This window comes from Humulus lupulus, chromosome 9 (assembly GCF_963169125.1).
Source record: "Humulus lupulus chromosome 9, drHumLupu1.1, whole genome shotgun sequence".
In the NCBI taxonomy this organism is placed as follows: domain Eukaryota; kingdom Viridiplantae; phylum Streptophyta; class Magnoliopsida; order Rosales; family Cannabaceae; genus Humulus; species Humulus lupulus.
The window spans coordinates 152,558,700-152,630,788 of NC_084801.1; the positions used below are offsets into that span (position 1 = coordinate 152,558,700).

General features: G+C 39.9%; 2 protein-coding genes and 1 non-coding gene across 4 annotated transcripts; 2 read left to right on the forward strand and 1 right to left on the reverse strand.

Annotated features, from left to right (window-relative positions):
* The first annotated feature begins 30,358 nt into the window (after positions 1 to 30,358).
* On the forward strand, positions 30,359 to 30,465 carry LOC133802915 (small nucleolar RNA R71). The gene has a single exon (XR_009877658.1). It is a non-coding gene; the product is annotated as a small nucleolar RNA R71 (small nucleolar RNA).
* A 5,751-nt stretch (positions 30,466 to 36,216) lies between these two features.
* On the forward strand, positions 36,217 to 38,615 carry LOC133800667 (expansin-A4-like). Its single transcript, XM_062238700.1, has 3 exons — positions 36,217 to 36,456; positions 36,566 to 36,878; positions 37,850 to 38,615. The coding sequence occupies exons 1-3, from the start codon at positions 36,294 to 36,296 to the stop codon at positions 38,151 to 38,153; spliced, it is 780 nt and encodes a 259-aa protein (XP_062094684.1). The 5' UTR covers positions 36,217 to 36,293; the 3' UTR covers positions 38,154 to 38,615.
* A 405-nt stretch (positions 38,616 to 39,020) lies between these two features.
* Positions 39,021 to 45,805, reverse strand: LOC133800666 (MACPF domain-containing protein CAD1-like). Of its 2 annotated transcripts, XM_062238696.1 has the most exons (8): positions 45,661 to 45,805; positions 45,013 to 45,552; positions 42,463 to 42,698; positions 42,180 to 42,375; positions 41,965 to 42,069; positions 40,922 to 41,105; positions 40,641 to 40,804; positions 39,021 to 39,932 (listed from the first exon to the last, which is right to left on the reverse strand). In XM_062238696.1, exons 2-8 carry the CDS (start codon positions 45,268 to 45,270, stop codon positions 39,297 to 39,299), a joined length of 1,779 nt encoding a protein of 592 aa, XP_062094680.1. In that variant the 5' UTR covers positions 45,271 to 45,552; positions 45,661 to 45,805; the 3' UTR covers positions 39,021 to 39,296. The 2 variants fall into 2 exon arrangements, with proteins under 2 accessions (XP_062094680.1, XP_062094683.1); XM_062238699.1 differs by having other exon boundaries at positions 41,989 to 42,069; positions 45,013 to 45,781.
* Between the last annotated feature and the right edge of the window lie 26,284 nt (positions 45,806 to 72,089).

The window sequence follows — 72,089 nt, forward strand, 5'->3', positions numbered from 1 at the left end:
GTCAGTGGTCCTCCGATCAGCATTATCATTTCTTGCTCCCTGGGAGGCTGCTCGTACCGCTGCTTGAGCATTGTCTTAGGTCAATTGGGTAGCCGCTTTTAGAGCAAGTGCTGCTTCATGATGTCTTCGGTCGAATTCCTCCTATCGCTGTCTGAGCTCTTCGCTTCTGGCCTCCATATCGCGCCTTTGCTGCTCTAACACAGCTCTCTGCTTGGCCATCTCTTCAGCGAAAGACTCGTATCGAGCATTAAATTGCACCATCTACTCTTGGAAAGCACCTATTGCTTCCTGGAGTTGTTCAACTTCTGGAGTGGTCTCCTTGAGAAACACCCTGGGCTCAGTCTCTGGGTTCTGCAGTCCAGGCTCTTCTGATCTAGTTGGCTCCTTTGACGTGCCTGACTTTTTGGATGCCACATTGTTATTCTTGGGCGCCATTTTGATATGATAGTTGTGTACTTCTTCTCTTCAGGCTCTCAATGAAAGCACCAAAATGTTGACCGTGTTTTTGGCCAATGACATGTAGACATCAAAACGACAAAAACCTTCAAGAGAAATAAACGACACAGACAATTTTTATAGTGGTTCAGCCCCAATGTGTTGGTAATAGCCTAATCCACTTAGAGTTATGATTATGGATCTACACTCAAGATCAGATGGACCTGAGTCAACTGAGTTTCTTCAGTGCAGATTACAAGAATACAAGAGTTCTCTCAAGATACAATTACTCTCTCTAGAAAATCAGAATCCGAATCCTTTTATGATGCCATGAACCTTGTATTTATAGGCTCAGGATCATACAGATGATGTCCCCCATAATCGGGATATTTTGTTATTCTCACTATATTTAATTTACAATAATATTCAAAATATAACAATACACTATATTTATGGGATAATTTGAGAGATTCCCGTGCAAGCTAAGACCGATTCTTGTTGAAGCCGTTTCTGGGATCTTTTGCGTAGCCCTGCTCTGTCTAGTCGATCCATATCACATCCAGGCTGGTCGGCCAAACCTTCACTGGTCGGCAAAACACCTTACTGGGCGGACACGCACCTGACTTGGCAGACATGCACTTGACTGGTCGGACATGATCATGACTGGTCGGACATGGTCATGACTGGTCGGACAAAGACATGCCTGGGCAGACAATCATTTGACTGGTCGGACAAGGTCATGCCTGGGCTGACAATCATGTGACTGGTCGGACAAGGTCATGCCTGGGCAGACAATCATGTGATTGGTCAGACAAGGTCATGCCTGGGCAGACTAACATGTGACTGGTCGGATAAGCACATGACTGGACGGACAAGCACCTGACTGGGCGGACAAGTACCTGACTGGGCGGACAAGCACTTGACTGGGCGGTCATGACACTTCTCTGGTCTAGCATGACACTTGACTGGTCAGTCAAAAATCTTCACCGGTCGGAGAGAAATTCTATCAGATCGGTCAGATCACTTTATGACAATTCCGAAGAGCCAACACATTTATTGACTATTAATGTGCCATTTACTGACCATGCATTGCCACTTGTCACTTCTAATTGCCACGTCATCGGACTCCAATTTTTGGGGATAACAGAATGAAAAAAAATATAATATGAAAAATTAAACAAAAACATTGTTTATGATTTATATATATAATATGATAACATTTGTAAACATAAATGATAGTTTTTTTTAATAAAAATTAAGATTATGTATTATATATTATAATGTTATTTTATAATATTTAAATTTATATTAATATAAGTATTGAATATCTAGTCTTGTATTAAATATTATAATAATATTTGAATTAATATAATTAGTAAAAAATTAGGATTATATATTATTATCATAATAATATTTTATAACATTTAAATTTATATTAATATTGTTATCCATATTTTCATCTCTGACACGTGTCAACCCCCAGTGACCGGCTCGAACGCTCATAGACATCATCGGGGTATGTTACTCCCTCAGGCCTCTATTCGAGGTAAGGGTCCACCTAGGTGAGACCTGTTCTTTGACAGTAGGCCATGGGTGCCTTATTAGATTACTCTCCAAGGGTTGCCCTCAGAGCTGGAGGTTCTCCAGCTTAGGAAATTAAGGTGAGGGCTCTCCTACCCCAGTCATCTCCCAGGTCTGAGGTTCTGGTTCTCGGACCTAAGATAAGGTGCAATGTGTCAGCAAATGCGGGTTTGCAGCGCCAGAGGATCGTATGACAACCTTTTTGGGTGATCCGTCAACAATGTTGTCGAGTGTACGACTCGACAATTCGCACTCCCACTACGTCGTCTAACATAGAGGTAGTTATGGCATGCCCTGACAGTACCTGGGGCATGGTCCCCATAAAGTAGGTGTCTTTCTGCAGTGGGCCCCGCAAATCTCGCTTAGGTCGTTGTCTCTATTCAATGTAGCCCAATGCATTGAATTGGTATTAATCCCCCAATAATGTGTATTAATTACTGATGAATAGTATTAATGACCCCATCCTCTATAAATAGAGTTGGGAGTCTCATTGTAAAAGGTTCAGTTGTTTGATGAGAAAACTCCTTGTACTAAAGAGCAATCTAAACGCTGCCTGAGAATACACCATTGGAGCTTGCCATCACAAGCTTCCCATCCTCTTATTACTAGAGACTCGTGGACTAGGGTTCTTTTATAACCTGAACCACGTAAAAATCCTTGTGTTCATATTGCTTGTTTCTTCAATCTCTCTTCTTAAGGATGATAGCAAAAAAGGCAGTCAACATTTTGGTGCTTTCATTGAGAGCTTGAAGAAAGCATTTGGAACACTTACAACTATGGTGACTACACGAAGAAATGTTGCAGATGATATACTCCCTCCTATCGGAGTCGAAGGAGGGGACCTAGTCGGCAGCCACCTCAGGACGTACTTGAGATGGCAAAGGATTACAACGAAGATGCAGAATACGATGGCAAAGATGACAAAGTCGACCAGGGGTACTATGAGGAAGAATATCCTCAGCCCATGGATGGGGAGGAGATACCGGAGGTGGTGATGCTTCATGAGCAGTTGGCCTCCCAACAACAAAAGATTGAGGCACATGAGGGTAATATCGTCACCCTACAGGAGATGGTACTTTCCATGAAGGCCACTCTTGCAGCCCAGGGGCTGTGAGTGGACCCTAATGGCAGTGCACCAGCAGGGCACCCAACTGGCATGCCACCTGTGCACCCCGTTGGAGTGCCACCTGTTAATGCAGCAAGAGTGCCTCCTAAGCACCCAGCTACAGAGGCGAAAGATCTGCCAACTGAGGGGCATGTCGGGCACCCAGCATGAGTTGGAACCCCGATGCCATCACAGGACTGTAGTAAGGGAAAAGTTGACGATAATCCTGGTCCAAAACAGAAGAGGGCTCGTCAAGAACCTGAAGGCCATCAAGTTCCTCAGGAGGCTAGCAAAGGTCATGACCCGGGTGCCCGAGGGCACCGCCAGGCAGTCAGCACCCATGGAGCTCAGAGCATACCACCCTGACGCGCCAATACGGACCGCGCGAGGCCTGAAGCTGGTGACCCCTCGGGACCTTACCAACCCCATAGGAATAACGGTCTAGGGATTTACCCGATGAATGCCCCGTAGGAATAACAATAAGCGAACAAGTTTATTGTCTCTTATATTCTTTGGTTTCCTTTATATTCTATTAATGTTATGTAAAAGCACCCACTCGCCTGTACATGTGATCGCAGACTAGTCTCCGATCACTTGGGGGGCATAGGGTTAGGACAACATTATGCTTCACAGGGAACGACCTAGGAAACTAAAGTTGTCAAGAGGAGTAAGGCTAGCGTCTCCATCCCGAGAAAAAAAAATCCTAGGAAACTAGTCAAGTCTAGCCTAGAGGGAAGATTTTTTCAGGCAGAATTGAGCTTAGCACCTAGAAGCTAGATAACCCAAGTAGCGCAAGAATAGACTTTTGTCGCCTCCTGTGGACATTGAGCCCGAGGAGCTTTCACCAAGTCTCTTGATCGCTAGATGCGAACGGAAGGCCGAGTGCCCCATACATTACCCTGGGAAATTCTTGACATGGGGAGCTTGGCTATTCGACGAGCGAAGCGCCCCTAGTGTCACTATATCCCATAGCTAGCAAAACCTAGTATAACACAGACATAGGAATTTAGGTTACCTCCCGAGGACAGCGCGCGCTCGGAGAGTAATAACCAAATCCTAATTTGCGAGATACGGGTGGATGCCCGAGCTATTTATACTTGGGCACCTCATTAACATCACCTCCCGAGGAGGTGTGAGATGATCTGGAAGTGATGAGATATGCACTCAGAAAGCAATGTTGAAACCCCCGGCCGACCTCCCGAGTGGTGCATACTCTGGGGGCAGGCAGTTTCACATGCAAAGACCCCTGAAAGCCCAAATCTTTGGATTGCAGGAGCATAGGTCGCCGAGTTAGGACCAATGGTAAATTTTGCATCAAAGTTACTTCTAGGACTATGAGCATACAAGAGACTAAACACTAGAACCACCTTTAAAACGGTTTGAGTTCTTGTTCTCGTGGCATTAGTGTTGCATTGAATTTATAGAACCAAGTGTATAAAATTGTTTGAGTTCTTGTTCTCGTGGCATTCGTGTTACATTGAATTTATAGAACCAAGTGTATAAAACAGTTTTAGTTCTTATTCTCAATGCATTCGTGTTATGTTCAATTTATAGAACCAACTGTTTAAAATAGATGTGAGTTCTTGTTCTCATGGTAGTCGGGCCATGTTGGATTTATAGAACCAAGTGGTTAAAGAGGTTTGAGTGCTTATTCTCGCGGAAATTTAAGTTACGGTGAATTCATAGAACCAAACCAAATAAAAAAGCAAGGAAAACTACATAATTCTTAAATGGGAAAGTAATTACAACTATGCTCGGGGGCTCAAGCAATTGTTTGTCTGTACCCCAATAAGTTATGACACACAGGCCTAAGTGTAAAAATTATAGACAATCCTCGGGGACCTTCACCACCTGTTCAATGATCAGGTCTCCACTCAAGGCACCCTCTTTCTGGGCAGTTTCAGTAGCTAAAGTCTCCTCAATTGGTTGAATGGCCTCGGAGGACGGGGTTGCCTCGGCCATTCGAGCCACTTGGATCACCTCAGCAGTTGGAACCGCTTTTGCAACCTGAGTTGCTCGAAGGCGCTCTTTGAAGATCAATCTATACTTCTCGGGCTCTCCAGTGAAATCCAAGCTCATGTCTTGATTATGATACCAGGCCATGTAGAAGGCATCCTCGGCGATTGTCTCGGTTTCTCTTTCCATCTTCTCCATCTGACACCGAGTGGACCTGTTCAACTCCATGGCTTGAGGGATTTTCTCTCTCCTAGCTTAGCTAGGTCGATGGCCTCCTTAGCCTGCTCGTGGAGTTGGGAGTTTTCAAGGATCACTTAGGAAACCTTAGCTGTGGCCTTCTTAGCCTCCTCCTGGGTTCGCTGCATGCTCTCAACGGCCGTCTTCATCTCCTATTTAGCCTGCTGCATGTCCTCGGTGGCATTCTGGATAGCTTCCTCAAGCTCCCGAGTGCGTGTTTGCTCGGCTTCGAGGGTAGCCTTGGCCCGGGCAAGTTCTTCCCGAGGGCCTTGGATTTTCTCCTTGCGGGAGGCTATTTTTTCTTGGGACCTTTGGAGTGCATACGGCTTCTCCATCATGATATCTCCCAGGCACTGGCAGGCCAAGGAAAACTGCAAAACGAAAAAGTAAAAAGAGGGAAAAGGTTAGCCTAATAAAGCCTTACTGAATTGAACTCAAGCGTGAGAATGAATAACTTACCCGGACAGAAGCATATCGACACGAGGCCACAAGAGAGGCCTCGTTACTATCGCCTAATTGAGAGAAGCTTTGGGTGGTCAACTCGCACATAGAGCAGCTGATCCCCTGATGGAGCTCGGCGGCGAGAGGAGCAACGATCTCCCCTAGCTTGGTGGAGAACAAAATCTCTAGCTCAGCCCGGCCTATTGGAGGGACGGTTGGCCTCTCTCAGGGTGGCTTGAGTTGGCGAAGGGCCTCGGCTGTCTCGTGCAGGGCCTTGTTACTGTAATGCCCCAAATTTCCTAATAAGGGTTAGGACCTTGATTAGGAGGCCGGGAGGGCCATAATTGATTTATTATGCTACTCAATGATTATATGCATGTTTATGTGAATTATATTATAATATGATGTTATATACATGCATGTGGGTCCACAACTGTTTATTAAACTGTTTTGGCAATTTGGGCCGTTTAGAGCATAATTGTGTATTTGGGTGTATTTTGTGATTCGTGAATGAGATCCCATCATTATGGAGATATGTTCAAGCCTTTCGGCATGAGATGGTCATGAAATGCAAGTGTTCGGTCTAGTCATAACGGGTTTAAGTTCGGGCTCGGGGTGAGTCTCGAGGTGGTTTTAATGATTAGAGCATTACCGGGAATTAAAGGGTAATGGGATATGGATTATTGGTGTTTGAGAATATTGAGAATAGCGGGAATTGGAGAGTATTAATTATGATTAACGAAATAGGTGCGAAAGGACAGTTTTGCCCTTGGTGGCTGTTAAGGTTTTATTTTAGACTTAAGGGCATTTAGGTATTTTCCCCAAAAGGATATATATCAGCCATTAAGGCTGTAGAAGAGTATCAAAAATAGAGTATCCTTTCTCCTTCTCTCCTGATAGGTTTTCTCCTTCATTTCTCCCTGAATTTTCAAGCTTTGTTTGAGGAATCAAGCCGGGATAAGCTAGGGTTATGCTCCACCATTGAAGAGGGTGTGTTGCTGAGATTGAGGTGAGTTTTTAGCCATTAGAACTATAGCTTTTGCTATGTTTTCTGAGTTAAGTTCCAGCTGGTTTTTGAGTTGGAAAGTTGAGTTTCAATGGGTGTTTTGGCTAGGGTTCTTGGGGTTGTGATGCTTGGGGCATGTGAGGATGATTTTTGGGTTCATTTGGGACTGAATTTGATGTTTGGAAATCTTTTGATTTGGGTTGGAAATGGTAGAATCGAAGGAGGAAATTTCTGGGCTGAAGCTGGCTGAAGGTAGCGCTACAGCGCCCAGTGTAGGGCGCTACAGCGCTACCTGCAAGGAGTGAAGGGCGGTTTGTGGTTCTGTTTAGAGCGCTGGGGCGCTAGGACGGCAGCGCTGTAGCGCTACCCTGTTTCTTCATAATACAGTTTTAAGTGTTTTTAAGGGTTTTTGGCTCGGGATTTCAATCCTTAAGGCCGGGGATCGAATCTACTCACCGTGTGGGCATGTTTCGAGGTCCCGAGGGTGGGGTTTAGATCAAGACCCTATCATTGTTGATTTTCATTAATTGGAGATTATATTTGGTTATGACTAGGTGACCGCTAAAGGATTAAAGGATCGATCGTTCTCAAGGGTCGTTCTTGTTCTAATTCTCGCTCGGACCAGAGGTAAGGAAACTGCACCCCATATGTGACATGCATGGTTATTCTTGATGCATGTTGGATGTTTAAATGTAAACATGGGTAGCATATTGAATGCTTGGCAATCTTGCCCATTTGCATATGGTTATTATTGAGGCATGCTGGATGATTAAGTGTGATGCATGAGATGCACGAGAAACATGTGATTAGGGCATGCCATGAATATTGACTGTGAGATTGATCGGAGCTTGAGTCTCTGTGTTTGTGCATGATCATAATGATGCTAGCAACTGTTAAGTAAGCATGTTGAATGCCCTACGTTTGATTATTCGACATATGACATATGTTTGATAGCATTGCTTACTTGTGCATGGCACTGACTCATTAGTCAGAATTGGCAAAGGTGTCAGTATCAACTGTGAAGCTGTGACTCATTAGTCAGGTTCGGCAGTGGTGTTGGGCACTGGTCACACGGTGCTGACTCATAAGTTAGGACGGCCTTAGCATGTTCAACACAAGCCAATAAAGATTAGATCTAATCGACATTTTGCATTGGATGACTCAAAGAGCATTAATGTCGGACCGACCTCAAGTTTGATGAATATTATAAGCGCTTGTGTGACTTACCCATCAGTCACCCATCTGTTAAGTTAGAGACTTACCCACCAGTCTCTCATCTGTTTAAGGCTAGTGGCTTACCCAGCAGCCACTCCTCTGTTTAAGCTAGTGACTACCCATCAGTCACTCATTTGGTTAGAGCCATTGCAGGAAAGCCCAGGTAACGGTTTCGTTACACGGCTATGGGCACTGAGCCCCATGGTGACTTGCTTGACAGTCACTCAGTATGGTTTTTCCAGAACCTCAAAGTGATAATCACTCATCTGTTCAGAGCTATAAGCTCTGTATGATCATTTTGATCATCATATGCATGGCTTTGGGTGCTGAGCCCCGTAGTGACTTGCTTGTTGGTCACTCAGCATGGTTTATCAAAACCTCAAGTGTTGAAACACTCATCTAATTAGGATTGACTTGATAGTCATTCATTCGAAAGGGCAAGATTTCTTATCCTGGATACCCCAGCATTGTTTGAACTTATTTTCATGCTTGAATAAAGTTATGTTTGGTAGGCATGCCAGATATGATTTGATATCATGATATGACTGTTCATGAGCATATGAGTTTTCTTGCTGGGCTTCGGCTCACGGGTGCTATGTGGTGCAGGTAAAGGCAAAAGAAAGTTGGACCATCCTTGAGTTGGAGAGCTTAGGTGACGATGTGTACATATGCAGCTGCTCGACCGCCACGGCCGAGGTTTGAAGGAGAGGAACCAGGGCTAAACCCTGTTTTGCAGCTTAGATCAGCCTGTTGTAAATATTTTGTTGTAATAAACCTTTAAATTATATTTTTGGGATCCCAATGTATATAGTAAACGTTCTAATGAAACGTTACATCTTAACCGAAATTTTTAATCCCTAAACCGCTAATCATACTTAGTTACACGTTTATGGCCAAATGACTCGATTAGCGAGTTTAGCACTGTTTGCAATGTGCACCGTAACGGTCCCTGGAGTTGGGGCGTTACAGTTACCTTCCTCCAGCCTTGCTTCAAAGTGTTGAAACATCTTCTCGTATTGCTTCAGCAAGGCCCCCTCATATTTCTTGGGGTACACCAGAAGACAGATTTTGGGTGGCACCGCCTCTTGCTCCGACTCTTGAACTGACTCATGGTCCAGCTCTTGGACGTCCTCTTTCCTCGACTCTTGAACCACCTCTTCTAGCTCGAGCGAGGAAGGGATATCCACGATCAGGGGCAAGTCAACCGCAAGAACCTCCACAGGGGAAGTGGGGACTCTCTGCCTCTTGGCCAGAGGAGAGGCTTATGGTTGCTCCCAAGGATGTGATGACCTCTCTACCATCAATGAGTTTGGAGGCGCTCCTAGCCTTAAGGCAGACCGGGCAATGTATTCCAATCCCATGTGAGCCGTAAGAACAAATTAAATAGTTAGCGTACATTCTCCACAATAGGGTAATGCAATAACATAAGCTACTAGGAGGCCCACCGTGAGTTGAGCCTCGATGCAAATACTGAGGGTGTCTTATCCTATTTTCGACCTCACAACTCATGTTAGTGCCATATTGGCAAAACCAGTTCGAGTTGAAAGACATTTCTCGGTCTAGAGATACAAAGCCCCGAGAAGTTGACTGCCTCCTCAAGTGGTGGAGATACACATCTATTAAGTCTATGTAATCTTGGAATTCTTCCCTAGTCCAGCGCCGATGTGAAATTTGACCACAATGGAGGAGGGCTGGAGAAGCCCAAACGTGATCGGGACTTATCGTATCACCTACTCAGGAGGCATAAGTCAGGGTGAGAGGTGATTTATCTGAGTCAAGGTGGGAAGCTTCCATCCCTGCCTGAAGCTCTTCCTCAAGTTCCTGATAATCTTCTGCCTCTCGGGCATCTTCCACAGCGCGCGCATTCGCCAGCCTTTCCTCCGCCAGACGTTTCTGTAAAGCCCTCTGGGCTAACCTGTCTATGCAGCTGATGTGAAGGTACGCCAACTCCTGAGACTTTTTGGACTGGCGATACTTGGTCAACTCCAGGTTTTTTATTCTTTATTCTACAATGAGAAGCCCCGACATAATGAGGTTTGCTTCAGTTACCAGGACGCTAAGGTCTAGATCTCGGTCGGGGAGAGCCTTCATCGACTAGAGATGATCCTCGAAGAGTTGGACGTAGTGGGTTCGGCAAAAAGGACCTATTCAAAAGGAATTGACTAACTGTCGAACACAAAAAAACCCCTATAAATGTGAAAGATAGCACGTTCGGGAAGATACTCACCAACTCGGGCGAAGTCAAGAATTAGGGGCGAAGTTGTTCGTGAAGAAGAAGGCGTCCTTGTAATCCCAAGAATGATTTTTATTATGGTGAGGAGCTCTGTAGTCGAGCGACGAGGCTGCGTACTTTGCCAGGGCATAGCACCTGTCTCATTTGATGTTCTTCTTCCGAGGAGTGGTGCGAAAGCTATAGAAATAGAGGATCTCTGCCGACGAAGGCTTGGGCCATTTCAGCTTCCAATACAGAATGTACATCCCCGCGAGCACTCTGTATTCGTTGGGGGAAAGCTGGAAAGGGGTTATCCCCATTAACTCCAGGAAGTTCACAAAATACTACTTGAGGGGTTGGGTAGCCCCTGCCATTAGGTGGGCCTGGCTCCAAGCGCCTAGGCCATTGACGATGCGGTGCGTCCTCTCGGACAACCGACAGAGGTGCATAAGGCACTTGTCCCCGACCGAATAGTGCCTCATGATAGCCTCGATGGAATAGGGGTGTTGAGCAGAGTGTGGTAATCCTCTCCTTCAAACGCCTCACCATCGTATGTTTGTGGGGGTATGGAAGCGGAGCCCTATTAACCTCCTCCACAATTAACCCCCTGTCTCCGGGCATTTCAGGCCTCTTCACCACTTGGGTGTCGGGACGAACGACTAACTCCCCAGCTGGCTCTTGGGCTCCCATCCTTGTACTGCCTTCGGAGGCACCTTTTAACGACCCCAAATTCACTAATATGGCTTAAGGGCCTTGATTAGTGTGCCGGGAGGGCATTATTGGGTTAAATGTGATTTGAATGACTTTATTGAGTTAAATGCATAATTATATGATTAAAATGCCGGTATGGCTATATTGATGTTAATGTGATATATATATTTGGTATTTGTGAGAACCACATTATTATGTGGGTAGGCTTGCAGAGCACAACTCGAGGCGGTCCTAGGGCTAGATAATGGGAAAAGTCACAATGGGGCTTAGTAATTGACTTTGGATAAGTCAGGGGTATTTTAGGTATTGGGTAGTTATTTAGACTATCGAGTTATGAAAATAAATATATGGAGATATATTTGAGGTTAGAAAGTCTAGGCGGGAATATTGGGGAATTTTACCGTTTTGCCCTCGGGGATGTTTCCGGCACCCTGAGCCTTGGGTTTGATTTAACGGGATAAGGGTAGAATGAATTAGAAAACAGTAGAACACAGAATAAATCGACCCTTTATTCGACCTTTCCTCTCTCTTCTCTCTCAAGGAAAACACAAGAAGTAAACAAAGGAATTTGGAGGATTTCAGCTGGAATTTAGTGAATTGAAGAGAGGATTTTGAGGTTTAACTCAAGGATTATCCAAGGAACTTAATCAGGACTAAGTTAAGCATTGAATTCCCTTATTTGTGGTTAGAAATTCTAAGTTCTAGCTGGGTGTTGAGATAGTTGCAATTTTGATATTTAAGGTTGAATCTAAGCTGGAAGCTTGGGAATTAGCTGGGAACCTACCTGGATTATGCTTAGAGAAGGAGCTCAACTGAGGAGATAAGCTATAATTCATGATGTAGAAGCTTAAATTCGAGTTTTTCATGGCTGGTTAGGTGTTTTGAAGTTCTTGAGTTTCAGGAATTGAAAAGAGATTTTAATGTGTGTTAGGTTGGGTTTTTCTGTTGAATTATGTTGTTTAAGTCATTCTAAAAGTGTTGAGATTAACTGGTTTTCAATTAGGGAGCTTTGGGATGATTTTGGGAAAGGTTTAGGTGTTGAAAATGGTGGAATTTCTAGGCACGAAGGGAAGGGACGCATCTCTGTTCTAGAGCGCTGCAGCCCTAGGATGAAGATGAGCCAGGAGGGCTCGGCCAAGGGTGAGCGTCGTGGCGCCCAAAGCAAGGATCGCGGCGCGTGTCTTCTTTCAGGCATGCCCTTGGTTCTATTTTGAGGTCAGGGCCACGGCTAGGCTTCAAGGGCCACAGCCCTTAGATGCATACTTGAACGTTTAGGGCTTTAAAGCACGGGAATCTAGCCTAGAGTGCTCGGGATCGATTTCACCACCGTGATTGGTGGAATTCAGATTCCTGGAAGTTAGTTTTGTATCCGGAAACCCTTATTTGAATAATAATGGAACCCTACACCTTGGTTGTGACTAGGTGATAAAAGCTAGGGCTCGGGAACGGATCGTGCTTGAGGAGCGTTGCTCGTAATCAGTAACCGCAAAGATCAAAGGTAAGAAAACTGCACCTGGTTGAATATTTGTAATGGGACTAAGGGTTCCCTATTGTGTATGCTTGAAAGGATGGTATTATGTCATGCAAGCTAATTAGTGAACCAACGGCCTAAGGGTGCCAAGGGTTACACTAGCGCACAGGGCACGACTTGGCCACTGGTAGCCGAGCACAGCTTAATATGCACTGAGCTCGGTTTAAGCGGGCCGGAGTCAGTGGGATAAACAGAGGGTACGGCCTAAGTTTTCGGCCCTGATTATTATGTGATATGAATGTTATAAGTGATTGATTGCATCCATGATTCTGAATATATGTTGAATGATTAATGTGGATTATTTGATGAGAGTTCATGCTTAGTGAATTTACTATCTGTTATTATTGTTGTGTTGCACATCATGTTTTCTTGTTGGGCCTTGGCTCATGGGTGCTACGTGGTGTAGGTAAAGGCAAGGGAAAACTTGGTCAGCCTTGATTTGGAGAGCTTTACGAGCGGAATGTACATGGTCAGTTGCTCAGCCGCCACGGTTGAGGTTTAGGCAGGGACGCAAGACCCAGAAATTGTTCATTTTGCCTTAGTATGGCCGACAATTGTCTGTATTTTGGGGAGTCTATAATCCAACTTTTAAACTCTATTTCTTTTGGGATCCCATGTATATAACTGCTTAATTATATAAAATGAAACTTTTGAGACCAAAACCTTTTTAACCCAAGCTCATACATGTTTAGTGACACGTTTTTAAATTAATGACTTGATTAGCAAGTCTTGCACCTTTATAAGTACACAGTGTAGCGGTCTTGGCTATCCAGGGCATTACACACCTTGTGCTCGGGCCATATCAGAAATCTCCTGGTCGAAGAGACAGAACCCGTGTTCGTGTAGTTAGCGGAGTTCCTCGGACATCTAAGACAAAAACCAAGCAGTTAGTATTCTGACCAAAGGAAAGATAGCCAAAACATGGATGGCTCTAGGGATACTGCTTGGGGAGAAGAGAAAGGTTTTGGAAATGCAGGGTACCTGTAACGCCCTACTTCCTTAGAGCCGTTACTAAGTGAGTTTTTAAGACAAAACAGTGTGCAATGAACTCGCTAACCGAGGTTTTGAAACAAAAGTGTGACTAATTAAAAGTTAAGGCTGTAATCTTTGAAAATGCTTCGTTTCATTAAAACTTCTATTATTAAACATTTGGGATCCCAAAATAAGGTTTGAAAACTAATTACATCTTGAAATAAGGTTACAGTTAAGAAATCATAAAATCATAGATTATTACAGCCATTTTCGAATAAACCCCCAACCAAAGCAGTCGGGCAGGCCAAACATGTACACGTCGCTTCACGCTCTCCGTACTCATGGTTGGTTGACTCAGTCATTGCCCTTACCTGCAACACAGAGCACCCGTGAGCCGAAGCCCAGCAAGAAAACTCATGCAGAACATAACATATGCAATGTATACAGTTTATCATAACAGATAATCCACAAATAAACAAGTCAATCATTAGACTAGGCAAACACGGCCAAGCCGCCCCAGAGCCTTACCGAAGCCTGGGGTATCGGTTCTCACCGCGAGGATAACTCATGTATCCCTTGGGTCCCACCCTGAATATAGCATAACACATGTTTCCACCGGGCCCCGCCCTGACTATAGCATCCCATGTGCTAGGTGTTACTTTCGGCCCACGGCCGCCCCGGCTTACGCCGTACTCGGCCCTTGCCGCTCATTTCATCATAATCACACATATAGTACATTCGAAATAATCATTCACACACATCATGATTCATTTAAGGTTTAAACATTTGCACATAATACAATCTGGGGCCATGCCCTAACCTCGGGTGTTATAGTTTTCTTACCTGCATTCCGAGCCTCCTGATGCACTAAAGCCACGAGCACGGTCCTCTAGCACGAGCCTCTCAAAGAACCTAGTCACAACACACAAGAAACATCCCTCATTACTAACCAACCCAAAATCACTTCCCGGGACCAATCCCACACTCTCGGGACTCCCAAATTCCTAAAACAGTTCATCGGAAACATCCCCCGAACCCCCGGAGCAAAAGCTGAAAAATGCAAATTTTCCCATCCTGAAAAAGGCGTAGCGCCGCGGCGCTACCCGCAAGGGCCGCGGCGCCCAGCGAAGTCAGGGAGCTCCTTGGCTGCCAACAGCCTCGCGCCGCGGCGCCCAAGAACAGGGCCGCGGCGCTCCTTCTCGAACCCAGAAAAACTGGGTTTTTCTCCTGCATTTCCTCAAGCCAAAACACTCCCAAATCAACCCAAACTCACACCCAAGCCCCAAAACCAACTCAAGACTCCAAATAAACCATCCAACAACCCATAACATTACCAAAGACATCTAAACACCCAATCAAATCCCCAAAATCCACATCCTTGATTTCAATTTCAGAAAAATAAAAACTCAAACATCAAACTTAACTCATGCTCAAATTCTTAACCCATAACATAATCAAGCCTTAAATGAGTATAAAATTCCTTACCTCATATGGGGAATCCATCCCTAAGCTTCCTTCATCTCCTAGGTCTCCAACTTCTCATTCTCTTCTTCTTCTTCTTCTTCCTCATGCCCTAGCTTTTCCCTCTCTTTTCTCTTCTCTTCAAACTCTATCAAGACCAAAATGGTTAAGCCCCAAACCGTGTACCCCATAAAACCAGCTGCCATTTATCTAATTTCCCAGCCAAATGACCATTTTACCCCTCCTTGCCTATCCTTTCCCAACTAAACCTCAAGGGCACTTAAGTCCTTTTACTTCTATTTCATTTCTACCATTTTCTACCTAGAACTTGTTACTCTCAGCAGTAACTAATGGTTACCCAGGTTACTAAATCTCCAATAACCATTACCCGCTAAATCTTAATTTAACCTTAAAATTCCCGAGGTACCCCTAGGCTCCTCCCGAGCCGGGTATAGAAATCCCGTTGTGACTCTGAAGTTAACTAGCTCTCTAGGACCGTCTCGGCACGTGCATCACAATAACAAAACCACACCCACGTGGTACAATTCACCGAATACAATTATCACATATCAATACAGTTATGCCCAACATGGCCAAAATCACAATTACGCCCTTCTAACACGATCCAGGCCTACATGCATACTAGTAAACATAGCCATGCATCTCAGTTAAACAAATAGCCAAATAACATGCTTTAAATCATAACCGCACATTTAACTCATAAAATCACACCTAAATCCCAACCTGCCCTCCTGGCACACTAATCAAGGCCCTTAAGTTTTATTAGCGAATTTGGGTCGTTACAACTATCCCCTCCTCATAAAAATTTCGTCCTCGAAATTTATCCAACACATCAGTCAGAAAACTCGCAACTCTGACCATGAATCCCAAGGTCCACCGCCTTTACTTTAGTTTCCAACAACACTCTTACTGGCACATCAATCTTGCCCCACAAGATCTTGTCTAACGGCCATACTCTCGATAGCTCCTCGTTTACACCGCAACCCTGCTAAAGCCTCAGGGTCTGCCTAGATTACAATGACCAATTCATTGTCTTATTCCTGATTCCAGAGGTACTCAAAAGTCATCACCTCTACCAGGTGGAATCAACTTGTAGGCCCCGCTGGCCTAACCCTTAGTACAACTTCGGAATTTTATGCTGAATCAAGAGTCAGAACTCTCCCTTCTTTCTCTGAACACCTTACAGATCCTCGTCCGTTATTACGCATAGATGCAACTCTTTCCTTCCGGTGCTTTATTTCCTCATAATTTAACCATTCACAAGCTCTTTACCCTTTCAAATAGGCAGACGCTCTTGCCTTAAGAAGTTCCAACGACCTCTTTGGCTTTCTCTCTGAACTAAAACCAACCGTAGCATTCACTATCCTTCATCTCTTATCATGTCCTATGTCGTGTTACTTTAACAAGACGCCAACATTTGCCACCACGGCTAACTCACCAGGGATAACGCTTCCCTTAAAACCTCAAGTACTCGCCTACCGGGCGCTCAATTCTTTAAGATATCTGATAAACTTTCAGACTGCCATTTCACTTGCAATCAACTGATAATTCCAGGTTCCCACTCTGTTCTTTTTCGTTCTTTAGATCCATTCCAAAATTTAAAATACTGTAGGGTCTTAATTCGATATCATCGACGTTTTACCCTGCTACCAGTTCACCTGAACCAACTACATTAACTCAAACCACCGGGTTAAAACTTTTCATGTCCAATCACTTTACTCAAGGTCCAAAGTGGCCTATTCCCGTGATACACTACCACATCACCTAACCCCTCAGGGTCCAAAGGAAAACACTAGATTCCGCCACCTGCTCGACCCTCCCGGTACAACGTACCCTAGGAGGTGGAATGATATCCATTCAGAATTCTCGTTCATAAACCAAATCTAATTGGATCCTTCATCCATTCCTGGTATCCCAACTTGTACCACCTTAGCAGGGTCCTTCCCTGCTTCAACCGAAGCCGACACTTCGGATTCCATAGCTCAGTGACACTCACCAGCTAATCATACCTACTAGCGTTACGCCAATCTCAGTCGTCGCCTTGCCCATTCTATTACAATTTATGGCGTTATTCCTTGACTTACACACGCCTCACAGCTAGGAGTTCCGTCTCCAATTATAAGTCCCCTCGCTCAATCGAGGATTTCAAACACTGATCATCCGTCTGTTACTTTTCACCACATCTGTGTCTCAACGTTAACCTTTCTCACTAATACCCAAGGCTTAAGCATCTTATGATATCCATAACTGTCAACTTAATGCTCCAAGTGTATCAACCAGGTTCATACTTTCGTCTCCCGCAAGGTTCGATCCAACCTCGCGCCAGGTGCGCCTGGGCGTGCCTAATCCGTGATGCACCCCTACAAGTCCACGTCCTCATCATAGATCAAGTCCTTTATGCCATCACTCTTCACTTAACCAAAACATACACAAATTCCAGATACTAAACAATCTTACCTTGTCTTCTGAATTTCTTTCTGATTTGACACCATTCAATCCGTCTAACCTCAAGTTTTACTGTTCTCCTCATCTCTGATGTAGTCGTCTCTGGAGGTGCTTGTGCAATAAATGACGCGCTTACCAGTCTTGTTATGCCTTCAATTCTTCAGACGCTCTTCATTAGCTTCTTTGCGGCTTCAAATCAATTCTTCTCTTACCTGTCCTTCCTCCTTGTAGCTCTAATCTGAGTACTCTTGACGACGCTCAAACCAACAATCCGTAGAACCTTACCTGAGACTCTGCCTTCTGGGTGCTAACGTCTTCAGCATAATAATCAGTTGCTCACCATTTCCGTCTGGGAGTAATCCACATGCACTGCTCGTGAGCTTGAAGGGGACTTGCCCACACCGTTCTTGTATTCTCTGTCTAAAGAACTTACCTGTGCTACTGTAGCTTGAACCATTCTAGAATCTTTGTTACCAACTCCTCACACTCTAGCCGGCGCAAACTAGACAATCCACGAAATGTCTCTATCCTTGGTTTCCAACTGGCAATAACCAGGTCGTAGATCAACTCTTGGGGACATCGTCCCATCTTTTATCCATCATTGTACTTTTCGTCCTAACCCGACGATACTAGCAATCCTCGCAGTATAACACACTAGCTACACCAGGCTCAGATTCCTTCGATTGCTCCAATAGACTTTCTGTCGGCCAAAACCGTCTTCTACAACATCCCTTATACCAATCCTATCTGTAGTCTGACCTTGAAGTATTCCCTAAATCTTTCTTTGCATACCCACATAACTTTCCCACTGGTCAGCTCTGTCTCCTTTACGTACTCCAGATGATATCCTCAACAATCCATCCGCCAGAGTTTCTAATTCCTTCTCAATAAGTATTACTGTCCTCGGCCTCTCAAATGGCACCTTTGAGGCAACCTTTCTATGTCCATCTCCCTCTCGGAACATTCTCAACACCGAGCCCTTCCAGTTCGTTACTTGCCCAAAGCATAAGCTCGTCAGTCAAATACTCCTCCTTGAGGACTCAGCCTCGAACTTTGAATGTAGCGATGCATTCCAGTTCTCCGTTTCCCTCACCATGGGAAATCCATTCTAACATCTCGAGTCATTCTATGTAGAAGCCCTCACCTGACCTCCTCTCAGGTGGCATCCTCTCACTCATGTGCATACCAACTAATCTCCCTGGTTCCTGTCGCCAACTCGACAACCACCTTAGCAATCAAGCTTCTTTCAAATCTCAAATTAGGTGCCTAAGCACTGTCTGGGGTCCTTCGACCTCAACAATTGAGAGTCCAACCTTACTGCATTCTATCAAATAAAAGTACCATCTTATCACTCAGACTTTTTTCCCCCCAATCTCGGCAATTCCAGAAGCCACAACACTATCCGGGGCTCTTATAACTTGACTATCACGAATCTATCTTTACTAATTCCATCAAAGTAAGCACTGCCATTGCGGCTCTAGCACTCAAGCTCTAGACATCAACCATCAGTTCCTCGAACCACATGGCCCTCTCCGCCATCCACATGCAGACGATAAGACCTTACATCAGAGCGGCCCAAATGCCTTAGACTATTCCAGATCTCATATCCTTAAATGGGTCGCCATCAATTCCAGATACATCCGTCAGTATAAATTCCCAAAATGAATTATCCAATTCACCAAACCCATTGATCTACGCTGTCGTTACTCCTAACAGTCCAAACCAGACTTAAACATTTGCCCGTCTCCACGGTTCTAATCATGTCTTTAAAATCTCTTCTAACCATTCATCATCTAGGTTCTTCCCAACCCAATAAGCCAGTACCTCAGCCCGAGTACCAAACCCGGGCATCTCTCTGCCTCAACATTTAACACAACCCTTAAATCAGGATCTCTCATCCTCTTAACCAAGGGTGGAATTAACTCTGCTCGTCTATTGATAAGTCCCTTGCCAACTCGAGCTTTCCTCAAAACCCGAGGATAACACCCCTTAAACCTCTCATATAATACCTTTATCTGTCCATACCTCACAGTAAACCAACACTGGTCACCTTACTGTTAAAACATCGAAATTATCTATTTCCCCAGAGAAATCTGCTGTTCTTCTATCCCATCTCAACTAACAAACTCCACAGCCTACTCACACACTAGTGACTCACTGCTGCTGCTTCCAGGGATAACTAGAGATCTCAACTCCAACTTATATCTAGAATCCCTCCTTTCAACACAATATCAGGTCCACAAATCCTTCTAGGAACCAACAACTCGAGTTCATCTGTCAAAACTGACCAACTCCTGAACTCTGAGGTTCATACCCTGAACCAACCCACAACTAGATCCAAATATCCACAGGTATAATGCACACACAAGCATATACTAGGTCAAATCCACAATGATATACATTTAGCTACCAGATTCAATCATCACTAAGTATATCCATACTCATCATGCTTCATACAAGCCAATATACAGATATAACATATGAATTTAACTCATAAAATTAACCACATACGCTTAATATGTGAACCATTATGCCAATATTCATCCACATGCATAATAATGTTGTTCAGCACGCATTAATCTCAACATGCAATAGTCAAGGGCCAGGCCCTATCAGTATCTCATGCATATGTCATCTCATTCCTCATGCTCCATATAAATAAGCAGGCAAACAGGGCATTCAACATATATTCAGACATGTCAATTAATCATACCAACCAACCCTGAGTCGAGCTTGTCACTGACAGCGAGCGTACATGTTCGGTCGATCTCCAGAACCAATAAACCTTGGCTCGCTCTGATACCAAGTTGTAACGCCCTACTTCCTTAGAGCCGTTACTAAGTGAGTTTTTAAGACAAAACAGTGTGCAATGAACTCGCTAACCGAGGTTTTGAAACAAAAGTGTGACTAATTAAAAGTTAAGGCTGTAATCTTTGAAAATGCGTCGTTTCATTAAAACTTCTATTATTAAACATTTGGGATCCCAAAATAAGGTTTGAAAACTAATTACATCTTGAAATAAGGTTACAGTTAAGAAATCATAAAATCATAGATTATTACAGCCATTTTCGAATAAACCCCCAACCAAAGCAGTCGGGCAGACCAAACATGTACACGTCGCTTCACGCTCTCCGTACTCATGGTTGGTTGACTCATTCATTGCCCTTACCTGCAACACAGAGCACCCGTGAGCCGAAGCCCAGCAAGAAAACTCATGCAGAACATAACATATGCAATGTATACAGTTTATCATAACAGATAATCCACAAATAAACAAGTCAATCATTAGACTAAGCAAACACGGCCAAGCCGCCCCAGAGCCTTACCGAAGCCTGGGGTATCGGTTCTCACCGCGAGGATAACTCATGTATCCCTTGGGTCCCACCCTGAATATAGCATAACACATGTTTCCACCGGGCCCCGCCCTGACTATAGCATCCCATGTGCTAGGTGTTACTTTCGGCCCACGGCCGCCCCGGCTTACGCCGTACTCGGCCCTTGCCGCTCATTTCATCATAATCACACATATAGTACATTCGAAATAATCATTCACACACATCATGATTCATTTAAGGTTTAAACATTTGCACATAATACAATCTGGGGCCATGCCCTAACCTCGGGTGTTATAGTTTTCTTACCTGCATTCCGAGCCTCCTGATGCACTAAAGCCACGAGCACGGTCCTCTAGCACGAGCCTCTCAAAGAACCTAGTCACAACACACAAGAAACATCCCTCATTACTAACCAACCCAAAATCACTTCCCGGGACCAATCCCACACTCTCGGGACTCCCAAATTCCTAAAACAGTTCATCGGAAACATCCCCCGAACCCCCGGAGCAAAAGCTGAAAAATGCAAATTTTCCCATCCTGAAAAAGGCGTAGCGCCGCGGCGCTACCCGCAAGGGCCGCGGCGCCCAGCGAAGTCAGGGAGCTCCTTGGCTGCCAACAGCCTCGCGCCGCGGCGCCCAAGAATAGGGCCGCGGCGCTCCTTCTCGAACCCAGAAAAACTGGGTTTTTCCCCTGCATTTCCTCAAGCCAAAACACTCCCAAATCAACCCAAACTCACACCCAAGCCCCAAAACCAACTCAAGACTCCAAATAAACCATCCAATAACCCATAACATTACCAAAGACATCTAAACACCCAATCAAATCCCCAAAATCCACATCCTTGATTTCAATTTCAGAAAAATAAAAACTCAAACATCAAACTTAACTCATGCTCAAATTCTTAACCCATAACATAATCAAGCCTTAAATGAGTATAAAATTCCTTACCTCATATGGGGAATCCATCCCTAAGCTTCCTTCATCTCCTAGGTCTCCAACTTCTCATTCTCTTCTTCTTCTTCTTCTTCCTCATGCCCTAGCTTTTCCCTCTCTTTTCTCTTCTCTTCAAACTCTATCAAGACCAAAATGGTTAAGCCCCAAACCGTGTACCCCATAAAACCAGCTGCCATTTATCTAATTTCCCAGCCAAATGACCATTTTACCCCTCCTTGCCTATCCTTTCCCAACTAAACCTCAAGGGCACTTAAGTCCTTTTACTTCTATTTCATTTCTACCATTTTCTACCTAGAACTTGTTACTCTCAGCAGTAACTAATGGTTACCCAGGTTACTAAATCTCCAATAACCATTACCCGCTAAATCTTAATTTAACCTTAAAATTCCCGAGGTACCCCTAGGCTCCTCCCGAGCCGGGTATAGAAATCCCGTTGTGACTCTGAAGTTAACTAGCTCTCTAGGACCGTCTCGGCACGTGCATCACAATAACAAAACCACACCCACGTGGTACAATTCACCGAATACAATTATCACATATCAATACAGTTATGCCCAACATGGCCAAAATCACAATTACGCCCTTCTAACACGATCCAGGCCTACATGCATACTAGTAAACATAGCCATGCATCTCAGTTAAACAAATAGCCAAATAACATGCTTTAAATCATAACCGCGCATTTAACTCATAAAATCACACCTAAATCCCAACCTGCCCTCCTGGCACACTAATCAAGGCCCTTAAGTCTTATTAGCGAATTTGGGTCGTTACAGTACCCCCGACGCCTAAGGACAAGCCAGAGGGGATGAACCTCCTGGAATCTAGGAATTCCCCAAATTCGAGTCACCGGCTCAGAAACGCAAAGTTGACATAACAAATTTTGAGGGTGTTTAACGCCCAAAACGTGACTACCACTAAGCAGTAGTTGTAGTAAGATCGGGCGATCGATCCACAAGAAGGTAACCTAAAATCAAAAGATTAGTAGAAAATAACACAAAAAGTTAGTAACAAGAAATAAATAAAATTGTAAATGGAAAGAGGTTTGAGATTTTGGTATTGTATTTTTAATAAAGTGATGAAATGAGATAAGTGAAATAAAGGTAAGATGTAATCAAGAGTTTGAGAAAATGAAAGGTTTCAAGAATCATCCATATACTTGTGTAGTAACTTGGTTACTTGATTTACAAAAATACACAAGTAAATAGTTCACATCCCAACATTTACTTGGAAAATCTAACATTAAAGTTCATATTCTTTTCTAACAAAAGTTCATTTGAGTTATAAAGTTCTTTACTTTAAAAGCACAATGTTAATCTTATGAAAAATCTAAAAATGACAAAATACCCAAAGGCAATAATGCAATAGAAGATTAGACATAAAATTAGGTATCAATATTACTTTTACTAATTAGAAGTACATAGAAAGAGCATGACTAATCCTATATACTATTAGCATAAGTAAATAAAGATGGAGATGAAAGAACATAAATAACTCAAAAATTTTACATTAAGAACATAGTAAATCAAAGTAGCAAAATAACATCACTAGCATATGGAATCATCCCTAACCTTTCTAGGAAGATTAGGCCATTATGCTCATGATTCTCACAAAATTCTAAGAAGAAAATATGAGAAGAAAGTGAGTAGAAATTTTGCTATAGTTTCTTTTCTTTACTCTAAAAATTACATACTAAGTGTGAAGAAGGAGTCCCTATTTATAGAGAAAAAAAAAGGACTAAAAAGAAATTAAACAACAAAATGGGGTTTACAAAATAAATCTGAAATATTAATAATAAAATATGATTTTGAAAAATCAAATCTTATTATTAATATTAACCTAACTATTTTGGTGTATGGTCATTTTCCCCTTTTCCAAAATACCACAAAAACATGATCTTTAAAGCTCAAAATAGCAATTTACAAAGCCCAATACCCACAAAACATGGCTGGTGACACAAGAGGGTTTTGACCCATTTCCAGCCAATGAGGGAGTGCCACGTAGGCAGGCTGCTGGGAAGGTTTCGGATTGGGCTTGCTGGAGCCGTGGAGCTGGGCTGGCTGGCAAGAGGACAGTTGGGCCTTTGTATTGGGCCAGTTGGGGAGTCCAAAAAGATGCTTCGGCCTAGGCTTGGAGGGTGCCAAATTGATTGGGAGAGGCTAACGTTGGTGCTTCGGGCTGCTGTTGTTGAAGCAATTTGGAGGATAGGTGTCGCAGCTGGAGGGTCACGCTGCTGCTGGGAACGGCTGGAGCTGCTGGCAAGGTGCGGACACGTGGCGCAAGGAGATTGGCTGGGAGAAGAGTAAGCTGGCGGGCCTGGGTGCTATTGGGCTTCTTTCTTGGGCTTTGATCTTCAAAAATACCATTTTCTCTTCTCTTTTTTCAGATTTAATTATTTTCTTTTCTCTTCATTTCAAAGTATCTGAATACAACTTTAATTCCTACAAAATAATAATAAATTAAATCATAATCAAATATTTTCATTTATAAAATAAATCATGTTAATTCCATGAAAATATTAATTAAAACTTAATTTATTTTGACTATTAAAATCAATAAATGTGTATTTTTCACCACTAATCACAACCCCCAACTAGCTTATTGCTAGTCCCTAGCAATTCAAGCGAAAAAGAAAATTGTCAAGTTGAATAATCAAGTCAAACCAAGCAAAATCATCTAAGCATTTTCAAATTATCAGCAAGAAGTCAGAAATTACTATCTAAGCTACTATAGTTTCGATTTCAGAGTTGTGTGTGTGCGCACCAAACCATATTCTTTTTATCACAAGTCATAACACAAATAGTATCGAAAAATCTCAAAAGTATAAAGATCTCAACTCCAAATTCCTCACGGGCATTGAAAGTATTTGTATGGGAAGGATTACACTCTTGGAGTTGGAAATGTAACAGTTTACGCTCAAATGAGAAAAGATAAACTTTTTAGGACAAGCAATCTTAACAAATATTGATCACAAGATAGGCAAATCAACTTATTGGAATCCAAATGACAAACAACCTTTGGGATTTACATGAGAAAACTCAAAGAACAGAATGACAACTAACTAACAATGATAAATAAGAAAGTGATCTATAATGATAATAAATTTTTTTAATACAATTACACAAAATAATAGTAATAGAAATATATATACGTTTTTTTTTTCAACAACTACAAAATAATAGAAGGAAATGTTGCTCTTGTTCTCTTTTTTTCATTTTTTTTCATTTATCTATTTTTTTTCTTTTTCTTTTGTTTACTTCTTTTTTTTTTAATTTCTTTTTTTTTTCATTATTTTTCTTGACAAGAGACAACACAAAAATAAAAAGGAAATTACAGATACAATACAATAAATAGAACATAAATTTATTACAAAGACTTTTCTTAAATGAAGAACATCCCTCTAGTAAATGTCATGTTTTAAATTCCAAAGATGTGACTTTACCAACTCAAATGATCAATAAAAGTTCAAAAAGTTTTTTTCTCAACTCTCACAACTCACCAAGAAATGAAAAACTTTAAACTTGAAATTTCTCTCAACTATTTGTGTTAACAACCAATTTATTTATCTGTTTGGAAAGTGCACAAAAGAACTCTGAAAATCACTTCTTAATAGCTAAACATAGTAAGAACTGACTCAAACCAACAAATTATACTCATGCTTGGATAATTTTGAGAAAATTTTACTTAAAAATTCAACAAGACAATAATGTTTTCCAATTGAATGCTAATGACGTAACAATAAGATTTTCCTAATGAAAGCCAGTGCATGCTCACCACCCCCAAACAAAAATCAGACAGTGTCCTCAATGTCAAAATGAATAAGCAATGAAAAAGGTAAGGAAAGAAGACACATGGATGATGGCCATGTCCATGAGGTGAGAGCCAAAATAGCCTGGTAACAATACCCCAAAACAAAATACAAAAACGAAAAGCATGCAAAAATAAAAGAAAGACTGAAAAATAAAGATAATGAAAAAATAAAAATAAAAAGAACAACAACAAACCATTTAGAACTTCAGAGTGTATAGATTGGGTCCTTAAGAAGGACCTCTTCAACACGACTCACACTCTCAATGTAATGCTTCAGTCTTTGGCCATTGACTCAAAAAATTCTCCCATCGGTTGAGTCCTCGACCTCAATAGAACCGTTGGGAAACACTTGCTTCACTACAAATGGACCAGTCCATTGCAATCGCAGTTTACCGGGATGCAAGTGCAAGCAAGAATCGTACAGATGCACTTTTTGATTTGGCTCAAAGTGTTTTCGCAGGATTTGTTTTTCGTGAGCGATTTTCAATTTTTCTTTATAAATCCTGGAATTGTCATATGCATCGTTTCTCAACTCCTCAATTTCGGACAACTGGAGTTTGCGACTGATACCTGCGGCATTCAGATCAAAGTTTAGGGCTTTGATGGCCTAATATGCTTTATGCTCGAGCTCGACAGGTAAATGACAGGCTTTTCCAAAGACAATCCGATAGGGAGACATCCTAAGAGGGGACTTGAAAGCAGTGCAGTATGCCCAAAGAGCGTCTAGAAGTCGTGTAGACCAATCTTTGCGGTCGGGATTTACCGTCTTTTCCAGAATGTGTTTTATCTCCCTATTGGCTAACTCAGCTTGACCATTGGTCTGTGGATGATAGGCATTTGCAACTTTATGAAGTACACCGTACTTGCGCATAAGAGCCTCAAAGGATCTGTTGCAAAAATGAGTGCCTTGATCACTGATGATAGCGCGAGAGGTACCGAACCTTGATAACACATTTTCTTTCAAGAATTTGAAAACTGTAGCGTTATCATTGGTTCGACATGGTACCGCCTCGACCCATTTAGAAACATAATCCATAGCGAGAAGAATGTAAAGGTAGCCAAAAAAGGGTGGAAATGGTCCCATAAAGTCTATCCCCCAACAATCAAATATTTCGATAACAAGAATTGGGTTCAAGGGCATCATGTGCCGACGGGATAAGGATCCTAACTTTTGGCACCTTATACAAGAACGACAGAAATCATTGGTGTCTTTGAACAAAGTGGGCTAGTAAAGGCCACATTGTCAGATTTTTGCAGCGGTTTTCTTCACAGAGAAGTGGCCACCACAAGCATCATTATGGCAAAAATTCAGCAAACTAGACACCTCATCTTCGGGGATGCATCTTCGCATGATTTTGTCGGGGCAATACTTGAAATTGCGCACCTCGACCAAAAATTTGCGTTTGTCTTGTGAACTCCATTCAGATGGGAGTTCACCTATTACTAAGTAGTTTACAATGTGAGCATACCACGATAACTTAGCAACAGAAAGCAATTGTTCATCGGGGAAATCATCGTGAATAGGTGGACCATCAGCAGGATCACTGAATTCAAGTCGGGACAAGTGGTCCGCAATGACACTTTCAACACCTTTCTTGTCTTTGATCGTTATATCAAATTCTTGCAGGAGAAGGATCCACCGTATTAATCGCGCCTTAGCATCCTTTTTGGAAAGGAGATACTTAAGGGCGGAGTGATCTGTGAAGATCGTAATAGACCATCCAATCAAATAAGATCGGAATTTGTCAAGGGAAAAGACAACGGCAATCAACTCTTTTTTAGTGGTGGAATAGTTCATTTGAGCACTATTGAGAGTTCAGCTTGCATAATAGACAACAAAGGGTTTCCCCTCCCTTCGTTGTCCTAGCACAGTGCCCACAGCAAAGTTGATGGCGTCACACATGATCTCGAAAGGAAGACTCCAATCGGGTGACTGAATGATGGGAGCGGAAGTGAGTGAATTGACCAGTGTTCGGAATGATTCCTCACATGTAGGTGTCCATTCAAAAGTGGCATCTTTGGCTAGGAGCTTGCTTAGCGGACGGGCAATCATTGAAAATTTTTGTATGAACCTCCTATAGAAACCAGCATGACTAAGAAATGACCTAACGTCTTTGATAGTCTTAGGAGTCGGCAGGTTGGAGATAAGGTCGACTTTGGATTGATCAACCTCAATTCCTTTTTCAGAAACAATGTGGCCTAAGACTATGCCAGAAGATACCATGAAGTGGCATTTCTCCCAATTGAGTACAAGTCTTTTCTCAATGCATCATTTTAAAACAGCTTTAAGATGAAGAAGACATGTCTCAAAGGAGTTTCCAAAAACGGTTAGGTCATCCATGAATACTTCCATTGATTTTTCGATCATGTCACTAAAGATGCTCATCATGCATCTTTGGAAAGTAGCTGGTGCATTACACAAGCCAAATGGCATACGCCGGAAAGCAAAAGTGCCAAAGGGACAAGTGAAAGTGGTCTTATCTTGATCCTCCAATGCAATCTCAATTTGATAATAGCTAGAATGGCCATCAAGATAGCAATAGAAAGGATGACCAGCTACACGTTCAAGGATTTGATCAATGAATGGGAGTGGAAAATGATCTTTGCGGGAGGCGGCATTTAATTTTCTATAATCAATGCACATGCGCCACCCCGTCACCATTTTTGTGGGGACAAGGACCCCTTTTTCGTTTTGGATCACGGTGACACCAGATTTCTTGGGCACGACTTGAGTTGGATTGACCCACTTGCTATCAGCTATGGGGTAAATAATACCAGCGTCTAGCAATTTCAAAACTTCATTTTTTACAACCTTTTTCATTGTGGGGTTCAGTCGCCTTTGAGGGTCTCTTCGAGGGATGGCTTCGTCCTCCAGATTGATTTGATGGGAGAAAATTAAAGGGCTAATACCTTTGATATCAGCAAGTGTCCAACCTATCGCAGATTTATGCGTTCGCAGTAGCTCGAGTAACTGCAATTCTTGAGAATTTTGAAGATTGGACGAGATGATAACTGGAAAGGTTTCACCATCTCCCAAGAAGACATGTTTCAAACCCTCGGGAAGTTGGGTCAATTGAATAATTGGAACCTCTTCGGCTGAAGTTTTCGGCTGTGCCCTCTCACGAGGTAGCTCTTCAAAGCGAGGTTGCCAAAACTGAGTCCTTCTATGGCGTGAGTCTATGCGATCCGATATTGCAGGAGTAGACTCAATAGAACTGGGACTTTCATTGTCAGACAGAAAGAGGAGTTCATCAAGATTATCAAAGTTGCTTCGCAATTGAACCTCCTCAGGAATTAAAGAGTCAATCATGAATGTTTGATAGCATTCATCATCTTCTCGGGGTTGTTTCCCGATGTGGAAGATATTGACTTCAAGAGTCATGTTTCCAAACGATATCTTCATTAGACCATTCCGACAATTGATCAAAGCATTTGCAGTAGCAAGGAATGGTCTTATGAGGATAATAGGAATTTTAGACTCCATGTTCACCACAGATTGGGTATCAAGAATATGAAAATCCATGGGGTAATATAATTTTTCAATTTTAACCAATACATCCTCAACGATACCCCTAGGATTTTTGGTGGAACGATCAGCAAGCTATAGTACAACAGATGTTGGCTTCATTTCTCAAAGACCGAGTTGCGAGTATACAGAATAAGGCATGAGATTGACACTCGCGCCAAGATCAAGTAAGGCTTGGCTGACTTCATGGGTCCCAATTTGGAAAGAAATGGTGGGACAACCAGGATCTTTGTATTTCGGCGGTGCCTTTTGTTCAATCACCGCACTCACTTGCTCGGTCAAGAAGGCAGTCTTCTTGACATGGTGCTTCCTTTTTGCAGTGCAAAGATCCTTGATGATTTTGGCATAAGCAGACACTTGTTTAATGATGTGAAGCAAAGGAAGATTAATCTTCACTTGTGTCAAGTGCTCAAGGAGTTCAGTTCGGTTATCAGGAAGTTTCCCAACAAGTTTCAAAGCCTGGGGAAATGGTATCTTTGGAGAGGCATTGAGTGGTGAATTTTCGGAAATGACTTTTGGAATACTGGGAGAGTTGGATTTTATGGGTGGGTCTGGCAAAGTTTTACCGCTTCTTGTCGTGATGGCCTTCACTTCCTTGAGGTTTTGATCATTTGAATTTGAAGATTGGGCCATGTGTTGGCCTTGCACATTGAATTTCGGTTGGGAAGGAAGTTTGCCTTTTTCCGAAATGGCCAAGGATTCAGTCAATTTTGAGAATTGACATTTCATTTCCTTGATTTCTTCCATCATTTGGCGATTCAGTTTGGATTGTTCCTCCATGAATGCATGAAGAGATTTCTCAAGAGAATTTCATTGTGGATGAGCATTGTATTGAGGTGCAGAATACGCCTTTGAAGGTTGAACTTGTTTCTCCATTGGCCTCCAGTCGATTGAGCTTGGTTGAAATCTCTCCAACTGAAATTTGGGTGGTTTCTCCAACCAGGGTTGTACGTATGGGAGAATGTCTTGTTATATGCCCCTAAGGCGTTGCATTGCTCCTCATAAACCCCCCTCATTTCATTCAAAGCTAAGCAGTCCTTAGCTAAGTGCTCCGTCCCTCCACAAACAAAGCAAGGTTCTTGTGGTTCCGCTTAAGCAATCATGTGCGATTTTTGGCTATTCTTCGTCATTAAGACCTCAAACTGCTTTTTAAAAGCTTCGAGTTGGGCCTTAACACTATCCTCTTCTCGAAGTTGATAGATCCCAGATGGTTTGTGTCGGTTGGTGCTGTCAGTAGTACTTGGACCCGTCCAAGTGTGAAACTTTTTCGCGGCTTCTTCGAGATATTCAAGAGCATCGTCTAGCTCTTTTTCGAGGAATTCACCATTGCATAGTATTTCTACAAACTGGCACTCACGACTCGTGAGGCCTTCATAGAAGTAACTGACTAAACGCCAGTTCTCATAGCCATGGTGCGGGCACTGATTTAACAGATCTTTGAATCTTTCCCAGACTTGATAGAACGTTTCATTGTCCTTTTGGGAGAATGTGGAAATCTGTCGTTTTAGATTGTTGGTCTTATGGCTAGGGAAGTGTTTCAGAAAGAAGGATTTGGTCATCTCCTCCCATGTTCCAATAGACCTAGGTCTCAAAGAGTATAACCAGCTTTTGGCTTTGTCCTTCACGGAGAAGGGGAAGAACTTTAGTCGCATAGCATCGGCATTTTCGGCTCGGTTATAGAACGTGGCTACCACCTCCTCGAATTCTCTGATATGCACGTATGGGCTTTCGTTTTCCATTCCATGGAATGTGGGCAAGAGTTGAATCATGCCAGGTTTAAAGTCTAATGTGAGAATATTAGGAGGGAAGATAATGCATGAAGGCGTGGAAGTGCGAGTAGGATGGAGGTAGTCATTGAGAGTTCTTGGTTGGATTTCATCATTGCGAATGGGTTATTATCAGCGAAAGTTTGTGGAGAAGCAGGATTGGTGGAAGGAGTTCCGGTAGGAGTGGCAGATGAATTGAAAGAAGTGTCACTAGAAGTTTCATGATAATTCATCCACCCTCGGAAATCAAAATTAGATTTATTTTATGTCTTTTTTTTTTTTTCTTTTTTTTTTGTTAAACTTGTTCCCGGGTAGATTTGGAGGTTTTCGGGTGATCTCCAACGCCTTACTAGAACTCCCCGAGGTTACTGAGTAAGTATGGTGGATCACAAGTCAACCTTTTCGACCAAACAACCTTTAAGCAGAGTGAAATTGCTTATTTTGACAGAACAAGCTTGGTTTTCTTATAGTAATAAGTTCAAAAATGTAATAGTGCAAAGGTAGATGCTCGAAATGTTCCCAGGCCGATTGGGAAGGTTGCCAAGGTACTGCTTTAGACCCACACTTGCCTAGACAGAACTCCACGAGGTTCCCAGGTAAGTGTGGAGGGTAACGCTATCACAAACCTTATTTAACAACCAATCTTTCTAGACAGAACAATATCTGTTTCTATCATTTGTATTATTACACAATTGTTCCCAATACTAAGCGTTTTATGATTGAAATTTTATGAACAATTTTATGCAATTTTATGTTTTTAAAAAAAAAATTAAAATCCTAAGGAAAACTAAGGTAAAGAAAGTAAAAGCCTAAACTAAGCAACAAAATAAACAACACAAAAATAAAATAAAGAAAAGAGAATTAAAGTGAAGATAGAATAACAAGCTTAATTTTTTTTAATATGTATTAAAACTAAAAAAATATAGAATAGAAATTAAGAAAGAAAAATTGAGTAAGAATGAACTAAAAAGGAAAAAAAAAAGTGATTATATAAATATATTTATGGTTTTTTTTTAAAACAGGAAATTTAAGATAAGAATAAATATATATATATAAATGTTTTTTGGATTTTTTTTATAGTTATGTGTATATATATATATATATATGAATGTTTATAATATAAATATGTTTTTTTTTACCGAAAAAAGAATAAAAAAGAGAAAGAAAAGAAAAGATATATATATATATAAATAAAGGAATTTTTTTTATGATTGTTTTTTTTTTGTTATAATAATAATAATTAATTAAAAATTAGTAAATAAAAAAAAACTATACTAACACTATTTATTCCAACAAAAACACAAATAAAGTTACTAATATTTTTGTAAAAATTTCACTAAACCTTTGAAAATTACCTCCCCGGCAACGGCGCCAAAATTTGTTTAACGCCCAAAATCTGGCTACCACTAAGCGGTAGTTGTAGTAAGATCGGGTGGTCGATCCACAAGGAGGTAACCTAAAATCAAAAAATTAGTAGAAAATAACACAAAAAGTTAGTAACAAGAAATAAATAAAATTGTAAATGGAAAGAGGTTTGAGATTTTGGTATTGTATTTTTAATAAAGTGATGAAATGAGATAAGTGAAATAAAGGTAAGATGTAATCAAGAGTTTGAGAAAATGAAAGGTTTCAAGAATCATCCATATACTTGTTTAGTTACTTGGTTACTTGATTTACAAAAATACACAAGTAAATAGTTCACATCCCAGCATTTACTTGGAAAATCTAACATTAAAGTCCATATTCTTTTCTAACAAAAGTTCATTTGAGTTATAAAGTTCTTTACTTTAAAAGCACAATGTTAATCTTATGAAAAATCTAAAATGACAAAATACCCAAAGGCAATAATGCAATAGAAGATTAGACATAAAATTAGGTATCAATATTACTTTTACTAATTAGAAGTACATAGAAAGAGCATGACTAATCCTATATACTATTAGCATAAGTAAATAAAGATGGAGATGAAAGAACATAAATAACTCAAAAATTTTACATTAAGAACATATTAAATCAAAGTAGCAAAATAACATCACTAGCATATAGAATCATCCCTAACCTTCCTAGGAAGATTAGGTCATTATGCTCATGATTCTCACAAAATTCTAAGAAGAAAATATGAGAAGAAAGTGAGTATAAATTTTGCTATAGCTTCTTTACTCTAAAAATTACATACTAAGTGTGAAGAAAGGAGTCCCTATTTATAGAGAAAAAAAAGGACTAAAAAGAAATTAAACAACAAAATGGGGTTTACAAAATAAATCTGAAATATTAATAATAAAATATGATTTTGAAAAATTAAATCTTATTATTAATATTAACCTAGCTATTTTGGTGTATGGTCATTTTCCCCTTTTCCAATATACCACAAAAACATGACCTTTAAAGCTCAAAATAGCAATTTACAAAGCCCAATACCCACAAAACATTGCTGGTGACACAAGAGGGTTTTGACCCATTTCCAGCCAATGAGGGAGTGCCACGTAGGCAGGCTGCTGGGAATATTTCGGATTGGGCTTGCTGGAGCCGTGGAGCTGGGCTGGCTGGCAGGAGGACAGTTGGGCCTTTGTATTGGGCCAGCTGGGGAGTCCAAAAAGATGCTTCGGCCTGGGCTTGGAGGGTACCGAATTGATTGGGAGAGGCTGACTTTGGTGCTTCGGGCTGCTGCTATTGAAGCAATTTGGAGGACACATGTCGCAGCTATAGGGTCACATTGCTACTGGGGACGGCTGGAGCTGCTGGCCAGGTGCGGACACATGGCACGAGGAGATTGGCTGGGAGAAGAGTAGGCTGGCGGGCCTGGGTGCTATTGGGCTTCTTTCTTGGGTTTTGATCTTCAAAAATACCATTTTCTCTTCTCTTTTTTCAGATTTAATTATTTTCTTTTCTCTTCATTTCAAAGTATCAGAATACATCTTTAATTCCTACAAAATAATAATAAATTAAATCATAATCAAATACTTTCATTTATAAAATAAATCATATTAATTCCATGAAAATATTAATTAAAACTTAATTTATTTTGACTATTAAAATCAATAAATGTGTATTTTTCACCACTAATCAGAGGGCCATTTTGAATGTCCCTAATATCAAAATGTGCCTAAAATGACTCGTGAAAACTAGTAATAGACTCTAAAATTCCATACCATTAGCATTCCTAAACATATATCGAAAAACCTCAAGCACACACAAAAACAGAAAGGTGGGTCGAAGGCACTTAACCGAGATGAAACGAAGGTAGGTGTTGAGGTGAGTCCTAACACTGAAGTATCATTTTTCGTCTGCCCAGAAGTACGAAGATTCACGCCAGTCGTCCAGAGCTCCTGGAAAAAAAGATTGAAGACAAGGGGCAGGCGAGAGAGAAGAGAGTGTTCTGTGAGCGAGTTTTTGATTTTCGTATGGTTACCGTGTGAGGTTGAAGATGGTTTTCCTGAGCTTTTATACCCAGTAAAACTTATGAAGCAAATTCCCCACGACCGTCGAATGGCTTGCCCTGGTGAGATCATGAGGGTGATCCAACAGTCAGGGTTCAAAGTGGATCGCAATCATTGTTTCTTTGGGAAAAGACGCCTCGGGTGTAGAGTAGACGTTTGGGATCTCGGAGTTGACCCCTAATTAAATGCACAGACTGACAGGCCCAGCAATGGGGCGTTGACACGTGGTTTTATTGCTCTTCAAAGTGAATTCAGAGGAAAGCCCAAACATTTTTTCCCTCCATTTTTTCAAATCACCCTTAAGTTAAGTCTCTACTGCCCGAGGACAAGTAGAGACTTGGGGGGGAAAATCTTATCCGTATTTTCATCTCCGACACGTGATAACCCCAAGTGACTGGCTCGGACGCTCATAGACATCATCGGGGTATGTTACTCTCCAAGGCCTCTATTCGGGGTAAAGGTCCTCCTAGGTGAGACCTTGTCTTTGACAGTAGGTCATGGGTTCCTTATTAGATTACTCTCCGAGGGTTGCCCTTAGAGCTAGAGGTTCTCCAGCTCAGGAAATTATGGCGAGGGTTTTCCTCCCATAGTCGTCTCCCAGGTCCGAGGTTTTGGTTCTCAGACCTAAGATAAGGTGCAATGTGCCAGCAAATGCGGGTTTGTAGCGCCAGAGGATCGTCTGACAACCTTTTTGGGCGATCCGTCAATGGTGTTGTCGAGTGTACGACTCGAAAATTCTCACTCCCACTATGTCGTCTGACATGGAGGTACTTACGGCACGCCCTGACAGTACCTGGGGCATGTTCCCCATAAAGTAGGTGCCTTTCTACAGTGGGCCCTGCAAATCTCGCTTGGGTCGTTGTCTCTATTCAATGCAGCCCAATGCATTGAATTGGTATTAATCCCCAAATAATGAGAATAATGTGTATTAATTACTGATGAATAGTATTAAGGACCCCAACCTCTATAAATAGAGCTGGGAGTCTCATTGTAAAGGGTTCAGTTGTTTGGAGAGAAAATATCTTGTACTCAAAAGCAATCTAAATGATGTCTGAGAATATACCATTGGAGCTTGCCATCACAAGCTTCCAATCCTCTTAATATGAGAGACTCGTGGACTAGAGTTCTTTTATAACCAGAACCACGTAAAAATCATTGTGTTCGTATTGCTTGTTTCTTTAATCTATCTTCTTAAGGTTGATAGCGAAAAAGAGAGTCAACAAATATAATTATTATATATACTATTATATTACATATTAATATAATAATGATATTTTATAATATTTAAATTTATATTAATATTATTAATAAATATCTATTTTTAGTTGGTTTTAAAAATATATTCCGTTAAATATTTTAAATATTTCGTTAAGAATTTCCGTTATCTCCACATTTTTTAAATAGAAGAGATATTACCTCTACAAATTGAAAAAAACCTCTACTTAGCAAGATTTTATCATTATAAAAAAATCGACAATATATATAATGATAACAAAGGGAGTGATTTTTTCTTTTTCTTATTTTAGGTGCCATTTAGTATAATTTGTAAATAAGAATATAGAATTAATGAGTAAAAAAAATACTCATTTGTGACTAAAAAATGTGCGGTTAAATAAATACAATATTGTGATTAAAAACTATATATTAATTAATGTTAAGTTAAGAATATTAATATTATATATTCTTTTAAAAATTGTTAATAAATGTTTTTACTAGCTTATTTAGTTTCAGCTAAATAATTATCTTTTAGATGGTCCAACTTTGTCTCTCTTTTATTTTTTGGTTGAAAGGGGGTCCTACCATACTCCCAGTAGTTCTAATAACTATAATATATGAAGCTATAAACATGCATGTGCCCATATCTAATACAATAATTATAATCAGTAGTTGTACTGAATTTTCTAATTAAAATCCATTTAGTTTGACAGTTAAGTGGCTCAGACGTGACAGCCCTAAACCCTATTTTATTTTCTCTTTTTATTTTTTATTTTTTTTAGTTTCCAAATTCACACTACACCTACTCTTCATTTGAACTATAAATTCACACCTTCCTATATAATCGGCATATATAACAACATATATCTAAAAAGCTCACTAACTACATAGACGAAGAACCCATAACCATATTCATCACTAATGGAGTTTTCTAGGGCAATCAATACTCTCCAATCTTCCTTCCTATTCTTATTGCCTCTATTCAACCTCCTCTTTCATGGCACTCTCGGAGCAGCCTACGACGGCGGCTGGCAGCCTGCTCACGCCACCTTCTACGGCGGCAGTGATGCCACCGGCACCATGGGTAAAACCGTAAAAAAATTGATAAAATATATTGTTGTTCTAAGGTCATGTTTGGCATGTAATAATAGTAATAATGTGGATTTTATATATTTTGTTCTGTGTTTTATTAGGAGGAGCTTGTGGTTATGGAAACTTGTACAGTCAAGGGTATGGGACTAGCACGGCGGCGCTGAGCACCGTTCTTTTTAACAGCGGACTGAGCTGCGGCGCGTGTTATCAGTTGCGGTGCAATGACGACCCTAAATGGTGTCGGTCGGGTGTGATCACGGTAACCGCCACCAACTTCTGCCCTCCGAACTCGGCGTTGCCTAACGACAACGGTGGCTGGTGCAACCCTCCTCGTGAGCACTTTGATCTGGCTGAGCCTGCTTTCTTGCAGATTGCTGAGTATCGTGCTGGCATTGTCCCAGTACTCTTCAGAAGGTATATATATATATCACCTAACCTAAACGAACGTGACATGTGCATCAGAGAATTATTCTGACTAAGAATATTTATGCGTATATAACTATTTTAATTAACTCATACAAACCCTACTAAATCAAACTTGAAAAAGAGATTCACAAAATTTATTATATGCACCAAAAAAGTATTTTGTTGAAACAAACGCAATAAAGATTAAAGCAAAAATCAACAATCAACAATCAAGAGCACATTGAATTACACAGAATTATTTGGTGCACTAACAATGTGTTAGCTAGGTTCACAGGAAAAAAAAAGATAATTTATTTCTTTCACAATATTCAGAATTACAGATCTTTCAATATATAGCTTAGTAGCATTTATACTACTCTCAAAACTTAAACCAGAAAATATCAAATTAGGCCCAAAACAGAAAACCCGAAGCCCGCATATACCGTGTCGGGGGCCTTGTTGCGCTCCTGAACCCCCAAAACCAGGGCACTTCGCCCGTGGACCCCGACTCGACGACCGGGCAGCGAGATCCCGTGAAGGATTATCTAAAAGGGGTAAACAGATTCACGACATATTCTAACATATTTTTTCAACAAAATCACATTTATTTGATATGATGTAACTTATTATATTGAAAAGGTTTTGTCACGTCAACTGTGTTTGTTTTGGCTCATATTTATGTATTAGTTCTTGTGGTTGCTAGGATAAATATTTAGTTTTACTTTATTTATAATAACAAATATTTTTTATACATTATCCACAAATGTCATGAAACACCATGTGTGTGTTTGACAGCTTATATAAAATTTGCTACGTACATTGTAAAATATGTATTTATAAGGCCACGTTCCACGTACGTATGTCTCATCTTTATTTATTTATATATGATCTATTTCGTACGTACTATTATTATTAGCAAAACGGTTTTGAGGTGAAAGTGATAGAGAGTTCATCCATCATATATGGTCTCATGAATGCAGGGTTCCATGTGAGAAGAAAGGAGGAATAAGGTTCACCATCAATGGCCACTCCTACTTTAACTTGGTTCTCATAACAAACGTGGGTGGCGCCGGGGAGGTACAGACGGTGGCGATAAAAGTGTCGAGGACAGGGTGGATCCCCATGTCAAGGAACTGGGGCCAGAACTGGCAGAGCAACTCCTACCTCAACGGGCAAAAACTCTCCTTCAAAGTCACCGGCAGTGATGGCCGTACTATCACATGCAACGACGTCGCTCCAGCTGATTGGCAATTTGGCCAGACTTTTGAGGGTGATCAATTTTAGATTAAAATAAAGTTGTACGTACACAATATATATTTATATATAAATATTAATTCCGCCATGTTTGATGATATTCTTGAGTGAGGAATTTGTGTAAAAGTTTAAACAATATTGTAGAGAGAAAATGAGAGAGAGGGAGTTAGATGTGCTTGGTTGATGTCTTTGGTTTGATATTAAAAGGGGTTTTAAATTTTGAAAACCTACTTTTATTGATTAGAGACAAAAGGATATTTAAGTTTAGAAAGAAAAATGGTCCCAACTCCTTGGTATGTGAAAAAAAAGTGGGGCTAAGGAGTAAGTATTTCAACCAGTCCAGATTTATGGCAGTCGGGCTAGGTTGTTCTCTATATATATATTTTCTAGATTTTTGGAGTAATGATGAGTTAGAGTTGTGTAACTTATAATTACAATTAATGTATGTAAAAACGAGCATTACTTAAGTAAAGTAAGCTCTTTGGTTGTTTATATTTCTACCTAATTATATATGATGAGAACCAACAAGAATTTTGCTGTTTAATTAGATCAAAGGGTTCAAGCCCTTGCAAGTGAGAAAAATTTAGCAAGAAGGATCAATGGTAAATCCACATAGCTATAATTGGACTTTAAGAAACTGACTGGAAGGCATTCAAGAATTTTTCTCATGTTTAGGTTGAGGAATAACATTACAAAGACCAAGACTTTAATTTCTCAAACGTAGCACTTAATTAATTAATTTCTTGGTTGGTCAAACGCCTGGCACAGACTATGGGTAACGAAGGTAAATAGAATATACACATATATATATATGAATAGTTCAACTATAATTGAAAAAAAAAAGACTAATACATAGCATATGTATATTAAAGGCAAAAATAAACAGTAGGCCCTGACTAATTTTGAAAAGAATATATATGCATCATCTAAACACCTTCACAATTTGCAGAAGAGAGATTCATATTTGCTTCGTTAGGACTTACAAACCACTAGACATCTAAATTTCGCTACCAAAAACTGCCAGAACCTTTATATAAGACAAATACCCAGAAAAAGAAGAAAAAAAAGGAACAAAGCATTCCCCCCTTACACTGCAAAAGGTTCATACTGGCCCTCAGAAAGACACCACCCTACCTAACAAAAATCAACTCTACATCATAGTACAAGTTTACATCAGTAATTTAACAAGGAGTATTTCACTCTCAATATAATTTTACCCTTCTCCACGCCGAGCTTTCCACCGGTAACCATCCAATGCCCCGGATGGTCTTGGGGCCCCTTGCTCATCTCAGACATATCCACAAACTTCACCAACTTATTACCCCCAGAGTGTTCTCTTGAATCTGAACTTGAGTCTCCAGAACTAGAGTTTGCTTTAGTGGTAGCTATTTTTTTCAACTTTTCATTTGGGATATGATCCCACAATGATCTTCGTATGGTACAGCCTGGAAGCTTAGAATACAACAGTTTCATGTACAAGACATTTCTCGATCCAAAATCCCAGACTCCAAGTTGTGCTCCAGTGACAATGTAGACTCCAGAGAGGTCGCCAATGTAGGTTTCAGGGTTCTCAATAGGTGCGGTGCTCACATGCGAGAAGTTTTTCCACTTGACTGGCTCAAACCATCGGCTATCTTGCTCCTCAGGTCCCTGCCATTTGGGAGCACCGATTGCCACATGGGTATCCCAGTACGGTTGAAGAATCTTTGGAAGAGAGGCTAAGTGTTGAACATGAATACACAGCCGATTCTGCTTAACTCCCTCCAGACACAGTCGCAAGCCTGTTACTGGCTTTCGTCCAACTGATACCTGGAGTTTCAAGTTCATTTATAAGGGAAAAGAGTCATAAGTGTTTCTTTTTAGGTAGTGTGTACAGAATATTTTACTGAGCGGCAATTGACTTGTGGCTCAATCAGATTATCAGAATGACAGATACGATACTCAAGCAATGACTATTAATCTCTGAAGTTTTCCTTCATCTGGCAGGGTTTTCTAGTTTCATTCAAGTATAACAAGGAAGCACTAACCCAATGTGATCAAAAAGAAAACTGAGTCCCGAATTATGTTTTACATGAAGCCCTTTAAACCAGAAGCACATGTAGGGTAAAAGTTGCTATAGTAACACATGCCCTTTTTTTTTCAAAATTTCATTTTCTTTTTGCAACTGACAGTGACCAATGTAGTTGGCACAAATGCACGGCAACTGTTGGTTGCTTGAGAAAATACAATGAAATTATTTGTGATTCATCTATTCAGTCTAGGCATCAGGAATGAGGGAAAATAGAAGGGATGCACTAACATGGGTTTTAACTTTTTAACTTTTCAAGTTTGCTACAATGGAATTGTTTGAGATTTCACTCTTCAGCCTAGGCATCAGGAATGAGGGTAAGGGATGGGGCAATAAAGCAGGCTTTAACTTCTGATTTTGCACAAAAGGGTAATCTTACTCAAACACAAGGTTTCCTCAGCAAAAAAATATTTGCTTACAATTTAAAATTTCTAATACCACAATAGTACCTGATCCTGGCTGACATAAAGCTTTTGCCCCATTATGCTGAATTGCAAAGATGGACAAACAGGTTCCTTTCTTAAGTGGCCAGGAATCCTGTCATGTACGGGGGCCCATAATCGAGGAATCTGAAACTCCAGAAAATATTTCAGTTCTTCAACTGGAGGCTTATCTGTAAAAAAATTAATCCATAAATAAATCAACACATTTAGCAGGAATACATTTTCATCAATAGTACAGAACATAGCAGGAAAATGATAGTACCCATTTCGAAGCTTGATTGTCTTACATTCAAGATAAAGATTAATGGCCCGAATAAGAAAATCCTTTCCAACTACCCCATCAAGAAGAGCTGTTATGGGACAAAATGTCATCTCAATGACATCTGGTGATGACCTGATGGTTCTTGCCCATCGGGTGTGGTTTTGTTCCAAATCATCTCCTCCCCTCCTCCGGAAAATGACTGTCACATCCTGCATAAAAAACAGTATCAAGGAATTCTTAGTTGAAGCCCTTCTGGAGATGCAGTGAACTGATTTCAAACTGGGACAACAGTAAGGGTACAAAATCAAAAAAAGGAAATAAACCTAATAAACACTAGAGAATGCTTAACATCATATTGAAGCAACAAATGAACAAATCTTAATTCAGACAGTAAATTATACCTACTTTTCATCCCTAAACTAAAAATAGATAAAATTTTGAAGCAAAAAAAAAATCCCATGGAAAGTTATTGGTTTATTTTGTCACACAAAAATTAATGTCCATTTCAAACTAAAACAATAGCTATCAATTAGCAACAATTCAAGACCAAGAAAAATCTTATAAAGGTATTCAAAAACAGAAGAGTCAAGGAATCCCCCAATTCTTCGAAGGCTTACTTTTTAAATTTCAAATATTGAAAGCTGAATAAGAAACTTCATGCACAAGAGAAGAGTATGACAGTCCAGAGAAAGAAGCAAAAGGTTTGTTTGGTATCATTTTTGTTTATAAAATTTTCTAAACAAATAATGAAAGGGAAAAAAGTGAATTTTTTCCTCAAGACTTTTTTCATTAAGATGTGTACGAGGATCTCAACCAGTCCATCAGTGTAAATATACTAAAAGAAAAGAATAAGAATGATGGAACAAAAACAATACCAAACTAGCTTAATTTTATCTTCTCCTTTTTTTTTCCATTTATTTCTTTCTTTTGGCCAAAAGAAGAATAGTTGCAATACAAAACACAGGCTCGTCAATGATCATGTAGATCAATTGCAAAATAATAAAATATTTTTCTTTTTCCAAGGAACAAAAATAAATAAATAAACATTACAGAGTTGATTTTACGCACAGAAATAAGACTGATTATACATACTTCTTTTCCAGCAGTAAGAAATGAAGCGTTGGTGGGTTGAGGATAGACTCCTTGACTGTTAAATAAACCGGGATCAACACCCTAAAAGACATAAAATTTGGATTAAGAAAAAAACTAAGAAAACTTGGTGAGTTGCTATGAAATTGAGAAAAATCAAGCAACATGAAGGAAACAAAAAATGTGGTACTAGCCTTATCCTTGAGTTTCATTGGACCTGAGCTCGTATGGCCTTCTGCATCAGAGAACCTCTGATTTCCAATATCCTGAACATAGTTTTTTATCTCCAAGGTGGACAAAGTTGAGTGCTGATGTTGTTTCACATAAATCATATCTTTCCCACCAATAGTTACAGATATAATAACATGTGTCCCAAAGTTTTCTATGAAGCTAAATAAAGAGGAAAAAGAAAAGCAATCACAAAGGGATCAAGAATATCTTGTCGTCACATTTCATCTAACATTACAAAATGCATACCTTGCTAAGGCTGCTGGGTCCCAATTACTTGGTACAGCTTGCTTGACATTATCTTTCAACACTAGCGGAGACATAAGCTGAACAATGGAAAGTGGAATGTAGAATCCATCAATAGAAAGGGTCTTCATGGATGCAGCATCAATATGCTTTGTGCCAGTGAAATTGAATGCAGCATTAAAATTACCAAGAGGAAAGGCCCCAGAAAGATTAGCCTTTTGATTGAAATATTCCACCATCTGCAACATTCAATATGAGAAGTATGATACTTTAATAATATCACTTCAAAACACTGATATTTTTTCATTGAACATTTCATCCTTTAGGCAAGAAAATAAAAATTAAGCTATAAAACAAATATTTGTTTCATGTGGAAAGTTGCAATTAAACCCTGAAGGTTATGAAAATATTACACACTGGTTATGGAAACTATTCAACTTAACCCTTTGACCCTAACTCTATTTGTATGAAACACAAAAATATCACAATGTTTATTTTTTATGGTTTACATTCTCAGTTATGTACAAAGTTTTAACATTTTCCAGACAATAAACACTTGTGCACACTGTTACCACGTGCTTTAAGATTCAAGTAAAGGTGAATGTAGCTAAAAATCAGAAAATAAACACTTTGAGATTGTCCAAATTTTGAGTCTCTCTAACTGCCAAAAAATACTAGGAATTGTCAAATTTTTATTAATCAGCTTTTTATATGAGAAAATTGCAATGTGCCGTGGTTTTTGAGGGATAAAACGATGAGTTGTTCTGATCAAATTTCAAGGACATTGTGGTCAAGTAAATGTATACCAGCGAACAAAGCCATTTCAATTAAGTTTGACCACATTTTTTTTTGGGTTCGACTCAATGGCTGTACACGTAAATGGTTTCTGCAAAGGAGTGGCTTTATAATTTTATCAAACATTAGGAGGTCTAGATGTAAATTTTATTTCTTAAAATATATATTGAATAAATATATGTATTAAAAGAAAAACTAAAGTACAAAGATGAACCATTATAAGTAATTCCCTAAAAGAGCAACATATTGTACAGTTATTAATAAATCATTGACTAAATATTTAATTTTTCAACTCACATCTCCTCGCAGCCATTAATGAATCAATTTATCCCCCCTACCTCTCTTACATACTGTGGAAAACATGTCCAGTTATCTTATCACTATACATTTATCCTTGCAAATTAGAAAATTTAATGACTACTTATTCTCTTCATTCTAAGAAAGAAGGCAAAGAAAAATGAGAAACTTTATAATTTCTACTCAACATGCCATCCTTGCACTCCCCTTCTCCGCCTAACTCTCATACCATTTTTCTCATTTGTCACCATTAATATCTAAACTAATACTTTACTTTTAAATTTTAATTTATAAATGTATTAACTTCAGATACACAAGTCCATAAGTTCTCAGAATTATTTATTTCTGTTTACGATGCAAAAAGTTCATCAGTATGCCTACACGATGCAATGCCTAGAGTTCATATATGGTACATGCACGCAAGCATATACTTAACCAAAAGTCACAAAGTTGTTAAGTCATCATATAAATGGAAAACATTCCTTAATTGAATTAATGATCAAAGTAGGTAACCATGAGATGAATGTCAGTTACAGACATCAAGAACTACACAAAGTTATACTTGGATGCCCTTCATAATTGATGTACAGAAGCACCTATACTAGATATACAAGCAAAACCGAGCATAGTTTCATTATTTTAAAGCTATGCACAAACTACGTCCTAGCCGCAGTCAAAAGGGAAGCACAAGTAGGGGGATGGGAAGGTACATAGTGCATTTTACAATGATTAAAATTAAAATTAAAATTTTCTTCATTCAGGTTTTTAGCTACTCTAACTTGTTTATTTATGAACACTTAACCAGGATTTAGCTCAACCACCTTCAACAGGAAAATTGTGGCCTTAACTAATATTAGTTGATGGAAGCATAACAAAAAGCTTCTACAGAAGTACGGATTGTGTTGGGTTGTGCATAAGGTTGATCAACCAAAATTATTTCCAGTTAAGGCTTAATCTGTCAACTGAATAGAAACTTGCACTTGCTGCAGGCAACCGAAATAGCTCAAGGTAGTACCTGATGGGACTGGATCAAAACCATGAGCCATGTGTCTTGTTTATTAATCAAGCTCAAAATACTTTTATCAGGTAGGAACTAGGAATGGGGCAGATAACGAGACAAAAACCAACAAGTTTTCCATACTCTGGTTGAGAAAGAGATATGCTACCTAGAGACAAACACATGATAAACTTTGATTAAGTTACATCACCCTGGATTCTATATGAGGATATCTTTCTCTAACATCAATAGTCAAACATTCATCTAGTTCCTCAATCATCACAAAATAGTAAAGCAAGTTAACTTAGTTATTTCCTCTTAATTGAGACGCTACCACCAAGCTCCATCCCCCAAAACACCCAAACTTTAGATAAAATGAATCTAAAACATGCACCTAATCAGCACATGCAAACACAAACAAGAATTATAGAAAGAGAAAACATCCAAATGAAAACAATTCAAACCTCATGGAAACTACAAACGCCAGAGCTTTGACGGCCATAAGACTCCTGAGAGTTCCTGATGTCCCTTGAGACATTGGGCACAACTACATCATCGTACAGCAAGAGATCCTTGCTATGCTCGCCATCGACCTCGACTATCCGAGACCCAGAAACTCCTTTACAGTAAAGCAACCTTGTATCGAAATTCACGTCGAAGCCCCTTCCTAACGCCTGAACAGAATTCACAGCAGTGTGCAAAGCTGCTGCATTTTCCCCCATTTCTCATCACAAAATCCCCCAAACCCAAACACCCTCTTTCCTGATCAGAACCAAAACCCTACTTTGCGATCAATACCCCAACTTCTGTCTTCAGTCAATTGGACTCAACTAGATAAAAAAACCCATCTCAAATTTTCCAAGAAAATCAGCGAAAACCCGAATAATCACATCATCTCCCTAATTTTGCCCTCTAAGACTTGTCTGATCAACTATTTTTTTTTCAACGAAACCAAGTCTTCACGTTCACCTCTTTGTCTGTCCTCGATAAATTGACCCAGTAAACTAATACATCAATGTATACAATTAAATATACTTATATATTTATTTATATAATATACAAAGTCCGGAATCGAGATTCGAATCAATAATCAAAACAAACTGTTCATGTACCTCAATCCTTATCTCTTCCACTGGATCTCAGAGAAGAAGATTTCCCCAATCTCTTTCTCTGTTGAGTAATCTGTACACAGCTTCTCTCTCTCTCCCTCCTTTCTGTAAAAGTTTCTCTCTCTACAATGTAAGTCTTTAACAAGTGAAAGTTTTTTCTACCTACACTTACGACAATGGCATTGACTTGGGCTTCGTCGTTTTTTTTTTTTTTTTGTGGTTAATGCTTACAAAAAACTTTCTACCTACACTTACGTCAGATCTTGACCTTTCATTTTCTCGCCACGTGCGCATCTGATTAAATCCAACGGCTGAGAAGGAACGAGAATATACTCAATGTTAGACTTTTTGGTTGATTACGTGGGAAGTGAGTGAGTGGTGCGATTGCGATGGGATTTGGGCCTTTAATTCATTTTATCGTTTCTCGACTCGACCAACAAAATATCTTCTCGCAGGTTTATAGTCCTAAGCTTAAAATATCGGATAAAGTTGCCACCGCGAAATTATTTCAAAAACGAAAATAAATAATTTTTGTTGATTTATTTATTAATGTTTGATTGTGACTATTACTTTATTGTCCATTTGGTGATATTTCCCATTATATGTGACACATTTCTTATTTTAATATATTTTGTTCTAGATTTGACAAATGTATAGTATTGAATAACATTATTTTTGCTTTTTGTTTTAATTTTGTGCTTTATTAAGCAAAATTTAAATTCATTCATTAAAAATTAGAACATAGGATTTCTTTGAGGAGGTATTATTTGAATTTTTCATGATAAAACAAATTGTAATTAGAGGATAATAATTTATACAATCTCAAATATAAACTAATAAAATATAATAAACTTATGATAAATTATATTTATGTATTGTTTCTTTATTGAATGGGATTTCAAGAGTTAGGGAGGCTTGAAAAAAAATTATATTATAATTATACTAGAATTAGAATTTAATTGCTGAAAGTGAAATTTTAAAAAAAAAATTAAGACTTAAAATTGTACATTTTAGTAATTTTATTTAAAAATAAATATGTAACAAATTTAAAAAATTATATTAATTAAGGATGCAAATATAACTCCCCTTATATTAATTGAAGGGGCGAATATAATTACATTTTATTTTACAAAATTTACCAAAATTAATTCTTGTAGTAATTTGAACCAATCTTTATAATGATATCATTAGGAAAATATCACTATTTATGCATAATAGTGTATATTATTACACAAAAAATACCGCCCTTATTGTTTATTTCATTTTGATGATAAACATACATCATCTACCCAAAATACCCCTCCCATTTTTCTACCCAAAAAAAATCAACACTCCTAGTTTCTCTCTCTCTCTCTCTCTCTCAAACATAACAAAAACCCCAAAATCCCGAAGAGCCCCAACCCATCGAGCCCCAACCCCCATCGAGCCCAACCTCGTCGATCCCCAAACCCTGTCGAGCCCCATACCTCGTCGAGCCCCATACCTCGTCGAGCCCCAACCCCGGTCGAGAGCATCTCAGGCGACCCACAGCCACACAATCCTTTGGAACCCGACGGTCGACAGACGAAGTCTAAACTCCAATCAAATCAAAGGTTAGATCTCGAATATTCACTCCATATTTAATCGAAAAACCAATCATTCTTAGGAATCTGGGCTTTGTGATCTATAGAAGGGAATGGGTTCGTCGACACTGTGCAATTTTTTTCTGGGTCATACCAGTTGCTCAATAGGTTCGATAGTGGCTCGGTAATAGGCTCGATAGGGGCAGCATGAATGGTTCGATAGGTGCTCGATATGAGCTCGATAGGATGCGTGAAGGGAATGGGTTCGATAGGTGCTTGATATGAGCTCGATAGTATAGCTTGATAGTTTTACAGATGATGTTGCTCGATTGTAGCTCGATGCGTGCTCGATGGTTCTTCATGTAGTCAGAATATGATTTTCTCGATAGGCTTGATATAGTTAGGCTTGATGGAAGCTCGACCTTAGCTCGATATAAGATCGATGGTATACTAAAGATTAGGTTTAATAGTGGCTCGATGGAAGTTCGACAGAGGCTCAATGAATAGATCGATTGAGCTCGATAGGGCTCGATAACAGGCCGATATAAGCTCGATGGCAATGTTTATTTCAGTTTTTGATGATTTTTTTTTTCCATATTCTATTTGACAATTTGTTTTCTTACCAATTTTTTTTCATGTGTTGTTGCAGATGCCTAAGTTGCTTGTTCCATTCAGTTATCACTTTCCTGGTCGAGTGACATATCGGGGTAGTAGCACTTTAAATCACATTAAGACTAGGTTTGTGGAGCTCGGGCTGCTTGAAAGGGCTAAGGAATCCCCTTTCAAGCAGTTCTTTTTTGCTTTGGAGTTTAATTTCTTCGGAGTCTTGATGCATCAACTGTTGCTGAGGAAAATTGCAAGCAACAACGAAGATGAGGTGCATTTTTTCTTGGGGTCGAAGTCTTGTAGATTCGGCATGGGAGAGTTTGCCCTGGTGACAGGGTTGAATTTCAGTACCTTCCCATCACCAGAAAAGTTGGAAGGGTAATCTCAACGACCGGTTGATAAAGGAGTATTTCAACGATGCTGAGAAAGTAAAGCTCTCCCAGGTGGACCATGCTTTCAAGACTTGTATTATTGTGGAAGATGTGTACAAGCTTGGTCTATGTTTGTTGGTTGAGGGGGTTTTGAATGCCATTGAGGACAAGTTGCACATTTGGCGAGATATTCTGAAAATTGTTGAGGACGTAGAGTACTTCTTCAGCTATCCATGGGGGAAGTACTCTTATAGGAGGTTATTGCAGTCTTGTAAGAAGGACATGGTGAAGCAAAATGCCAACTATGATACCAAGAAGGATGCCAAAGTGCAGCAAGAGTCCAAATACAGTATGTATGGTTATTCCCTAGCCTTACAGTACTGGGTATATGAGGCTATCCAGCAGCTTGCGACGGAGTTTGTTGTGAGCTTGGGAAACATGGTCCCGAGGATGCTTAGTTGGTCGCATCGGAGGAACAAGGATTTCACCAAGTCCGTCATCTCACCGATGTTATTGAAGAAGAATGTAAGTTATATATTTTTTTATCTATATGCTTATCTTTTATCATTATTTGAGTTAACCAAATGTCTTATGGTGTTTGCAGTTGATTGTCCTTCCAATGTTGAAGCCTCGACCAGCAGAAAAAGACTATTATTTGTCTTTGATAGAGGGAGATCTTCCCCTTTATCCTAGGCTTGGCCAGGATCCCTCGGAGGCTGATGAGGAGGAGGATGCGACTTTTGAGAAAATCGCGGAGATAGTTTCTCAGGCAGCGTAGGCAGCCAAGATATTTGATGATGCTGCCTCGGGGGAGGAGGTTGCAGGTCCCACCCCTCCTGTTGCCCCAGCCTCAGCCCCAGCCTCAGTCTTCGCCCCAACATCAGCCCCAACCTCAACATCAGCCCCAACACCAACCCCAACACCATCCTCAGCCTCAGCCCCTGAGCTCGCCGACTTGATTGAGCGGTTGGATAGAGTCAAGGGCCGACAAGAGACCCTCCTGAAGAACCAATCAATGATCTTGGATGTAGTCAGTCAGATCCTGACAATTATTAAGGAGAAACCGAGGGGCTCCAATGAAGATTCAGACTCAGAGTCATTGGATATTCCTCTGGACTATGTTGATGATCCAACCACGCCTCCTACCATCATTGTGACACCTGATGCTGGGACTCTGGGAGTCATTATTGTCAACCCTGAGGATGTTGCTGGGGTTCAGTTTCAGAGGACTAGACGCCAAAGATGCAAGCCAGATTGGTTTGAGGACTACAACGATCCCACGAGGAAAAGACCTCGCACTGATGCAGCTGCACCAGAAGAGGAGGCTACACAGGTGCTGGACCCTCTCAAGAAGCCAGATCCCAAACAGTATAAGAAAATGTGCAAGTGGCTGCTTGGAGACATGCCCAACAAGACCCCGAGGGATGTAAAGACTAGGAATCACGGTCCAGCGTGGTTTCTGACGTGGAAGACACCCCAATCGTGGCTCAATGATGGGGTAAGCCATTTATACCTAATGACTTGATAGTGGTAAAATTATGTTTTGTTTTCATTTTTACATGTTCTATTTTTATTGACTCAATGATAGCTCGATATGAGCTCGATAAGAGCTTGATGGAAGTTTCCAGGATCGATGTGAGCTCGATGGAGCTCGATAGTAGTTTGATACGGATGTTAAAATAGGGTTGTTGTTTACTGTTTGAGATTAGCTTGATGTGAGCTCGATGGAGCTCGATAGTAGTTCGATACGGATGTTAAAATAGGGTTGTTGTTTACTGTTTGAGATTAGCTCGATGTGAGCTCGATGGAGCTCGATAGTAGTTCGATACAGCCGTTAAAATAGGGTTGTTGTTTACTGTTTGAGATTAGCTCGATGTGAGCTCGATGGAGCTCGATAGTAGTTCGATACGGATGTTAAAATAGGGTTGTTGTTTACTATTTGAGATTAGCTCGATGGAGCTCGATAGTAGTTCGATGTGAGCTCGATAGTAGTTCAATGTGAGCTCGATGGAGCTCGACAGAAGCAATTTATGATGGTCTTTGTTAACTTTTTATATCGTACTCTCTTTGTATCATATTGATGCGGTAGAACACATGCTTCATATGCGTTGCAAGTATTTTCCCAATATATATTGACATAATGCAGTTGTGATGAACATGTATTTCTCACAAGTGATACTTGCCCGATATGATCAGTACAAGAAAATTGCCGACAAAACAAAGTATACATGGGATTCTGACATTATGTCCATGTTGACCGGCATCGAATAACAGTTTCTGGCATCTTGGGGAGGAGTTGAGGATGGATATTGGTGCTAGAACTATGGACAACAACATTGGTTTGCCATTTAGGCTTCCATTTCTAGTTGGACCCTCATTGTTTATGATTCAGACAACTCGGTGATTAGTGATGCAAAGCTGGATGAAATTATGAATCCATGGTGCTTTTTGCTTCCTTCTCTGTTAATGCAGAGTAAATTGTTTACTGATAGCTTGATGTTGAAGATTTCATCAGCAGGAAAGAGGCCGCATTAGTTCACATGGCGTCACAAACAGAAACACGAGCTCACTCAGTCAAAGAGAAGGTAACAAACATTATCTTCATAATAAATTTGTTTCTAACTAAAATTATAGTAATGTGCACTTAATGTTTACATTTTTTTACAGTGGGGATTGTGGTGTGTATGCTGTCAAGCATATTGAGCATCTAATGGTTGGCCTTCCATTGGAAACTATCTGCGATGAAAATATGGAGGTGTTTAGGAACAAGTGGACCACGGACTTGTGGTATCAAAATTTGTTACTTTGATGATTGTATATATACAAGGTCTTTAATTGTGCAGTTTTTTGTTCCCAATTTTTTTGTAGCTTACATATGTCTGTTATCGAGTTCATATCAAACATTATCGAACTAATCTGTTATCAAACTAATATCGAGCTTCAATAGAGCAATATCATTTTCATAACCATAAGTCTTTTGTTATCGAGCCATATCAAACTACTACCGAGTTATGTCGAATCATTATCAAACTATTATTGAGTTATTTGAATTCAGTTTAGAAGCTAACATACATATTATCGAGTTCATATCGATCTACTATCAAGTTAATGTCAAGCTACAATCGAGCTCATCGAGTTTACATCGAGCTTAACATAACTTTTAAGAAAAATCAAATAAAAAAGAAAGGAAAACAACATAGGTTATTAATACAACAAGACCAAAAGTGAAAAAAGAGTTTATAGCCTAGCTTTGCACTGTAACGACCCAAATTCGCTAATAAGGCTTAAGGGCCTTGATTAGTGTGCCGGGAGGGCATAAATGGGATTTGAGTGAATAGTATTTATTTGAATGGGATATTATGTGATTAATAGTGCTTAAATGATATTATATGATAATTGATGATATTATGTGATAATATGAAATAGACATGTTGTATGTGAGAACCACATTATTATGTGGATAATTCTGCAGTCGGCGACTCAAGGCGATCCTAGGGCTAGATAGCGGGAAAAGTCACAACGGGGCATTATAATTGACTTTGGGCAAGTCAAGGAGTATTTTAGGTATTGGGTAGTGATTTAGACTATCGGGTGATGAAAATAAATAATTGGAGATATATTTGAGGTTAGGATGTCTAGGCGGGATTATTGGGGGATTTTACCGTTTTGCCCTCAGGGACGTTTCCGGCACCCCGAGCTTTGGGATTAGTCTAATAACCTAAGGATAGACTTGGGAGGATTTTAGAAAACAGTAGACACAAAGTTAGAACCGACTCATTCTCAGCTTTTCTCTCTTCTCTCTCTTAAGGAAGAAAAACTACTGAAATTTCAAGGGAAATCAGCTGAAGCTTGGGGAAATTGAAGGGATGAATTAGAGGTCTAGCTCAAGAACCAATCAAGAACTAAAACAAAGCTAAGGTAAGCAATGAATTTTCGTTTCTGTGGTTAGGAATCTTGAGAAAATGGCTGAGTTTTGAATATTTGTGGTTTTGGCATTTAAGGTGGAATTTGAGGCTAAAACTTTGAAGATAGGTCAGGGAACTCTTGGAGAAGCGATTTTACAACTGAGGTAAGGTTCAATTCAAAGTTTGATGGTTGAATTTTAGAGTTTCCATGGCTGGGTTCTATGTTTCTAAGTTAGGAAGTTTCAGTAATTGAAATGGGTCTTTGATGGGTTTCTAGCTTAGGTTTCAGCTGGGTTGAGTTGTTGGAATCTTGTGGGAAGTCTTTGGATAATTGAGTTGTGGATTTGGGGTGGTTTTGAGTGAGTTTGCATGAGGTTTGGGAGTTAAAAATGGTGGTTTTTCTGGGTTCGAAGGGGTCGGGCTGCGGCATAGTTCTTGGTGAGCCGTGGCCCTTGGAAGTTGAGTTGTGCTGAGGAAGGAGGGCGGGTCGCGACATGGTCCAAGCAATGCCGCGGGCCTTACCTATTTTTGTGCCCATGGAGGGTTATGTCTGGGGCCATGCCGCGGCATGGATGGCCCATGCCGGGGCCCTTAAGGGATTTTGGGATTTTGAGATTTTAGGCTTGGGAATTTAACCTAGGGTGCTCGGGGTTGAGTCTTTTACCATATTTGGTGAAGTTCAATGTTTCGAGGACTAGAACTTGGTTTAGAAACTCATTTAAGATTGTTAATGGTATCTTTCATCATGGTTGTGACTAGGTGCTTAGCTAGGGCTCGAGGATCGAATCGCGCTCAAGGAGTATCGCCTGTAATTAATTCATCTAGAAGCTAAAGGTAAGAAAACTGCACCCGGATGAATAATTGAATGGGACTAAGGGCTCCCTGATATATATGACTAAAAGAATGGTATTATGCCATGTAAATTGTGAACCAAAGGCCTAAGCGTGCCACGGTTAACTTGCGCAAATGGCGCGGCTCGGACACTGGTATCCGAGGACAGCTTATTATGCACTGAGCTCGGTTTAAGCGGGCCGGAGTCAGTGGGTTAAACAGAGGGTGCGACCTAAGGTGTCATCCCTAGTTATTGTGTGAATTGAGTATTGTAATGACTATTATGTGATATGAATGTTATAAGTGTTTGAATGCATCCATGACTCTAAAGATATGCTGAGTGGTACTGATGTGGATTATTGGATGAGAGTACATGCTTAATGAATTAACTGTCTGTTATCATTGATTGTATTGTATATGATGTTTTCTTGCTGGGCCTTGGCTCACGGGTGCTACGTGGTGCAGGTAAAGGCAAGGGCAAGATTGATCAACCTTGATTGGAGAGCTCTGTAGGGTGAATGTACATGTCAGGCCGCTCAACCGCCATGGTTGAGGAGATTACAGGGACGAGAGGACCAGAACCTTGTATTTTGCCTTAGTATGGCTAATGTTTACTCTTAACTGTTGAATTTTGTAAACCAACTTTTAAACATTGTTGAGTTTTGGGGATCCCTTCTGTAAATTGTTTATAACTTATAAAATGTATCTTTTGAGGCCAAAATGTCTTTTATCCCTAGAACACTTTAGCTAATGACACGTTTTGATTAAACGACTTGATTAGCAAGTCTCACACCTTTATAAATACACAGTGTAGCGGTCTTGGCTATCCAGGACGTTACATACACGTAGCCCTGTTGTGGCCAAGCCCACCACACATGCTACATTTGCGCTCTTTGCGAATGATTTCGCCACTCGATGGATAGCGGTTTGTCTTTGTAACGCCCTGGATAGCCAAGACCGTTACACCGTGCGTTTATAAAGGTGCAAGACTTGCTAATCAAGTCATTTAATTTGAAACGTGTCACTGAAACTACAGTTGAACTAGGGTTAAAATATTTTGGCCTCAAAAGCTTCATTTCTTATAACAAACATTTTCTTTACATGGGATCCCAAAAGTAGTAAAGTTAAAAGGCTGTTTACAAAAATTTAGCCACTCTAAGGAAAAACAGACAATTAAGCCTTTCTCGTCTCAATCCACTCCTCGGCCATGGCGGCTAATCAGCTGATTATGTACATTCAGCCCCGTAGCTCTCCATCTCAGGATTGGTCCAACTTGCCCTTGCCTTTACCTACACCACGTAGCACCTGTGAGCCAAGGCCCAGCAAGAAAACACAATAGCAGAGCATAATCATTAAGCAAACAACCAGATAACTCATACAGTATAAACATATACTCAACAGTTCAGACATTCATGTTGTTCAAGTATTCAGCATACCAAGTACATCATCTCATATCATTAATCAATTCACATATGATAACTAGGGTTTACGCCCTTAGGCCGCACCCTCTATTTATCCCACTGACTCCGGCCCGCTTAAACCGAGCTCAGTGAATATTAAGCTGTCCTCAGCTACCAGTGGCCGAGCCGCGCCCTGTGCGTAAGTATTATTTACGGCACCCTTAGGCCATTTATCACATATCCCATGGTATAATACCATCTATGAAATCATACAGATATAGGGAGCTCTTAGTCCCATCACAAACACATAACCAGGTGCAGTTTTCTTACCTTTAGATTTGCTAGCTTTGTTCAATTCGATCCTCAAGCACGATCCCGTCTGAGCCCTAGCGTACACCTAATCACGGTCATAAGTTAGAATCAACTCCAATCTTCAATTCCAAAACCTAGCCTTAGGACCATTCCCGAGCCTTCGGGAAGCCCTAATTCCACCAAACGGGGTGGTGGAATCAAACCCCAAGCCCCCGAGCAAAAACCCTAAGAAATAACCCAAAAACCCATTTCTGGGAACAGGGTAGCGTTATAGTGCCCTAAGGTGGGTGCTACAGCACTACAAATAGAGCCTTCATGCTCCCAGACGCCCAAGCCTAGCGATGTAGCGCCCTAAGGCTAGCGCTACAGTGCTAGTCACAGCCAGACACTACCCAGTTTTCTCCTCTTCGAATTTCCTCGAGCCAAACCTTTCCAAAACTCAATCAAACCTCAACCAAAATTCAAAACAAGCCTCACAACATCCTCAACTCATCCCATAAATCCCAACCACACAAAACTCAATCACATGCACCCCAAATCAAGGAAATCACCATAGTTGAACCTAGTGCCCAAAAACTCAACAGGAAGAACAACTGAAACCACATAATTCAAGTGACCAAGATCAAAGCTTCTTACCTTAAACAGAGAAGTTCAACCTTAGGCTATCCTCCACTCTTCCTTAGCTTTCACCCCTCAAAGCTTCAGCCTCAATTCCCTAGAATTCCCACGAAAACTCAGCTAAAAAATCCATATTTACATTAGAACCAGAAACTGAAAAGCAACCTTAAACCTTTCCTCAAATGGATGGACTACTCTTGCTAACTCCTCAAGCTAAACCAAGGACCCTAGCCTCAAGCTCTTTCCCAGACTTTCCCTGAGTTTCAGCTCCAAATTCCTTCAAGAAATGAGGAAGAAACCTAAACTGAGAGAGAGAAACTTCTATCTCTTTCTTCCTTCTTTTTTTTTTCCTTCTTCTTTTCTTTTGCTTCAGCTTCCCTCAAATTCTAGACTTTCCACTAAGGCATAAAGCAGAATTAACTCTTATCCCATTTAAGTCAAATGACCATAATACCCTCCCATTAAATTTAAGTCGTTAATCCTTCCAAGGGCATTCTGGTCATTTATTCTCAATTCCCGCTAATTCCTCGAGTGTCTCTAATATTTACCGCTTACTTCCCGACACCTAACTAATCGCCAACTATATTCCTCAATATCAAAATAAACTCCAATATATTCTCTAAATTCCCAGAAATACCCCCAAGCTCGCCTCGAGCCGGGTATAAATCCCTGCCGTGACTTTTTCGATAAACTGCTCACTAAGATCGCCTCAAGTCACATATTACAAATATATCCACATAATAATGTGGTCTCAACAATTTATCACAAATATATATACAGTTATGCCCTCAACAGGCCAAAATTATGAATATGCCCTTCTAACCTAATCAGGGCCTACATGCATACTAATACACATAGTCATGCATCATAGATATTAAAATAATCATATAACATGCTTTTAATAATTAAATCACATATAATCCAGTTATGCCCTCCCGGCACACTAATCAAGGCCCTTAAGCCTTATTAGTAAATTTGGGTCGTTACAACTATCCCCTCCTAATGAGAATTTCATCCTCGAAATTTACCTGAATAACTCGGGATACTGATCTCGCATCGCTGTCTCTAGCTCCCAGGTCGCCTCCTCGACCCTACTATTTCTCCACAATACTTTAACAAGAGGAATCGTCTTATTCTGTAGTACCTTGTCCTTTCGATCCAAGATCTGAACCGGTTGCTCCTCATAGGCTAGATCCATCTGCAATTCCAAGTCTTCATACCTCAACACATGCGTCGCATTTGAGATGTACTTCCGGAGCATTGAAACATAGAATACATTATGGACTCCTGATAGCAATGGTGAAAAGGCTAACCTGTAAGCCACCTGAATGATCCTTTCCAGGATCTCAAAAGGTCTGATGAACCTAGGGCTTAGCTTGCCCTTCTTTCCAAACCTCCTCACCCCTCGCAAAGATGAAACCCGAAGAAACACATGGTCCCCAACCTGGAACTCCACATCTCTACGCTTGGGATTAGCGTAGCTTTTTTGTCTGCTCTGTGAGGCGAGCATCCTAGCTCGGATCTTCTCTATAGCTTCACTTGTCCTCTGAACCATATCTGGCCCCAAATACTTCCTCTCACCCATCTCATCCCAATGAATGGGTGATCTACATTTCCTCCCATATAACATCTTGTAGGGAGCCACTCAAATCATTGATTGGTAACTATTGTTATATGAAAATTCAATCAACGGGAGATACTTACTCCATGATCCCTCAAAGTCGATCACACACACTCTATGCATATCTTCTAATACCTGAATCGCCCTCTCAGATTGTCCGTCAGTCTGAGGATGAAAGGTTGTACTGAACTTCAACTGAGTCACCATAGCCTTCTGCAAACCACCCCAAAACTTGGAGGTAAAGATAAGATCCTGGTTTGACACGATAGACTTAGGAACCCCATGGAGACGTACGATCTCCCTCACGTACAACTCAGCATACTGATCCACAGTATATGTCGACTTCACTAGAAGAAAATGGGCTGACTTGGTGTATCTGTCCAATATCACCCACACCGAGTCATGAAGCCCTACAGTTCTAGGTAAACCTCCCACAAAATCCATCGTAATATCCTCCCATTTCCACTCGGGAATACCCAAAGGCTGAAGCAACCCTGCTGGTCGCTGATGTTCAGCTTTCACCTGCTGACAGGTTAAGCATCTGGCTACGTACTCCACCACATCCTTCTTCATCTCGGGCCACCAATATAACGTCCGTAGATCCTGGTACATCTTCGTGGTACCCGGATGAAGTGAGTACGGTGTCATATGAGACTCATCCAATATCTCTCGTATGATCCCCTCATCATTCGGAATACAAATCAGACCTTGGTACCGAAGCAGACCAACCTCAGAGATAGAATAGTCCTTAGCTACTCCCGCTAAGACATTCTCTCTAACCTCCTATAATTGAGCGTCTACCAATTGCCCTTCTCTAATCCGCTCTAGCAGGGTCGACTGGAGAGTGATATTGGCCAACCGACCTACCACCAATTCTATCCCCACTTTGACCATCTCATCAGCTAACTCTCTCAAGATCTGGGTGGAACTATATAACTGACCTGGGCCTCTCTGGCTCAATGCATCCGCCACTACGTTGGCTTTCCCCGAATGGTAAAGAATATCCCAATCATAATCTTTCACCAACTCTAGCCAACGCCTCTGTCTCATATTTAGGTTCTTCTGTGTAAAGAAATACTTCAGACTCTTGTGGTCAGTGTATACCTCGCACTTCTCCCCATACAAATAATGTCGCCAAATCTTCAGTGTGAATACCACCGCTGCTAGCTCCAAATCATGGGTAGGATATCGTTGCTCATACTCCTTCAGCTGTGATGATGCATAAGCTATGACCTTCTCATTCTGCATCAACACACAACCTAAACCCAACCTCGATGCATCATAGTAGACAACAAACTTCCCTTCCCCCGAAGGAAGACTCAACACAGGCGCAGTAATAAGTCGTCGCTTCAGCTCTTGGAAACTGTCCTCACACTTGTCTGACCAGATAAACTTCAAATTCTTCCATGTTAATTCTGTCATCGGTGCCGCTATCTTCGAGAAGCCTTCCACAAACCGTCTGTAATAACCCGCTAGACCAAGAAAACTCCGCACCTCCGAGGCGCTCCTTGGCCTCGGCCAATCCCTAACTGCCTCTACCTTAGATGGATCCACCTTAATTCCATCTGCACCCACAATATGTCCAAGGAATGTCATTTCTGGTAACCAAAATTCACATTCCTTAAACTTGGCATACACCTGATGCTCCCTCAATCTCTGCAGAACTTGTCGAAGATGAATCTCATGCTCTGCCTCTGAACTGGAGTACACTAAGATGTCATCGATGAAGACAATGACAAACTGATCCAAAAAGTCCTTGAACACCCTGTTCATTAAGTCCATAAAGGCTACTGGGACATTGGTCAAACCAAACGACATGACCAGAAACTCATAGTGCCCATACCTCGTTCAGAAGGCCGTCTTTGGTATGTCCTCGTCCTTGATCCTCAGCTGGTGATAACCAGATTGAAGATCAATTTTTGAGAACACCGTCTTACCCTACAGCTGATCGAACAAGTCGTCAATCCTTGGTAGGGGGTACTTATTCTTGATAGTTAACTTGTGTCAATTCCCTGTAGTCTATACACATTCTCAAAGTCCCGTCCTTCTTCTTCACAAACAAAACTGGAGCACCCCAAGGCGAGTAACTAGGCCTGATGAACCCCAAATGCAGAAGCTCATGCAACTGTATCTTCAATTATTTCAGTTTTGTCGGTGCCATCCTATACGGTGCCCTCGACACTAGCTCCGTTCCTGGTGCCAACTCAATGACAAATTGAATCTCCCTACCCGGCGGCAACCCAGGCAAGTCCTCAAGAAACACATCCAAGAACTCGCAAACCAATCTGGTCTCTTCCGATCCTATTGGCGAAACCCTGGTGGTATCCACCACACTAGCTAGGAACCTATACATCCTCCCTGTAATAGGTCCCTAGCTCTCAATGCTGAAATTATGGGTATGCGGGGTCCATGCACTGCTCCCACAAAGACAAAGGGATCCTCGCCCTCCGGCTCAAAGGTCACCATCTTTTTCCTGCAGTCAATAGTAGCTCCATATCTAACCAACCAATCCATACCTAAAATCATATCAAAGTCCTCCATACTCAATTCAATCAAATCTACTGACAACTCTCTACCATCAACTATCACTGGTAGTGCTCTAATCCACCTCTTAGATACTACCAGTTCCCTTGTAGGCAAAATAGTCCCAAACCGTGAAGTACAATACTCACTAGTTCTACACAGTCTATCAATCACCTTACTATAAACAAATGAATGTGTAGCACCAGAGTCAATAAATACAGTAAAAGGAGAGCCAGCGCTAGAAAGCTGACTTGTCACTACCGAGGGACTAGACTCGGCCTTGGCCTGCGTCAAGGTGAACACTCGAGCTGGAGTCAAGCTGTCCACCTTCCCCGCATCTCCCTTCTTCACTGTCGGGCAGTCTTTCTTGAGGTGTCCCACCAACCCGCACACATAATAGGCCTTAGCTCGACATTCGCCCGGATGGCGTCTTCTGCACCTCGTGAACTTAGGATAGGTTCTCCATGAATCACCGCCTCCCCGACGGCCACCCTGAGTACCCCGACCTGTCCTATCAGGACCAGGAGCGGTCGAAGCATCAGGGGTCTTTCTCTTCATATCACTGGGGCCTCTGTCCCTACCAGAACCAGAATATGGAGGCACCTCCCTACAGCCATCCCACCTTGCTGCACTCTCCCTCCATATCTTATTCTCCTCCTCAGCTGTAAGAGCCTTCTCTACAGCCAGGGCATAAGTCATCCCTCCAGGAACTGTTGTAATCCTCACATCTCAGGCTATCATAGCATTAAGCCCTCTAATAAATCTGTCTTGCCTAGCTGCATCAGTAGGCACAAGGTCGGGTGCAAACTTCGCAAGTCTGTCAAACTTTAGGGCATATTCTGTAACTGTCATACTGCCCTAAACCAGCTCCACAAACTCATTTACCTTCGTTGCCCTGATGGCAACATTATAGTACTTTTGACTGAATAGGTCTTTGAATCCTTCCCAAGTGTTTAATGCCCAAATTGTGACTACCACTAAGCAGTGGTTGTAGTAAGATCGGGCGGTCGATCCACAAGGAGGTAACCTAAAATCAAAAGATTAGTAGAAAATAACACAAAAAGTTAGTAACAAGAAATAAATAAAATGGTAAATGAAAAGAGGTTTGAGATTTTGGTATTGTCTTTTTGATAAAGTGATAAAATGAGATAAGTGAAATAAATGTAAGATGTAATCAAGAGTTTGAGAAAATGAAAAGTTTCAAGAATCATTCATATGCTTGTTTAGTTACTTGGTTACTTGATTTACAAAAATACACAAGTAAATAGTTCACATCCCAACATTTACTTGGAAAATCTAACATTAAAGTATATATTCTTTTCTAACAAAAGTTCATTTGAGTTATAAAGTTATTTACTTTAAAAGCACAATGTTAATCTTATGAAAAATCTAAAAATGACAAAATACCCAAAGGCAATAATGCAATAGAAGATTAGGCATAAAATTAGGTATCAATATTACTTTTACTAATTAGAAGCACATAGAAAGAGCATGACTAATCCTATATACTATTAGCATAAGTAAATAAAGATAACAAAATAAAGATAGAGATGAAAGAACATAAATAACTCAAATATATTACATTAAGAACATAGTAAATCAAAGTAGCAAAATAATATCACTAGCATATGGAATCATCCCTAACCTTCCTAGGAAGATTAGGCCATTATGCTCATGATTCTCACAAAATTCTAAGAAGAAAGTGAGTAGAAATTTTGCTATAGTTTCTTTACTCTCAAAATTACATACTAAGTGTGAAGAAGGAGTCCCTATTTATAGAGGGAGAAAAAGACTAAAAATAAATTAAACAATAAAATGAGGTTTACAAAATAAATCTGAAATAATAATAATAAAATATGATTTTGAAAAATCAAATCTCATTATTAATATTAACCTACTATTTTGGTGTATGGTCATTTTTCCCTTTTTTTCAAATACCACAAAAACATGAGCTTTAAAGCTCAAAATATCAATTTTCCAAAGCCCAATACCCACAAAATATGGGTTGAAGGTGGCTGGTGGAAGATATGGGTTTTGACACATTCCCAGCCAATGAAAACCTGACACGTAGGTAGGCTGCTGAGTTGTTAGGCAACTGGGCTCTTTGGGCCGAACTGGGCTTGGGCGCTGCCTTTGGGCTGCTGGGAGCTTGGGAGAAGCTTGTTGGATTGGACACGGGGTGAAGCTGCTAGGATCTTTGGGCCGAAATGATGAGGGGTGTGTGATGTTGCTGAGAAGAGAATTGGGCTGGTCACGTTGACTTGCTGAAAGGAAAGGAGCTGAAGGTGTTGGGCCTTTGAATTGGGCCAGCTGGGTCACATTGGAGTGAAGCTTCTTCAGATGTGTTAGTCATTGGAGCTGCTGCTTCAGTGCATGGCTGAAGGGAATTTAAGGTTGGCCTGGACAGGTGGCGCGCAGGGAGGCAACAGGCGGCTGGCTTTGGAGTGCTGCTGGGGCACATGGCACGCTGTGAGAACGCCACTTGGCAGCTGGAGGTGGAGCAGAATATAGGCAGGCCTGGGCTCTTTTGGGCCTGTTTTTGGGCCAACTCTCTTAAAAAATGCCACAATTTCAAGTTTTTTTTTTTTCAATTTTGATTCTTTCTTCTTTCTTTTTCTTTGTGTTCTAAGTGCCAAAAATACCAATTAAATCCTACAAAATAAAAAAAACTAAATTAAAAATAAATATTTTAATTTATAAATTAAATCATATTAATTTCATGAAAATATTAATTAAAAATTAATTTATTTTGACTATTAAAATCAATAAATATGTATTTTTGGGCACTAATAACCAAGTCAAAGCAGTAACATCTCTGGTCTGTGATGCCACTTCCCACCAGATTCGGGCATCCTCTCTCAGCATATATGTGGCACATGCCACTCTGTCATGTCCCTCTACCCTCATAAAATCCAAGATGGTAGTAATCATGGTCATCCACTGTCCAGCCTTCAGTGGATCAGGTCCTCCCTCAAAGATCGGGGGCTGTTGCTTCCTGAACCGCTCATACAATGGCTCCCATCTGTTCCCAACCTCTACTGGCTGTACAACTGGTACCACTGGAGGTGGCACAATGGGGGCAACACTCCCTGATGGAGCCTGCTGTCGCAGAATTTGAATCTGTTCATCCTGGCTCTGAAGCCGTGCTTGCATGTCAGCCATAAGCTGCTGCCAGTTCTCAAGGACTGGCGGAGGGATCTGGCCCTGGTCATCATCTCTAGTCTCAGACCTGGTGCCAGCTAGTCGTGTAGATTTTCTTGGACGCATAATTATCCAAGTCAATCTGCAATCAATGACTCAGCAGTCAGACTATGATGACAGGGTAATAATCCTTCCATGATCCACCATTAGAACCCCAAACATTCATAAACAATCAAAATATAACAGTTCGTCCAATCATCCAAATATCTTCATTCACATGCATAGCAGTTCTGATAAGCACGCCTCAATATCATCATGCAATAGTCAAGGGCTAGGCCCTATCAGTATCTCATGCTCCATATTAATCACGTAGATATCAACAGTCATATTTCATTCAGATCATTTAAACATATAGTCATGTATACACAATTACCAAATCCTGAGTTGAGCTTGTCTTTCGCGGCGAATGTACATGTCCAGCCAGTCTTCAGGAACCCTTAAACCTAGGACGCTCTGATACCAAGTTGTAACGCCCTGGATAGCCAAGACCGTTACACCGTGTGTTTATAAAAGTGCAAGACTTGCTAATCAAGTCATTTAATTTGAAACGTGTCACTGAAACTACAGTTGAACTAGGGTTAAAATATTTTGGCCTTAAAAGTTTCATTTCTTATAACAAACATTTTCTTTACATGGGATCCCAAAAGTAGTAAAGTTAAAAGGTTGTTTACAAAATTTAGGATTAAAATATAGTTGTTAGCCACTCTAAGGCAAACACAAACAATTAAGCTTTTCTCGTCCCGATCCACTCCTCAGCCGTGGCGGCCGATCAGCTGATTATGTAGATTCAGCCCTGCAGCTCTCCATCTCATGATTGGTCCAGCTTGCTCTAAGAAAACACAATAGCAGAGCATAATCATTAAGCAAATAACCAGATAACTCATACAGTATAAAGATATACTCAACAGTTCAGACATTCATGTTGTTCAAGTATTCAACATACCAAGTACATCATATCATATCATTAATCAATTCACATATGATAACTAGGGTTAACGCCCTTAGGCCGCACCCTCTATTTATCCCATTGACTCTGGCCTACTTAAACCGAGCTCAGTGAATATTAAGCTGTCCTCAGCTACCAGTGGCTGAGCTGCGCCCTGTGCGCAAGTATTATTTACGGCACCCTTAGGCCATTTATCACATGTCCCATGGAATAATACCATCTATGACATCATACAGATATAGGGAGCTCTTAGTCCCATCACAAACACATAACCGGGTGCAGTTTTCTTACCTCTATATTCGCTAGCTTTGTTCAATTCGATCCTCAAGCAAGATCCTATTTGAGCCCTAGCGTACACCTAATCACGGTCACAAGTTAGAATCAAATCCAATCTTCAATTCCAAAACCTAGCCTCAGGACCAATCCCAAGCCCTCAGGAAGCCCTATTCCACCAAACGGGGTGGTGGAATCATACCCCGAGCTCCCGGGAAAAAACCCTAAGAAATAACCCAAAAACCCCTTTCTGGGAACAGGGTAGCGCTACAACACCCTAAGGTGGGCGCTACAGCACTAGAAACAGAGCCTTCAGGCTCCCAGATGCCCAAGCCTAGCGATGTAGCGCCCTAAGGCTAGCGCTACAGCACTAGTCACTACCCAGTTTTCTCCTCTTCGAATTTCCTCGAGCCAAACCTTTCCAAAACTCAATCAAACCTCAACCAAAATTCAGAACAAGCTTCACAACATCCTCAACTTATCCCATAAATCCCAACCACACAAAACTCAATCACATGCACCCCAAATCAAGGAAATCACCATAGCTGAACCTAGTGCCCAAAAACTCAACAGGAAGAACAACTGAAACCACATAATTCAAGTGACCAAGATCAAAGCTTCTTACCTTAAACAGAGAAGTTCAACCTTAGGCTATCCTCCACTCTTCCTTAGCTTTCACCCCTCAAAGCTTCAGCCTCAATTCCCTAGAATTCCCACGAAAACTCAGCTAAAAAATCCATATTTACATTAGAACCAGAAACTGAAAAGCAACCTTAAACCTTTCCTCAAATGGATGGACTACTTTTGCTAACTCCTCAAGCTAAACCAAGGACCCTAGCCTCAAGCTCTTTCCTAGACTCTCCCTGAGTTTCAGCTCCAAATTCCTTCAAGAAATGAGGAAGAAACCTAAACTGAGAGAGAGAAACTTCTATCTCCTTCTTCCTTCTTTTTTTTTTCCTTCTTTTTTTCTTTTCCTTCAGCTTCCCTCAAATTCTAGACTTTCCACTAAGGCATAAAGCATAATTAACTCTTATCCCTTATAATCCAAATGACCATAATACCCTCCCATTAAATTGAAGCTCTTAATCCTTCCAAGGGCATTATGGTCATTTATTCTCAATTCCCGCTAATTCCTCGAGTGTCTCTAATATTTACCACTTACTTCCCGACACCTAACTAGTCACCAACTATATTCCTCAATATCAAAATAAACTCCAATATATTCTCTAAATTCACAGAAATACCCCCAGGTTCGCCCTGAGCCGGGTATAAATCCCTGCCGTGACTTTTTCGCTAAACCGCTCACTAAGATCGCCTCGAGTCACATATTACAAATATATCCACATAATAATGTGGTCTATACAATTTATCACAAATATATATACAGTTATGCTCTCAACGGGCCAAAATTACGAATATGCCCTTCTAACCTAATCAGGTCCCACATACATACTAATACACATAGTCATGCATCACAGATATTCAAATAATCATATAACATGCTTTTAATCATTAAATCACATATAATCCAGTTATGCCCTCCCGGCACACTAATCAAGGCCCTTAAGCCTTATTAGTAAATTTTGGTCGTTACAGTCTTCCTTCTTCCCACCTTATTCTTCTTCGGTCGACCGACTTGTTGTTTTTCAACGGGAAACCCCAACTTGAATTTTCTCTATGTTCTCGGGAACTTCCCAATCATCCTCGTTGCCAGTTGGGTAAATTGTTTCTTTGTAAGATTCCCTCCACATCTCAGTAGTGTAATATGGTGAACACAATGAGTATATGTTGACACCGCGCAAGATGGCCGCGGCCACACCATGAACACAAGGGTAACCCATTATTTGAAATTGGCCACAGGAGCATGATTTGGTCATCAAATTCACCTCACCATCACCTTCTGGGTCTACCACATGAAATTCGAACTGTCCAAGAGGATGGACTTTCAAGTACCTTGCATCATCCGCAATGCCTGAGACATCTTTCTCATATATTGTTGCTAATTTGGATGTGCACTTCTCTACCTCCTCATGACGCGCGACAAACCATGGCTGAATTGTGAAACGAATGAATTCCACAAAAGTAGTGACTGGGAAGGTTCTTGTGTCTCTGGTTTTGTTGTTGAAACTTTCAGCATAGTTGCTTGTCATTAAATTGTATCGATTCCCAGGAAAGCAAGCACGAGTCCACTTATCGAAGCCAATACCCTCGAGATATTGAGCTATGGCAGGATCCTTTTGCTTTATATTATTGAAGAACCTATGAAATTTTTACTTCCGAAATGCATATGTCGCATTCCACATCTCCTTGTGACAGTGATCGGTCTTGAACTTAGCGATTACATTCATACTTATGTGATGGTAGCATGCGCTGTGGTATGCATCAGGGAAGACCAACTCAAGAGCATGAATAATGCTAGCATGCCTGTCTGATACAAAAGACAGATTATCAACAACTCCAATGGCTTCCTTCAATTTAATCATGAAAATACTTCCAAGAAGCATGATTCTCACTGTCAACAATCGCGAACGCAATTGGATAAATGTGCTTATTCGCATCCAATGCGACAACACACAACATGTGGCCACCGTACCTTGACTTCAAGAAAGTGCCGTCCACACATATAACATGAAGACATGATGTAAATCCCCTTCTACAAACTCCGAGTGAGAAGAAACAGTAAAGAAAGCGATCGTTATCTGTGACAAAATCAGTTATTGTACCTGGATTCTTTTGCTGCAACATGTACAAGTAAGAAGGTAACTTGGAGTACGATTCTTCAGGTGTCCCCCTGACATAACCGAGTGCCTTCTCTCTGCATCTCCAAGCCTTCATATAATTCATATCGATCCCAAAATTATTCTTCATATCATCCTTTCTGCTGTTTGGTGGGTAGCTAGTGCCATCAGTAGCATATTTGTTCTTGATAAGGTGCCCAATGACAGAAGGTGCTGCTTGACGGTGGTCTTTTTGTCACAATTATAGTGAGAAAGTATGTACACTATTATAAACAGTGATCTCAAACATCTCCAATCGCGCTACTTTTTTCCCTCTTATTCTCCAACCACAATCAGGATCCTTGTAGGTGATATACAACACATCAATACCAGACTTCTTAACCGTAAACTCAACATTATTCTTCATTGCGAAGAGAGCCACTTTGGTTTTCAATTCCATTTTGTTCTCAAAAGTCTTCCCAAGATGTAATTCCCCCAACGCTACACTCGATGAAGGTGATTCAGAACGACTAGAAGCCATGATATCTTCTTTTGTAAACATGGGAGCACTCCATTTTCTGTGATCTTCTGTTGAACATATTGGAATGTTCCCTGTATAGTTATATTCTGTTCCACCAGGACGACTAGAGCTGGTGCCAAGTGTTCGACGTCCTTGACTTGGTGGGGTCGCCCATGCAATATGACGTATTGGTTGTTCTTGTGCTTGTTCTACTTGCAAATGTTTAGCTACTAGATCGTCATTCACTGAATTGTATCCTAAGTCCTCATTATGTTCAGCTATTGGATCGTCATTCACATAGGGGTTGTACTCATACTGGTTGTCCCTCAGGTCACCAATAGGACATCCTAAAGTACTGCCTGCTCCCTCAAGTCTGGGAGTGGAATATGGGTCTGCAATGACAATCTTTTTAACAAGAGTAACACACAAGGCAAACCTTTCTTTAGATGTTACTCCTAAGAATGCACGGACACCAAGATCACTTTCAACATGAACGGGTGTAAACGGTTGGTCGCCGCATGTGTAAGGAACCTCCAATTTCAACCCATACATCTGTTTATCAACTTTAAGTTCCTTGTGCAATATGTCAAGAAGTTGCAAGTACGTTACAGTATCCTCCATCAGTATCACCATGCATTGAGGGTCCTTGAAAATCCACTTATTCCCTTGTAATTCCCAAACACCATTGTAGGATACAAACACGTAGACAATAGAACCTATGTTGAAAAAAAAAACATTGAAATTGTCAAGAAAACCGTTATTTTTTAAGAAATTCATGAAAAAAGAACATTATCGAGCTATCATCAAACTTTATCGAGTTAGAATCAAGCCCATAATCGAGCTCTTATCGAGTTAGTATCGAGCTACCATTTAATAAACCGAGCATAAAATCTAACCAAAACCTTCATCGAACCCTATCGAGCTCCTATCGAGCACATATCGAGAAAACAACTACACTAAATATTCTAGGGTCCAATCGAACCCTTATCAAGTTGCCATCGAGCACAATCGAGCAACAAAACCTAAACCTATCGAGCTCACATCGAGCAACATCGAGCTCATAAAAGACCTTCTTCTACATACCATCGAGCTCATATTGAACTGTTATCGAGCTCCTATCGAGCAAAAAAGTTGTAGAAAACCCAAAAAAACGCAAATCGTGGAATCTTTCTAAAAAACCCCAAAAAACACACCAATATAGGCTCAGATCTGTTCAAAATAGCCAAAAAATGTAAACAAATAATACCCAACACATAAAATGTATAATCTTATTACCCATGGTTTTTCTCCTCCAAAAACCCTCAAAATAGATGTTGCATTTGATATTGACGACTTCACAGAGACAATGGAGATGACTAACAACGATTTTGACAAGAAAATCATACAAATCTGTAGGTTTTAGGGATGATTTTGTGAGAATGAAAGAGAGAGGGAGAGAGAGGGAAGAGAGAGGAAGAGAATGTTTTAGGATTTTTGATATAATGTGAGGGGTATTTTGGGTATGAGAGGAATGTTTAGCATCAAATTGAAAATATTAATAGTGCTAGGATTTTTTAGTAATATTAAGCATTATTAAGTATTATTTGTGAAATTTCCCTATCATTAAGTCATGTTTTAGTTTTAGGTTAAAGAATAATAACATAATGAATCTATTAAAATTAACTAACTATAATAAAATAAGATAATAGCGATTATTTTGAAGAAGAAAAAAAATGACAAAATATGATTTTTATTTTTATTTTTTCCAAAGGTAACCAAAAAGATGATTAAATTTGATCAATTTTATAAAATAAAATATTATTGTAAAAAAATATTCAAAATAAAAAATCAAGTATTATAAACAAAATAGTATCTGTCCTTGAATATTTTCTAAATTTAGAGGTAAATAGAACATATAATATATATTCTTCATTTCAAGAGAGAGAAAGAAAAACAAAAACAAAAACAAATTCGACACAATTCTATATTTATCCAAATGGTCCAAATTGGTGTCAGCTTTGACTGGTGTTGTAGCGTGCCAAAGTTCTCACTGTGAATATATATATGGATTATGTATTAGGAAGCTATACATGTATGTATATATTTAGGAAAATTGGCTTCAAAAAGAGTCTCAATGGGTGGGACTTTTGTGTATTATCTATTTGTGAACAGTGTTTAGCATAATTTTTTTTTGTAATTATGTATTTTATAGTTATTTTAAATATTTTATAAATTTTTAGAAAATTCTAAATAATTTATAATTTACAGTACTGAAAAGTAAGTTCAAACATGTTATTTTTTATGTGTATAAAAAAATTAGTCATGCGTACAACAGCCTGTTTTGAACCTAATTTTTAATATTGTAAATTATTCAGAATTTTCTGAAAATTTGCAGAATACTCTAAATAACTATATTATACACAATCATAAAAAAAATCACGCCAAAAATTATTCAAAAGTACATAATACACAAGAACCCCCGCCCATAGCATTCTATTTGAACCACCTATTGTGGAATTTCCCTCTATACATATACAGATGTGGAATCCAAAGCTACTATGAATAATGAAGACTATCATTGATTTGGATATTAAAAGCAAAACGCAAGTAGTATCTTTGCATTGAATCCATCACCTTGCATAAATTATATAAAAAAAGAAAAAAGAAAAAAAATCACAAGTACTTATATATAAACATGGTAAACTAGATATGATATATATTTAATTTTGTTTATCACCATCTTGACAAGAAAAAAAATTGTTTATCACCATACTTTATTTCAAATGCTAAGAAATTTAATTTTTTGTTATTTTAACAGCAATATTGCCCCTTGAATTATACACAAATTGTCACTTTTGGTCCTTTGGTATTTTAATAAGCAATTAAATCCTTAAATTCATCAAATCATGGCAATTAAGTCCAACTATTAAAATCATAGTTAGTTTTTCAACATAAATTTGAAATAGCAATTTATATTTTAATTAAAATATAATAAAATAAAAACTTAATTAAAAGTATACTTTTATATAAAAAAAACTAAAAAAGAAATAATTTTAATAAAAAATAATAATATTTTCTCTTTCTTCCCTCTTTTTTTATGAATCATTCTTCTTCTTCTTATCTTTCTTCACTCCTCACCATCGCCTCTCCCAAGCTACCACCACCAAACTTTCCTCTGCTCTCATCGTTCTCTCTCTCTGACCCTTCTCCACCTCCTTTGAAAGTAACATCTCGATCTCCATATCTCTATCTCTCTTCTCTACAAACACACACACATATATATATATATCCGGGTTTTGTTCCAAGTTTGTTTGGTTGTAGAGAATTTTTTTTAATTTTTGTTTTGTTAAACTAAAAGAATTATGTGTTTCTTCTTTTATTTTTAGTGGATTTTATGTTTTTTTTTCCTAATTGGTATTTAAAACAAATTCTTTTACTCTGTGTTACACCCAAATTTCGAGATATAAAAAGTAGTCTCAAAATGTAGGCTCACGAGTTCGGAGATCAAATATACAAAAGATGATCAGCATGATTACTTACGCAGATAATTAATTACTTTAAGATGCCACATCATGGACACCTGAGAATGCAATGTGAGCTCGAAGGTAAAACATCCGAAGGATAGACTCGAGAGTCCGATAGATGAGGAGACACGTTATTGTTACACTGAGCTCGAAACATCTCACAGGCTTGAAGACGCGTTAAGGCAACAACGTGTTCACAGTTATAAATATTGGAAACATATTTTCCGAGTGTGCAGCGGAATGTGATTTATGACCCTAGTAGATTACAAAAATTATATATATATATAAAACCATTTTATATATACGATCTTATGATTTATATATATTAATCTAAAGAAGAAGATTTACCTCTTGAAGCGTATCAAGTACCATTGCTCTCTTCTTGTATAATAAGTGATCATCATATCCAAGCTCGCAAGACTCACACCAAAGTCTTCCAGACCGTAATCTCAACACAACAAGACGTGTGTGGGCATGTATAGATTCAATTGGACAATTTCGGACTCTATTGATATTCTCGACACATGAGATAAATGAAGTTTGGGTAAAGAGAAGGGTTGAAACAATTTATTTTCTCCTTTTATTTTTTTCCCTAAGAAAACTCTCTCTTTCAGTTAGTCTGAATATTATGATTTATATCTTCTCTTAAGAGAAATATAATAATATATATTTATATTAGTCATCTAGGGTTTTATTAATAAAAATGATTTTTAATTAATTCAATTAAAATAGATCTTTTATATTATTATATTTAAAATATATTTAATTGAATTTAAAATGATTCAAAATCTATAAGATATATGATTTATTTTAAATAAGTTATCTAAATTTAAATTTCTAAAATTTAAATATTAAATTAATTTATCAAATTAATTCAAAATAAGATGACATAATTAATTCAAAACTAATTATTTAATTTAATTAATTAATAATTATGAAAATTATAATTAATTAAATAATAAATATATTTTTCATGATTATCTCATAATTACGTATTTGCCCAAAAACTTATTTTCTTGACAAATATACCCATACTTGTTCTATTGATGCTCTTACCCTGTACAATGTTTATAGAGTCGATTCGGGGACCTATGGACCTAAAATTCCAAACTCCAATAAATTTAGATTATTAATTAAAACTCTTTAATATAATAATCTTATTTATTGATCCCAATATTATTCCACTAAAAATATGGGATTGCACTCTTGTAATTATAGACTTATATTTACTGAGTACTTTATTAAGTGTCCATTAATTTAATCACTTCATGCAATTCAATCCTCCAATAATTGGTTCATAAATAGAGCTATGTGAAATTACTGTTTACCCCTCTAATTACCTCTTTATCCTTAAGTACCATTAATTCACCAGCGAGCAATTAATTTATAAACCTTTTATAAATTAGAGGCCTCAAACTGTTCAGTTCCAGAATTAACACTTAAGGGAACCATTATTCAATCTTCATATGAAGAAGGCTTGGATTCTATATCTGTAAATCTTGTCCCTCGCCATCTACGTTAAT

Bases quoted from the DNA above. Each gene is read 5' to 3' on its own strand.
- LOC133800667 (XM_062238700.1), top strand. From the start codon at position 36,294: ATGGAGTTTTCTAGGGCAATCAATACTCTCCAATCTTCCTTCCTATTC. The intron at 36,457-36,565 runs GTAAAACCGTAA...GTGTTTTATTAG, and splicing joins TGATGCCACCGGCACCATGG to GAGGAGCTTGTGGTTATGGA. The intron at 36,879-37,849 runs GTATATATATAT...TCATGAATGCAG, and splicing joins GTCCCAGTACTCTTCAGAAG to GGTTCCATGTGAGAAGAAAG.
- LOC133800666 (XM_062238696.1), bottom strand. From the start codon at position 45,270: ATGGGGGAAAATGCAGCAGCTTTGCACACTGCTGTGAATTCTGTTCAG. The intron at 42,699-45,012 runs GTTTGAATTGTT...TGAATGTTGCAG, and splicing joins GCGTTTGTAGTTTCCATGAG to ATGGTGGAATATTTCAATCA. The intron at 39,933-40,640 runs GTACTATTGTGG...TTGAAACTCCAG, and splicing joins TTTATGTCAGCCAGGATCAG to GTATCAGTTGGACGAAAGCC.